This window comes from Antedon bifida, chromosome 7 (assembly GCF_963402885.1).
Source record: "Antedon bifida chromosome 7, ecAntBifi1.1, whole genome shotgun sequence".
Classification (NCBI taxonomy): domain Eukaryota; kingdom Metazoa; phylum Echinodermata; class Crinoidea; order Comatulida; family Antedonidae; genus Antedon; species Antedon bifida.
Window position 1 is genome coordinate 11471246 of NC_136232.1, and position 72089 is coordinate 11543334.

The following is a 72089-nucleotide window of genomic DNA, read 5'->3' on the forward strand; positions in this document are numbered from 1 at the left end:
GCATTTTTTATCAGTGTGAATACACTGTGTACTAAATATTTCTGTCAAAAATATCAGTGGGAAGACAAGCGTGTGATTAAATCGCTCACAGTTGTATATTTTGAGTGTTTGTTGTGATTCCTCTTCAGAGATATTTATTCGTATCTCGCGCCTACTGTGCGACACCATGAGCAACGCATACGCACCTACTATGACGACGTGCGCATGTGCAATTTAAACGCTTATTTCAAGTACACGCGTCTCTTTTTTATTATTGTGTAATTACTATTTTGGTGGAATAGTTTTCAAGGTTATAAAATCACTTTCATTTCTCTTGCGGTAAAACGAATGAATGTTTTGTAAACCAGTCTGTTGATTCAGCAAATAATCTCAGCTAGTAATGTTTTTCGAAATCAGTTTTGAAAGTAGAATTAAGTTAAGAAATGTATTAGATTTAATTCTTCGAGATAACAAATTGAATTTTGAATATTATTTTAGACACTCAAGTTCGGTTAACTAGCTCGGTGTCTAGTCATCATAAGACATAAATCTAATACAGATAAATATTAGCCTAAATTTCATACATTATTTTGTTAAATTATAACAAAACTCATTGACATAATACTATTTTTATCTTTATACATTTAGAACTCCAAGAATATTTGGCCAACATAATAAATACATTTAAGAGATATACAGTTTGAGTTGACCCGATAAAAACAGCCTAGTGGTGAATCAACGGCATTCGTGCCTTCACTCGATAATTTCATATTATGAATAATGCATGGTTACTGCCTGTAAGCCAGCTACAATTTCCAAACACTGACCATATCTCCATAATTTCTCATAAATTTGTAGTAAGCGTATCTTCTCTATCAATTTTGATATTGAATTGTTACCTGATAGCGTAGACATTTTTTGATGCATATACAAGGAATTATTTTAATGCTTTGGTTATATTGCTGTAACACAATGATGAATATCAGCCCGGATTTCGCCAAAGCATGTGGGTAAGTCATATTATAATCTGCTATGTAATGTACATTGGTTTTTGTATGTGCAGGGCGACAATGAAACATGTATCATCTACAATACAATGGGTGATTCTTGTAATGAATTTAGGCCTATAAAATACTGACGCTGTATTGCGGAATCTGATACTACTGGATGTATAATGCCAAATGTGGAGATACAGTAAAAATACAGAGAATCGCATGACAGGATAAAACATGGTTATTTAAACTTAATTCCCGTAAAGAAATAAGCGCAAAACACAAGTAATTCGATCAATCACAAGCGATGGATTATTCAAACTTGTCGCGCCGTTGGTCAACTCGCTTGCGTTACGCATACGTTCTTACGTTGTGTCCTTGGGAGCCAAACTGAAGAATTGCTCGAAACAAATGCGTTTAATGTGCTCATTTTGTAACAAGGTTCATGACTATTTAATTGTTCATAATTAATATTATTAGTTTATATGTTTACTGTGTAAGTACGACTGCTGCTCGTTGTTGTGCGTATAATTACTGTATAATGAGAAATGACCATTTAGAAGTATACCATAATCGGCAAAATAACCTAATAAACGTTGCAATAGAATTCAATAACACTAATGTATAATTATATTGTATTGTACTTTTCTATAGACACTAATTCGACCTTTTCATGTAAATTTAATTCCACAATTGTTACGTAATTACCGTATAATAATACATCGTGAATAAGCCCGCAATAGTTTAATGAATCATAATGAACTGAATTGATATGATGTGTATATTGTATATATAATTACTGTTGTGAATAACAATCACTGTCAATTGCTAATATTTATTATTTAATTCATTAAACATTTTACTAAAGACAGATTTCCAGAGGCGCACCGCAGATGGTAGAAAAAGAAATGATAATTAAAAAAAACCCCCACAGAATACATTAAACAACTAGAGGGTACTCCGAGAGTACAAACCTCCGCCTACTGTAAAATTCCCCTACATAAAATGCCCCCTGAATATTTTTTTTTTACATTTTTTTTTATTAGTTCTAAGTGTAAATATGTTAACTGCACACTACAAAGTTGTGGATGACAGTGTGGTGTAATGGTTATGTATCCAGCTTCTCACAGTTGAGATCACTGGTTCAAGTCCCACTGAGGTTTTTTTTTTTTATTATTTTTTTATTTCTTTTTTTTAGTTTTTTGTGGACCTTGATCTTTGACCCTGACTCTTCAAAATTTAACCACAATTATATGATGTGTCATTGATCATTGTGGCTAAGTTTGGTGAGAATCGGATAAAAACTGTGGTCTCTAGGCAGTAAAATAGTTTTGTGTTAGTTGTGACCTTGACCTATGACCTTTTCCCCTCAAATTCGAACTCGTCCGAGGTTTTGGGGCATAGATCATTGTTGCCAAATTTGGTGAGAATCGGATAAAAACTGTGGCCTCCAGGCTGTTCACAGACACACAAACACACACACAAACACACAAACATACAGGGGTGAAAACATAACCTCCTTGGCGGAGGTAATGAAGATAAAGCACACGCTGATTCAGAATTACCAGTGACGTGTAATCCAGAGAGGGCGCATACATACACTTTACGCGCGCGTACAAAACGCCGTGGTATTGTGTATCATGAAGCACATCAAGTGTGCTGTGTCCCTTAGTGACGTCACTTGAAATGTATGCAATTTTAAGCCATATCACCAGATCTATAATTGTCGGCAATGTTACAAAGGTTGAACATTTCAACACTTGTAACACATGTATGTCATGGTGTTATAATAACATTAATGGCGTACTATGTATGTTATGTTAATACCTATGTTAATACCTATGTTACTACCTATACTAATAGTACTAATAGTAGCACAATTTCAGATTTATCGCGATGGCGGGTGCAAAGAAAAAACATTTTTTTAAATATATTATTTATTCACTCAGTAAAGAAATGTATTTGTTTTTATATTTTATAATAATGTACGATTAAACGCAGTAAAACATTTAATACTTTGTTGAAACTGTCACACAGTCAATTGACATAATATAGTAGCACGTGACGATACAAAGACGACTTTTTTATTTTTTGTAATTATTAACACAAACCGTTGTATATATAAATGACTTACTATTTTTATATCACAATGAATCAAAATAAAATGAGTTCTACCACATTAAGAACACAATGAGAATCGATTAAAACAGATCGACAAAAGCAATGTCAACATTTAACATCTATTTTCAGCAAACTTTTTTTATTCTATTCTAAATAAGGAGATTTTTCAAATATAAGTATGTTTATTCGTTCGGTGTTATTGGCGTATAACTATACATTGATTGATCGATTCAGTTATTTTAGAAATCAAATTAACATATACAGTAAGTGACACAAAGAAAAAAATAACAAAGAAAAGACACACTAATACATTATTGGACAGAGATAAGCCAGAATCTAATACAACGACGAGAGCTCTATTTTTGTACAGGTGTTTTTGAACGTAAATTAAAATGATTCATTTATAGACCGAGGACATAAAAGAAGAAGAAGAAGAAGGTTTCTGTTACGGTATTTTGAAAAAGGTTCAAAATCTGTTGAAGCCCCTGTCCACACTATCCAACTTTATGTGACAAAAAAATGTGATGTATGATATCACTACCATATTTGGGCATATCGCTACCATATTTTGTCTTCTTGTATTTTACCTTCTTGATGTTAATTTTATCAAATTTGTTTTTATGTATTAATAAAGAATTGAATTATATGGTAAGAGTGCGAAGAAGTCAAATTATCGATACATACAGATTGAACATATCAATTAATCTTGATGAATCGGCGCCAAATGATTTATGCCGACCTTTTCAAATGATTTTAACATTTTGTTTTCATAATATTATTGTTACCGTTTTATTGCAGGAACTATATATAATTTATAGCACCAACTTGTAATTGTATTTACTATCGTTAATTTGGAATCTAGGCCATCTTATGTGTTAAAGTAGGTATACAAAGTAAAGGTAAAAGGTGTAATATAAAATACACAGTTCCATTACAACAAATGATACTATTAATCAAGGAGTTGCGCGTATCGCAATTAATTTGACCAATTACAACGCGATTGACCATCCGAAATGTCGCTTGTGATTGGTCAAATCACTTTACGTTATTGCATTACGTCGCGTCCAAGTGTTACCAAGCTTTGGAGGATAACATGCATATTTTCAACACCTTTCATTTCTCGGATACAAAGATTGTGGAGTACGGTTAAATGATGACGACAGGATGATTTGTATTATGTATGATTTATTTTAAAGAGTTAAGCAGTCTATCATCGCCGAATGTCCAGCGTGTAACATGAATGTTTGACATGGCTTTACAATAAACCTGCAGGTGTAGAGTAACTAGACCCCGTAACCTAATAACCATTCACATCTTTGGCATATTTTTCCCTTAAATGAAATTGTATGTTCACCTTGCCATGCAGAAAAAAAGAAGTTCAAATTCGTTATTAAAATTACGCGTGAAAACAAAATTAACCAATCAAATACGATCATTAATTCACAAGGGACGAAGATAACAACTTAATTAACCAATCAAATACGCCGTTAGAAAAATAGACCGCCATAACTACTTCACCACACACAGTAAAAGTACGCAGAGTAGATTGTTCATCAACCAATCAAACGCGTTGTTTTAAAAGCACACGTGACTCACACATAAAACTACCATTAAACTACATTGCTCCCACCACACAGTTGGATATGAGTTTTTATTTCAAATGTGATTATGTAGCAGCCGATAGGTAAACTAGTCATGAATGCGATGATCAATTTGTATCTTGACGACGGATAATTCAAACGCGCGCGGCGTGTGTCGCGTCAACTGATGAGCTACGCGTGAATTTAGGATAACTTTTATTTCTATTATTGGATCATTTTTCTTATTAAAAAGGTAGTTTAAAACTGAAAACACGGTAAGATGTTTTAACCTAAGTTATAGTTTATAGTAAATCTCCATGTATTTTATAAGAAATAATTTTATTTAAATTAGTTAGCAGATCATTTCCGTATTAGGGCCTTACGTGGTTTGTCTCTTCGAAAGAGTAATTTATGTCCCATTCAATCAAGATAACTTTGTGTGCAATAAGTAACCTTTTATGTCTAAGCTGCACCCAACACAAATTGGGCAAATTGAGAACAAGCACTTGGCACTGACAATGAAAAACTCGTTGTAAATATTAATAACGAAAACATTTTGTTGTATGTTGTAAGGAAGAGTGAGATTAATTTCATTGTTCCCTGTTCTGTTCTCTGTATTAAATTATTATTTTTGTTATCGTTTCTATAGAACGCAATCCATCATAATTACCGTCTACCAGTAATGTATATCATTACGCATGCGCAGTCTACTATTATTTATAGTAATTATGCACTTATATTATTGGAACCGAAATTAATGTCACTTTTTCGATATTAGCTTTATAATGCTGCATATACCTTATTACTTTTTCTATATTAGCTTTATAATGCTGCATATACCTTATCACCTTTTCTATATTAGCTTTATAATGCTGCATATACCTTATCACTTTTTCTATATTAGCTTTATAATGCTGCATATACCTTATCACTTTTTCTATATTAGCTTTATAATGCTGCATATACCTTATCACTTTTTCTATATTAGCTTTATAATGCTGCATATACTTTATTACTTTGAATTTAGCATATTTAACAATATTAGAAGCTACATATTATTTCGATAAAGTTTCAACTTACGAAGTATATTGTGTAAAATACTTATATAACCAATTTGTAATTACATTTTTTATTAGGTCTTGAACAGTACAGTATTTTTTATTATTTCTTTTTATAGACAAATATAGAACACCGGTAGCAGTAAATCATATATTTCATATTTACAACATTTGTTGTTTGTGTTCATAATGACAACGTTTTGTTTATAAACTGTTCTTGTTTATGATCATAATTGCAACGTTTTGTGCTTTTAATCTTTAATTCTCAAATAATAATTAGTTTATAAAACTGTTTTCCTGATCATATCGGCATTCACCAGCAGCAGCAGGATAAAATGATATATAATATTTATATATTCAACAGCTGCATCGTGAATAATTCTGAAATTATTGTTATGGAGGTTATTATTATGATTCTAGTGCGTACATTTCTCGTCGTCGTTTGCGATGCAATTTTATATTTCGATATTTGCAAATCAACCACCATCAGGCTGTTCTTGTTTGCCAGGGTTCGTTTCCAGGTCATAACCAAGGACAATTTTATCAAGACAGCTTTGTTGAAAGTTATTAGGAAAATACGTTGATTTCTAATATTTAGTAAGTATTGCAGACCGGTAAAGAAGTATTACTGTAGTTATATAACTAATTAAAAATAACCAAAAGGTGCAAACTTTTGTAATACGTTATGTGTCAAAATACCCGACAAGGACACATCAGCATTTTGACGCGCTACGCGATACTATATGAATTTGACGCGCTACGCGATACTATATGAATTTGACGCGCTACGCGATACTATATCATTATGACGCGCTACGCGGTACTATATATCAATTTAAGCGTGCGCATCTTGCCACTTATCCTTGAAGTTTTTAAATTTCTATTCTATAGGTAGATTACGCTTTTTGAAAAAGTGTGTCAAAATTAATCTTGTTTCTGTTTTTCTAGATGATTGCTAATATGTTAACGAATACTTAAAGTTTATATTATTGTTATTGTGGTTATATTTAAGTCATCTTTGAAGATTACAATTTAAAACACAATAATGTATTATTAATGAGTTTTAAAAGTTGTCTGGCGCCCTCTTACTATGATATATTTCTTAAAACATACTTTCAAAATAAACCTCTCACCCCATTTAAAATAATAATAATAATACATTAAAACCTTGGATGACATGTTAATGGTTCTTGTATACACTTTCATATTTAATACTTTTTTTATTTATTTACTATAAACTTTGTAAACCCCTATTGGTCCAATTTTGATTTCAGTGAATCAATGTGTCTCATTAGCAGCGACATTATGACGGGCGGGAAAGGTGTCTTACGTGTATGATGCATCGCAAGTGACCTTTGTAAATCTTGGTGACATGTGATATAACATTAATGTGGCAATCCAATTTATTCTGTGATTGGTTTTGGGTAGATCGATCCGATTTCACAGATCAATATTATAAATAATGATTATTTTAATCTTTAACGTGATTATATATTTCCATTTTAAGAAATAATTTGTAATATGAGGTATATTGATGGATTTGTATCCTTACACTTATGTGTGTTGTCATTACACATTTAATTTGCATTTCAGACATATATTCTTAGGTAATTTGGTTTATGGGTAATGATCGCTAATTTGTAAAGTGGGTTTATCACAAAATATAACAAAAAGCCTAAACGCGACCTAAATATCGTCGAATTAATGACAGTAGGAGCATACGTACGTGTACATACATTCTATATAATTAATAACACTAGCCTAGGCCTTATTGTCATCGCCCACCACTCTTTACAAAAGGTTTACTCACACGCGCGTTCAATCTAGTGACCACACGTTTATGTACCGGAGTTACACAACCAGTGTACCGGAGTTACACAACCAGTGTCCCAGAGTTACACAACCAGTGTCTCAGAGTTACACAACCAGTGTCCCAGAGTTACACAACCAGTGTCTCAGAGTTACACATCAGTGTACAGGAGTTACACAACCAGTGTCCCAGAGTTACACAACCAGTGTACCGGAGTTACACAACCAGTGTACAGGAGTTACACAACCAGTGTCCCAGAGTTACACAACCAGTGACGTGTACCGGAGTTACACAACCAGTGTCCCAGAGTTACACAACCAGTGTACCGGAGTTACACAACCAGTGTACCGGAGTTACACAACCAGTGTACAGGAGTTACACAACCAGTGTCCCAGATTTACACAACCAGTGTCCCAGAGTTACACAACCAGTGTACCGGAGTTACACAACCAGTGTACCGGAGTTACACAACCAGTGTACCGGAGTTACACAACCAGTGTCCCAGAGTTACACAACCAGTGTACCGGAGTTATAAATAACCAGTGTCCCAGTTATTAACGTGTCTATTATCGGCTATGAACGCGCTGGTCATCTATCAGACTTTGTGGTCAAGCCAGGAATGTTTGTAATTCGACAAACGATTATTAGCGTCCTATTCTATACTGAATAATGTTATTACAAGCATTGATACGTGTGGATGCTATTCATAGAGGCTTTTAAAATACCTTCGTATTAACATTGTATATAAAAAAAAAATCGGAAACACTCGCTTGACTTATTGTTTATCCACCAATAGTTTATGGTTATTAAAACTGGGGCGATAGCGTAGTGTTATTCTGACTGGACATACTTATAACAATAAAAACCAGGGAAGAGTGATATCAATCTTCCCGGATAAAAACAACATTAATTAGCGATTTTACGTGGTTGGTCCAGAGAAGATTTGGATTTCCACATTGTAATTTTAAGGTTGGACAATTTCAATACTCTGTCCGAGATGATTACTGTGTTATTTCTTATTTTTACATAAATGGGTAAATGTGCTCTACCTATAATGTCGTGAATTTATTTTGGCCCCAAAGGTTGCTCGTACATGGTAAGACGGTAAGACATTTAAACAATACAGAATCTCTAATCTCTAAAGATACACAGGTACGTGCGCACACCACCCACGTACTTCAAGAAACCCCAGTTATTACATTTTTCTTATCACTCTATTTTGCAGACTATTGTACAACATAATTTAGTTTAGTAGATCTATACTGTATTATGGGAAGATGTGACGAAATGCTTTTTTTTATTCTTGAGGAAGTGTCGTGGGGAGAGAGATTACCAAATTCTGAATAGGATCATGAGACATGTTACATCTTCAGTTACCTTCAATACCCCTTTAACCATCATTAAAATAACATTGATTATTATTGAAAAATGCGCATAAATTGTATAGGATGAACCCAAAGCAATTTCACTCAACTTGATTTAATTAAACTAGGCATTCATTTTAATCTGAATATGATAGCAAAATAAATTTAAAGCGACCCGTTCATTTCGATATTGACACATGCGCACATTAATGCGTTACAACAACCAATCATACTTATTCAAAGTAAGGATTTTTATGAAATGCGAGATTATTAACAGACCACCGCGCTTTCGTCGTGGCAACGTGACTGCGCGTAATGCAATCACGCGCTTGTTGATAGCCAATCGCAGTCGTTAAGACTCTACCACGTAGAGTAACGAGATCCTTGCAAATTCACTCTGCCTCTTTAATCCGTTGAAGCGTTCCATATTTTGCAGCAACTTTGAAATAAGCGATATTTTTATGACGTAACTTGATCAGAATGTTCTAATAAAAAAGAATATAACATATCGGTCGTGCTGGCTGTCATTTTTTTTCCCAATTTTGTCAATTTGTTATAAACATTCTACATAATATAATCCGAAACACCAATGCACTGGATGGAACATTATTTCCCTCTTCTGGCCTCCTCCTTCCCATAACTTTAGTTTAGGCCTAATGTTTTAGTATTTCTATTTTCAGACATTTTTAAATTGTGTTTATTGATTTTAATATCACCCCAGCAGGGAAAATGTCAGAATATTCAATAAAATTCAAAATGAATTCTGCTCTTTGATCATCCAGTTGTCACAGAAATATATTAAAATGTAATTATCATAATATTTATTTAATGAACACTGTGTACTGTGTTTTATCGCATCAATTTAACACTATGGACGGCTTTTAAGCTAATGAATTCGCTGAGTTTCCTTGTACTTTGATCATCACTAATGTAATGTTTTTATTAAACTAGAAAGAATCAACTTTTATTTATCCCACACGGGGCAATAATGATAAGGTGTGAATTACATCGTTAAAAAAGTACAACAACGATCACTATCATTATAACATGGCAACAGGTACAAATGGATTTCTTTGACGATTGGTTTTGTTTCAAACAGCTATACCAGTACATTATGTCGAGAATAGCAAAAGTTACGCGTCACGTATCGTATGAAAAAACGTTGTAATAATATAATGTATGTATTTCTATTTAATGATGTTACTACTGTATTGCAGCAAAACAACAGATGTTTGTACATAATATTTCCATTTCTGTCTTTATATTCTGAATACGTTAGAATACCCAAAGGTCTCTGTGAATCTGAGGAGGACCGATAAAAACTTGAATAGCGCCATCATCAGTAATTTACTATTGAGTTTTTTTTAAAGTTCATTTGATTGTAATATAACAAAATTCCATAATATAATTTGATATAATCTGACCAAAAACATTTACTAATTAATTCAGCTATTTAGTTTAATTTAGATGATCAACTGATAGCAAGAAGAAGCGACACACAAAGTTGTACGTGCGCGTAGGCTATAAGTATTTACAACGAGCGCGTAAACAATTGAACGTATAAACGCGCTTGTAAAATGCGTAATATTCGTGGCGTGGAGTTCATGAATAAAAGAATAATTTTTAAAATGAATTGTCAACCAATATTTATTGTATAAATACAGAAATTCAAATGCGTTGATGTAACGAAAGGTCTAGGCCTAGTCCTACTTTCTAAACAAAATTACGTCCGCTCGTCAGAAGTGTACCGCGCGCGTGCGGCGGCACACGTTTATTGTCCATGTGTCGTACGTTCGCTTACCGCGTTCCGTGGATAATAATTATATCTCCTAAGTCGTTATTTCTTCATTTTATTACTGTGAATTTTCTATGAATCGCGATATGACACGTTTTTGTGATGAGACCGACACTCCTGTAACTGTTCATTATGTAACATTTGAATGGTAAACCGATATTCTTTATCTAACTGAATGATTTCAGAGGAGCATCATTAACAACACAATATGCCATTGTAACTCTTTTTAGTTTTAAGAACGTCATGTACCACCGAAGCAACATTGGCCATGAATCTTTTGTTAAATAGCATCAACAATAATACTAGCATTGTTTGATTTATTCAGCAGTATATCGTGAAATCAAATTTACGAATGGGAAAAACAAATCTTAAATGCATAGCCTAATCTATAATATTCAGCAATCTGTTTTTAAGTGTGTCGTCGTCTTCGTTCTCTAACCCTCTAGGGTTAAGTTGCTACAGACATTAAGGATCACTTGAGTTGTTGTCAATGCTAACTATTATACGGTTTGTTGAGATACAGTTTAAGATATTTACCAATGTCTTGAGGAAACATGTATAGATGTTTACTTTGTCTTCTTGTAGTACAATATTCTCAATGATTGACCTTGTCAATTTAAGTAATTGTTCCGACTGAAATAAATGCTAAAGACGGATGATAATAGCATTAAATAGCTATATTTATCTCCATGGAAACGACGCAAACCCGAATATTAAGTACTATGATTTGAAAGCGAGTATGTTGTGTTTAATGAAGTAACGACGTATTGCGATTTCCGTCAAAATAATGTGTGTGTTACTACTCGCGATAGTTTTTGCGAATTTACATATCTGTACTTAATTAAAATATTGTCAGATGACATCATGCGTTACGCGTGTCACGTGATATAACTTGCTATTTGTAATGTTATTGTTTCAAGTAGTGTGATAGCATTCATTGCACGCACACACAATCACCATGGATTCATTTCGCGACTCTAGCCTCGCTTTAAAACTTAACCTACACGGAAGAAGTGAAGACACATAAAATGTCGACAATTATTAATATTTTTTGATGATATTCGTTTGGGAGGGTCAAATAAAGGCTGATGCGGGTTAATTAAAAGTTGCAATATTATTAAGCGTTATATATTTGTGTTACGGAGTAAAACTCGACGGATTAGGAATCACCTAGGGCTGTTGGCTGTTCATCACACAGAGATGCTAGATTGTGGTTCCGCTTATTGACTCTTCTCTCGTATTATTTTCTCAGGTAGAACGCAGTAGTGAGGATGACTATCAGTTGAGGTATTCATATTGGATCAGGTATCATAGAAAAAACCTTTCGCCTATCACTGGCCATTGGAAACTGATTACACCGTGGACGATTTTCTCTTTCCACGAACAGAGATAAATGTAACGGAGTGAAATAAGTTGTCGGTCGGCAGCAGCCTTTTTGAACAGCCTGCTGCAGTGCGTCGGTTTTGTGTTGACACTTTCTCATTCATGGACTTGTATCAAACCAAGATGGATATTAATTTTGTATCAAGAATGTTAGTGTTCCTTGAATTGTTATCCGTTTTTAAAGGAAATGGGGAAGTTATCAAAATAGGTGAGTTGAGAACAATTTTCTTTTTTTAGTCAGTTGCATCACGACAGTGTGCGTTCAATTGCTGATGTTGCCATAACATGTTTTACACGTGCGCCAACTTGCACGCTTCAATGGCGAGGTAAACAATGTTATATAATACTGACGTAATTTATGCTGAAAATTAACGTTACGGAAATCGTAAGGCCTATAAATTATAGTAAATATAAAATTGCATACCTCCTTGTTATTCTTACGTTATTCTTCCTGTTACTATGTATGTAGAACATCACATTTTGGTTGTTGTTGTTTTTTGTGCCTATAAATATAATATAATACAATTAATATAAATTGTTCATGTATATTTCAACCGGTCGATTAAATGTGATGTTGATGTCAATCACTGGTACCACAGTTATTACCATTTACATAATAACATATTTGTGGCCTATTATGAAAGTAACATATTGAACACATAGGCGAGAGAATTAGATACGTACGTCCTTGCGTGTATGCATATACTATATTAATATGCATGGAGACAAGAACCTGCAGACTACTCTTGAATATGATGCATTATGTAATATTGTGATAAAAGCCAATTATAATTATATTAGGATTTCGTTTAGGAAAGATCCGATAATGACAATACATAATATGGTGAAGAAATAATGCGAGCGGGCAGAATCATGGTTAAAATCAGGAAATATTTTTCATTTTCTTCCCAATTCAAGAGAAATGTAATTGTCCGGTTTGTTCGGACAAAATCGGAGCTACGCGTACATTATTGAATCGCATACGGAATCACCTTGTGCTATCCTTTAGCACTATACCAATCATAACGATAAGGTTTGATGTAATACCTTTAAAAGTAGAGGGCTATGTGGAAGCTGGAACGTTATTGTAACACGTAACCTAAAGTTGCTAGACTCCTATTGATACCAATGCTTACAACCATTCTTAACTGAAATAGTACGCGTTTGTTAAAACGCAATTAATCAAGAACGCGCGCGTATTAAAAGACCGATCAGCGTTTGGACGCGCGTTAAAGTGTGTATATCTTGATGATCAATAGCTCATTAATACTGTGATAAAATCATAGTAAAAATAGCCCTTATATAAATACTTACACTGTGGGAAGCGTTAACATGATATAGTCTGTCATTTTTACAGATGTATAACATGTTAATATCATCAGTATGTAACGAATATTATGATGACTATAAGTATTAATTGATGCATTCATGCGATTTAGTAGAGCACGTGGTTGCTAATTTACAAGCATTCAATCTTGCTACCTGTACTAGTTGTATGTTACGTCAATTTATGTACATAATGTCAAAATATACGAACACAATATTATCCGTGTAATAATAATAATATAGCACTATTCCCTCAGTAGTAATAGTATCACCAAGTAGACGCGCACGTGTTTATTACGCGTTTGATGCGCGTGTGCAAACACAGCTATACACGCTACCAAGGTACCAGTGCCTAGTTACTAGTCACTTTTGAGCTATTACTGGTAATATATACTGTATAACAATACACAATTTCGTTGAATTGAATACATACATAATATTACAGCAGGTTTAATTAAATATTAATTAGTTAATTGTCTACTTTATTATAATGATAAGTATTTGTAATTACAACTAGGCCTATTGTATGTATTATAAAACAACATGGAGAAGAAAGTCTGCTACGTCAGCTTGATTTACTCTTCCTTGCCTAAGAGAAATTAGAATTTGCTTAAAGCGTTTGCAGAAATTAAATACATTTCTTTAACTTCCACGTGTTCTTTCTAAAAGATATACCTTAAAATCTACTTACTAGTGTTGTATTTTTAAGTATATTACCAGGATCATATGTGGTATTATAAGTAAATTCTATCCCGACTTAAGTATCTAAAACTGCTCGTGTTACTACAACTAACGTGTTATTTTTCTCAAAATAATGACATATCAAGGCATTTGATTGTAACTGTATCTTGTGATGTAACATGCAGAGGAAATATTTGAAAGAAATCCTCTTTGTTATGTAACCGATCCAAATGAGAATACAGATTTAATAAGTACAGTACATGTTAATAAGGAGAAAAAAACATTGATTGATACGCTAATTACCATCATTTTAATACAATTGACTAATGGATTTTGTTGTATAATGCATTTATGCATTTAGTTGTAACAGACGACACATTGTCACGTTAATTTTGGCGCCAATGTCACGTTAATTTTGGAGCCAATGGAAATCTTTGTTCGACGCGTACAAGATGTCGGGGTGTGCTATTTTGTTTTCAGTGGGTGACTTGGTGGGTAGTAGAGGAAGGGTGAATTATACGCTTGTTCATATCAGTTCTATCATATATTAAGCAAACGCATATAAAACTACGCGCGTTGTTCTTGATGCATCGCGTATTGTGATTGGCTGTTTCTTTTCGATATGTTTTTGACCTATAACATAGTCTGTTGCTGCAGGCACATGTCTGTTAAGAAGGTGTATGCATTTCAAACGTATTTGTTATTATATGTACATTATCATAATAATTTGTATGCCGTTAACTTGACCTAGTATTATGATAGCGACGATCACAGTTTCCTTATTCGTCGTCATAAAAGGTTTCTTGAATGATGTATCGACTCGTCTGCTGGCGCCCTTCTTCGAGTGTTGTCGGATTCGGGTACTCATTTTAATTATTGATCACAGAAAAAACTTTCTTCTAAATTGATTATCATTTTATTTTCTCTCTAAATCTACAATTTTGCGATAGTAACATACCTCACTATTATTAATATATTGTAATGTTCCACAACATGTCATGTCGAGCCGCATTTTGTAATTAAAATAAATATTAAATGATAACAGAAAGAAGCATGTAGTCACGTAACGATGCTGCAGTGTATGTATTACAAGTTGGTTGAATATGGTCAATATTGATGTTATTATTGCTTTTGTACCCATTCATCGTTAGTGAAACACATACCATTATCAGAGTATGTACGCGTATGCACGCATCTTTGCTTCAATGTTGACGTATTATACTGGACATGTCTTTGTAAAACACAACATTATCATGTATTATAGCGCGCGTAACTTTATCGCAAAAGACATCTGCGAATCGTTGGCATCTTCAATGTTTACACACTGATCAGAATGAATTTCTTCACTGCTGATTTGTATTCATGGTAGTTGAGGTTGGATAACACATTGTTAAATTCAACATTATAAACTGAAAATCAAACTTATTGCGAGATAATATAAATATAAATATATTGTGATAGTTGATAATATAGTTTGGCCTTGAATCATGCGTTTGGCTCATTTGTTGTTGTTCATCATCACTTGTTACGTCATCAACTACTTCTTAATGTACGGTTACTATCGTTCTCTAAAGCGTTTTCCGTTCCCTCCTCTCTGAATTAGATATTACAGTGAAGTTTGAAGTCCCCACATTTATTGATGTCCCCAGACTACTTGTTGGCGTCTCGTCTTCAGTTATTATTATCTAATAATTATGGTGTTACACAGAATTATGCTATATTTCTTGATGTCGTCTCTCCCCGGACTACTTGTTGGTGTTCTCGTCTTCGTCTTCAGTTATTATTATCTAATAATTATGGTGTTACAGAGAATTATGCCAAATTAGACGGATTATTGTTGGAATTCGACATAATAGTTGTTTATCATCAATGTCCCCTTGATACAATGAAGACGACAACGGCGTTCATTCACCCGTTAGCAGGATTGTGTTACGAATGTATCGATTGTCATTTAAGCCAAAGTATCTTCGATTTCCCCCACAAAATCAAGTTCAAGGTATTCACAACTCGATAAGCTAATGGAATCATTTTCGTTAATGTTCGAGGTATATTACACCTCATGACAAGTGATGTCATTGGTCACTATTCGAGGTATATTACATCTCATGACAAGTGATGCCATTGGTCACTATTCGAGGTATATTACACCTCATGACAATTGTGTCATTGGTCACTATTCTTTTGTAGAAAACGTGAAAGAGGATATTATTGAACATATTCCCCTTCCTGGTATCTCTAAAGAATTTGACCACTAGATTACGTCACGTCATGTAATTTGTACGATAGTTCTTTACCATAGATATATTGACGCAGGGATATCAATGTATTGTGTTTATTTAACGTTGATTGCCGGTTGATGGTGTTAGAATGCATTCACAAACACAAATCTTTGCTTTTAGATGTAGTTGTTAATAATTGTATTTAGATTATGAGGCTTAGGTCGAATTAGTCACTTGCGTTGTAGTTCATCTCCAAATACCATTATCGTCACCACACCAATACCGCAACCATCACAACGTCATCGCTGACCAAAACCACCACCAACACAACCACTACCACCACCATCACCACAACCGGTTCCAACACCACCACTACCACCACCACCATATTGACATTATCGTATCATGAAATAAGTGGTCTGATGTTGCCTACCAAATTACGCACCACCAACATCACTAAAGGTCCATGGTAATACCATTGACCATATCATCTGAAAACATCTATAATAGCAATTATAAACACGTCACGATGATGGCGGATGTTGTTATTCCGCCGCCGCCGTCGCACAGCCGTCCTTTCTATAGACTGACTCATTATTAACTGATAATTAATCGCATTTAATCCTCACCGGGTTATTAATATTATGCCAATTAACATACTTTAGGTACTCAAGGCAAACATTATATGGATGACTAGAAAATGATCATCGTTTAATTGTATCTACGAATAATATTATAGGAGCATGATTCGCGCAGCGTGTGTTAACTGACCAACGGCAAGGTTAATATTAGGACGCAACGCAATGGCGTACATGCAACGCAATGGCGTACACGCAACGCAATTGCGTACACGCAACGCAAGCGAGTTAACCAATCACAAGCAACAGTTACGATTATGATCCATGTGATTGGTCAAATTACTGGCGTTGCGCTTACTTTCTTTGGTTGCGTCCTAATACTGAGAACCAAGCTTAAATACGGTAACTATCGATAAGTTTCTCCTGTTGATTTTTTGATAAAATCCTTCAAAGTATCATCTTTTTAAATATTTTACATTCCAAGCTTCCATTCAGGTGAAATAATATTTAAAGAGATGTTATTGATTTATATTTTGCTCCTAAATTATATTCCTGTACGAATGTTAATGCATATTTTAAGATCACCTGAGCCGGCTAGAGATATTTTATTGGGACCGTGAAAATATTATAAGTCGTAATGTGTTTTTCTATAGCAGCAATATAAATATATGAAATCGAATAGCCATTCCGGGCGTTGTAGTCTATATAACACTGCAGATATCATCACCACCACCCATAGGTCGGATGGGGTCAGTATGCGAACTTAGATGTAAAGTATGCGTTGTAACTTAAGTAAACACGCGTGTAGCCACTTATTTCACAGCGCGTGGGATGTCAAACTCACATGCTGCCACGCGCCTCCACCTCAAATAGTGCGCGAACCCCGTGTTTGTTTTCTTCGTTTCAGACGATCGGTATTTATAAACGTTTTTATTTGTTCTGACAGTAGTGATATTAGAGGAATCTGGCTCCAATGTATGTGCTTAATTTATAAGAACTGTCACTTTAAAAACAAAAAGAGAATATAAACGAACTGTCGACGAATAATTAGATGCGTCGAGTTCCATCTACAATGGTTTACATAAAAAGTGGCAATGAAGAAGTCAGCAGACGCAATATTAGACATTCTGTTTTCAGCAGGGACATGTTTCAGTCAGTCAGCACTCCTATGCATTTTACATCAGACAGGGCCAACATTTAGTCATTCATTTAAAAAGCTACTATACCAGGAACTTGGTAAATAACTAACGCAGTGCATTTACACGCGCGTGTTAAAAATGGTACCGCTTTTCAAGTGCGTGCGTTTGCGTAAATTTGTTTCAATTCGTCACCCTGGCAATAGATATGAGTACTCTGTAGATAAAACAGTACCATGTAAGAAGAGCATTGTAACGACTTTTAATTTCTTGTTCATATGACATATTGGTTTTAAGACAATTAATCAGAGTGGTTACTCATCGTACCGTGTGAAATGAGCATTTACCTAAAATTCACAACTCAGGGGAAATTAACTCCTAAGAGTGGATTTAGCTAAGTGTAAGGTTAAAGTGTACATTTATCTATTTTATCATATGATGGTTGCACTGATAAATTGTTTACTTTACTGATTTTTTAGCTTTTTGTTTTGTAAAAACTTAAAAAAAAACTATGTCTGATAATACGCGCGCGCATATTGTACGCTTAATGACATTTATACGCGTACTGATATTAGATAGAGGGCGTAAATACGGCAAACAGTATACAATTACATAAAATAGGAAGTCGAGGTCCTATACTTTTTCGTGATCATAAAGTGACATTTATATATAGCAAACATCTGTATTCTAACTGGTGTGCTACAGAATAATTAATTATAAGTACTATACTAATAGCTGCACGATAGGTCATAAATAAGTTATTTATTATCAAATGGCGGTTTTATTATTATTATGCGAAACTAATTATTCAATTCGTATTAAAAAAAAAATACTTGTGAAAATGAATTAGTTCCACCGAAGAGAATTAAATTGTATTTTTTATTAGTTTAATGAACCTTTAAAGTCTCATCAAAAAGATTGAATCAAAAACGTAGGTTAGTCCACGATTGATCTTTAAATGAAAATGTGTAATTAAATTTGAATGCAAAGTCTTGTTAATGACATACCCAAGAACATGATTAGTACAACAATGTCGACAACGTACTTAACATGCAGCACTGAGCATTCGTAAATACTATCTTAATATATTGCATTAAAACACGTTACTCATTAAATCATCGTCGATAATTATAGTGTACTAATTTCACGGATACACATAATCACCATTACCAAGTTATGTTATCGAAATTTAATGTGATTGAATGTCATGAAAATGTATAGAGCAAAGTGATTGTATGAATAAAGATACAGTAACCCTAATTAAGGGTACATTTTATCCCAATAATATCCCTTGGCTGGCCATAGTCAATAAGGGTGTTCTTTGATGGGTGTCCAGGTACGAAATGAGGGGTGTCTAGGTACGAAAGGAGGGGTGTCCACGTACGAAAGGAGGGGTGTCTAGGTACGAAAGGAGGGGTGTCAAGGTACGAAAGGAAGGGTGTGAACGTACGAAAGGAAGGTATAATGCTCTACTATTGATATGCTCAATTTAAATGTCCATATATGGGCACATCACATTTTTTGTCACATAAAGTTTGATAGTGTACACAGAACTTTATAATATGAAGAACATTTTCAGAATGTTGCCATTTTCAGAAACAGTAAGCATCATTTTGTATGTATGTACGCAAAGGATGATTACATTTGACTGGGCATTAAAACAGGTTATCTGTAAATGTGTCATGAACATCATTTAGTTGGAGACACGTGGCAATTTTGAATATGTTATCTCATGTTAGCCTATGGCTTGTTTCTGTGTCATGTTTTACATGTGCCTTATGGCTCCTTCCTAATTATGTTAACCTTTATCTAAGGTGTAATTGAATATTTAGACCATGTACCATAAACTTTAGCATTACATTAGTTTGTGTTTAAAGACATATATTTATGTAGTTTGAGTTTCATTGATGTAACTGCAAACATTTTTAATGTTACTCTACCAGTTGTATAAAGCTCTGTCTACACTATCAAACTTTATGTGACAAAAAAATGTGATATGCCCAATGGATATGATGATGTAATACCACTACCATTGGGCACATCACACTTTTTTTTTGTCAAACTAGTTTGATAGTGTAGACAGAGCTTTATACTTGGTCGTGTTCATACGTCATTGTTTAACATTTAAATTCGTTGTTTCGTTTTATAAAGTACTTTATGCCAATCGATCTGTAGTTATTGAATTTTAAATGACTGTGTTCGTTAAACACGTGATTTACTATCCGTGACGATTAAGCCACACTTTACTGCCATTCATTAAAATTTACCGAACCAATTTGAAACTCATTAGAACACAAATGACAATACGAAGCTTAAAGGGACATTCGCAAACCGTTTTGAATCTGATGATTAAATGAATAATATATCAATAGGTCAAAGTTCAAATCGTTACTCATTCAGGTGCGTATCTCAGAACGTATTACATTGTCATACCGTTTTCGTAGAAAAATAGTTCATTGAAATATAGGCCTGGAATGATTATAAACTATAAAGTATTATTGATAAAATATAATATAATAGAAATATTAAAAGTAATTTTATGAAAGTATATCCATTAAGTTAATCTAAAAATATCATACAACTGATGTGCGTAAATCTTGTTACGTCATAAATACGCATGTGAAAGCGCTGTAGGGATATAGTGTGAGCTTGTGAAAAGTAATGTACTGTAATCGTGTATAATACATTATTATTACACGCGGGTCGTATACATAGAATACGCATTGAACCGATACAGTAGCAGAAGTACCGGTTGAAAACTCCCATAAATGTATACGGCGACAGCTCCTGTGTGTATCATTTAGAACTCTGTATTCGTTATTATCATGTTGATACAAGCTTAACTGTAAATCGTCGCTCATTATATTCTAATGGTTTTAATTAACTGTTTATAAGAGAAAACAACAGCTTTCAATGTATTGATAGACAACACATACCCTGAATGTTAACTTACATACGCTACATTTAATATCTAAATTGAGGGTAAATTGTGGTTTGTTTTATGTTACGCATTAGTAGCTAGCTACATGCTTACGAAGGTCGTTTTCATAAATCATCAAAGTAAATTAAACTCATCTAAGTGTAAATATGAATTATTCCTTAATTTGCAATTAATTGCTTGCCGTTAGAAAATCAAACGACAATACGGAAAAGAAACACAATTTAATCGCGTACAAATCGCGTGTCCATTATATTTTGAACGCGTGCGTTAAATGATGCGTGCGTTAAATGACGCGCCATTTTTGGTGCAAGCCACTGATGACGAAATACGATACTGCAGTGATCTGTCAATAGTACAAATACTATTGCTTTATGATTTAAAAAAAATTAAAAACAAATATTAATAAGAAACTTTACCATTGACATAATTCGTCTGGTATATTAAGTGTTTTCTTGTAACAATCTCGTTACATTTTTTACAGTTTATGTTGCCTAGTAATTGGCGCGCATTTTGCAACGCGCTGCTAAAAGATAATTAGAATACGGAAAGGAATTCAAACAGCGGAATGTAATCTTTTAATCTTTACGTCGTGGAGGTTTTCATAATGCTAATTATAACGCTTATCACTCTTACAAGTTATTCATGGTGCTAGCTCCTATGACAGGAAATACAACGTGTTTCAAATTATGTTACAAGAGAACATAGTCTAACATTGGTGTAAACGCGTTATTGAATAACCGCATTTAAAAAACGTAAACGCGTTTTTACCAGAAAGTAATTTACAATCATATTCTGCATAGTTATAGCCATAAGCCACTCAAAGCTCTCAAGATAAGCACTGTGTTTAGATTTCAAGAGCTAAGCAAATTAACTAAACAACATCGGACACGCTGTACATTGTAACTGTTTTAAAAAATGTGTCCTCTAAGTTTTAAACGATTGCCCACTGCACTCTGGTCACTATAATTGAATCGCACCTCGCTAATTTCCAAAGTATATACTTAAAATAAAGAATATATTAGCATTTAATTAGTTTTCAATGACTAATTTATGTAAAAGTATTCACATTCAGGTTTACGTGTACTTTTAGATAACTATAGGTGGTGTGGATTACGTTACCTTCCCTTCATTGTCAACTATTTTAATCACTTTTATTTTACACGATATACATTCAGAGCCACGCGCCTGAATACTGAGAACCTCCTCATGAAACAACCTGTATTGCATTAAAATGTTCAAGAAATAAGTGCCTTTGACTTTTATTTCTATTCTGCTCTGCATTGCATTGAGCACTTTTGCCTACATGACCTGGTTCAAGATTACAGCCAACTGTGAATAATAACGCACGCATACAAAATGGCATAACATGATTATCAGTATTTGTACACGCGCGTGCGCGTATACTTGTGTTTCACGCGTTAAGCCGAGTTCGATGGTTTGTGAATAAACATTCATCCTGCTTTATTGCACTACTGCTAATCATTGGAATTTAAAATAACATTAACTACTGTTATTTAATTTACTTGTTACTTTTCTAGCTAAGCACTTCCTTTTTCAATCTGAGTTGCAAACCATCTAAACCCCTTCTTTAAAACCTCTTGACGTCATTAATGTTGATGGTAAGCCTTAGATATATTGGCGTTCAGTTCCCATTAGGCAATATATTCATTCATTTAGATAAGAACTGTATATTGCTATAAAGTGTCAGCAGCAGTGTGCATGGGCTTACGAAGCGACACTGTTTTTGTTTAATGGGAAATGTAATCGTACATAAGGCCTCTGAAGGAGGCAAAGTTATATAGTACCATAATTGGCATCACTTTTATCCTCGTATAAGAGGCTATAGTTTTATCATTATTGGTATAACGAAGGCAGGTGTGATAGTATTTTACAATTAATAGCAATAAGTATGTAATATCTTTAAACAATAAGCATGGTTTGTGTACTTATACTTTTTTAAATAATGCATTATATCATAATGCGCTGTTTATTAATACATTGCGAGTAGGAGAGTCAGTAGCCTCTTACAGCAGGTCTATAACCCGTTCGTTTAATCTTTACTATTCACAAACTAATGATGATCCTATAAAGACAGATCTTTAGTAACCGCAGGCAAATTGCACGAGATAATACCCTTTGGAAATTGCTTTACAGAAGACGATAGCTTCTTACTTAAGTCGATACTTGAAAGTAGTTAGTATTCATACTTAAATCCATATACTTAAGTTATCGCGACCAAACGAGATGGCGGCGGCGGCGCGTAAATGCTTCACAGACATTATGATGCGTCGTCTTATAAACACTTAAGATTGGACACGTTTGTATTGAGCGCATCACGTGTACCGTATCACGTGTACCGCATCACGTGTACCGTACAATAACAATGTTGTTCAGTACGTTCATTGTTGTTATTACTCGAGTGACACCTCGACAAAGAAACGTAAATTGTTGAAGTCGCGTATAATACGCACATTGATTTCAACATGGGTGTACAAAATCTACAGTCTTCAATTTGCGTGGAATTTGCTTGTCAAAATGACCAAATAGGTGGGTGCTAGTAGTGTAGGTGTTAAAGTGATTAATACTAATTATATTTAGTATAATGTAATTGTAATCCTTAGAATAATAATAATAATAATAAGTCAAAAAAGTTTAATTTGTATTATGTAACAATGATGCCTTTTAAAATCTCAAACTCTATTTGGCAATAATTTCAAAATGAAAATATACACTGTAACTTTGAATTTCAAGACGTCGTGTTATATTAAGTGAACCAAAATCTTATTCAAAATTACAGTTTTACATTCTTAGCCAATAGTGACATTCATCATTTTAGTGCAGTTCTGCCTTTGCAATTGACAGTCATCAAACAAATAAGAGAAGATATAGGAAGATGTCTAAACTGCTTCATTTGATATATTTCATGTAATCTGATCATACAACGAAATAAAATGATGTCATGAGAAACGCGACATAGTTTGTGCCCTAGACCTGACGCACGAAATAACTAATATACTGTTATTATCAATACGCCATTGATGTAATAGTATGCGGTACGCGTGCAATAAAAAGTATGCGGCACGCGTGTGGTGCGTGCAATAATTGACAGACGAACATTATACTTATCAGTTTGATGACATTTTTATGAAACGTTACGAATGTAAGTTCAGACTTTATGAAAGAAGAATGAATGAATAAAGCCAATGATATTACTAATTGGAATATTTAGCAGAGTTAATACTGTCTCAAGTTTCCATGAATACTGTGCATATGTACTGTGTAGAACTTAATAATAAAAATAGGTCGGGTAGGCATCAGTCGGCTAGTGAAACACATCGGTGTATTTCTTTTAAATCGTATTTATTCACCATGGCTTCCTGCATAATTTGACGCGCTTGTGTTAAATGTATTATTGGTCAAAATGAATATATATTCGTTGCTGCGTTAAATTAATGATTGCTGTACGCTATACTGCCATACTAAGACTACTCACCTATTTATAATCGTTTAGTCATTCACATAATCACTTGTTTTTAGTCGTATTATTTATATAAAAAGGTTTTAGCTTAGCTAGGCTCAATGATGTGATATACAGCTTGTAAAAAACAGGTGGATGAGTGGTGACCTAATGGTGGAAACCTGGCGAAATGTTGATAACATTAATGATGAAATGTTGATAACATTAATGATGGAATTTTGATAACATTAATGATGAAATGTTGATAACATTAATGATGAAATAGTGATAACATTAATGATGAAATAGTGATAACATTAATGATGGCGGTGATACCATTTACCGTATGAATTGAGGGTGCAGCTCATGGTGATAACATTGATGAAGAAATGGTGATCACATTAACGATGACGGTGATAACGATATTTTATGATAGAAATAGATGATAACGATCTGTATGACGTAGTTGGAGAGATAATGAACACACTATCACCTTCCACAAAAGATTAGGCCTAGAGCATAAAAAAAGAAGGAAATATGTTTGGAAAGAAAATCTTTTACACTAAAATGATGAAGATGGTTAAGCTATACAAATGGATACTATATAACATTTTGCATTTCTGTTATACAGTAATACTGAATTATGTTGTAATTTCTCATTGAAGAACACAATTACAGAGAATAAAACGAAAAGGGGAAAACACCACAGTACTAAATTTTAAAAGGAGGCGTGTTTTCATGGAGAGCGCATTTCGTTAAGAATTGCATTCTTGCAGTCTTGAGAAACTAGGCCTATGGTTATTAGCTTGCTAAAATTGCAACATTTTGCTGAAGGCGTTTTCTAATGTTTCCTTCAGTGTAACGTTAACGGTAAAATTATGATAACTGATGTGTTAGCATTATGGTTGAGGATCGATACTTAGTAACTTAGTTTCAATTGTACACTATCCGAATAAACGCGTTGGCTGTGTGTGGTATGGAATGCAATGTGTGACATACACTCCAATGTCGTATGCTTGGTTCCCAGCAGGATGTAAAGCAAGGACGTACACGCAACGAAAGCGTGTTGACCAATAACAAGCGACAGTTCGAATAATCCATCGCTTGTGATTGGTCAACTCACGTACGTTGCTACTGGGAACAAATCATTAGTATGGTAACTAGTGAGGACTTCCTAAAGCTTGGTTCCCACTTTGATGCAACGCAATGACGACGTACGAGGCACAACGCAAGTGAGCTGACCAATGACAGTTTGGATGATTTATCGTGTCGTGATTGGTCGACTCGCTCACGTGCGTTGTACTGCCTACGTCGTTACGTTGCGTCCAAATTGGAATCAAGCTCATCTTACAAGTTTCCAATGATATAAAATAAGGGAAAATGAGTTAAAACTCGGGGGCTGCTTCTTTTCTAAATGTGTTAAAATTGTATTACAATTGGAAATGGGTTATCTTCATACATGAAGTATGTTTGTCAAACAATGAATCCCGAAAGTATACAACAATACATTGATTTACAAATGACGTATACTAATGTCTTTAACCTAGCTAGACACACACACATAATAATTTTGTTCTTCAATTACGGAATAATTATTTCCTTTGGTGCTTATATTTAACATGTGATTGATCAAGCGTGACTATTTATGTTTGTATATTTAGTAGCATCGTGGATTATGATCTTAGTAATTTGTTTTTCATTTATCTCAACTCGAAATTAAAGACATCTATTATCATTATATTGATTACTTTAATCTTGTTATTAAATCCAACTGATGATTACGAGAACCAAATTAACTAGTTGTTGTTTCAATATCTGACGCGTCTCTTTACGGTAATATATTACCCATAATCCTACGCGAATCTTACCATATTTGTCACATCTCGGTCAGTGACGTCATCACAAAAAACCGCGCGCGTTCAACCGCTGTTCTCTTTTTCCTTAATACAAATATTCATAAATATAGAAGCGTAGGTGGCAATGAATGTAATATAGCTCATTATAAATAATGCATGAAAGGCTGCGATAGGATTTAACGTTATGTGAATGTTTCCCTAACGCATGTTTCCCTAATGCTTAGTTCTCACTTCTTGGAAGCAACGCGAGTGAGTTGACCAATCAGAAGTGACAGTTCGGATGATCCATCGCGTCCTGATTGGTCACATTACTTGTGGTGCGCTTCTAATGCTCTGTCTACACAATCCAACTTTATGTGACAAAATGTGATGTGCCCATATATGGACAACATGATGATGTTATATCACTACCACATTTGAGCGTATCACTACCACATTTGGGCACATCACACTTTTTTTTGGTCAAACTAGTTTGATGTGTAGACAGCTTAGCTTTACGTCCTTGCGTTGCGTCCAAGTGTGAACCGATACGTCGTAAAAGCTGCGTTTCTGTGCATTATTCTGCACCTTAGAGTGGAAACGAACTTGTGGCGAAGGGACTGTACTTAATTGATAATCGTGAGCTGAATTTGTTTTATTTTAAATCGAAATCTACATATATTATTTAAATAACGATTTATATATAGTGATATTATCCTGACTTTGAACGAGGTTAACATTAAACAAAACCTACACAAACTATATGAATAACATAAATGTTTAATGTAGTATTTCATAACATAGCCTCGCATAAAATTCATACAATATAAAAAGCTGTATTGAGAGAACTTCCGATTCCTAGTACATTAATCGATTGAAACGTTGCAATTACGTTATATGAAAGTCAAGAGAGATTATAACCTGTTCTATAATGCTATATGTCATTTGAGGCTTTTGTGAAAAGATATTTCGTCTGTCAAAAGAGAAAGGCAAGTTTGCAATAAGACTTTTTTTAATATTTCGTCACGCGGTTGGGTAGAAGAGTGCGCCCTCTCTATCGTCACACAAAAATAGGTTGCGTTCAAAAAACCGCACATGAGTTAGTGCTGTAGATCATTTTCATGTAATACTGGTATAACAATGATAATACATGGTAATATTATGACAGTTTAATTAGTATTCATTCAATTAAGTGATATAATCATTTAAAATGAAATCAAATTGTGTGAATGGATAGGGTGACCGAAATGAGGATAAACTGTAACTTAAACTATCATTTACTCCTTCAATTAACGAAGTAGTAGTTTTCTCAAATATTGTATTGATTATATATACATCACTGTTATTACGAGCCATCTAACACCCTACACAGACACCTCACTCACAAGCTATTAATGTATTTCAATTTCCGATTGGTTACCAATACACATAAACTTGTTGTGATATAAATTGGAAATCAATAACAAATTTAGATTTTCCGAGACATGAATACATTAGTTGAGACTTAAGGAATGTTTTATTCAATTCACATTTATTTACTCATCCTTTATAAATATAGTTTCATAGCATAAATGATGGCAAGGATCCTGCATAGAGAAGTTTACACTTCTGTTTTCGCAGGACCCTTTTACATAAAAAACATAAAACAATAAACACAACATAATAGATACAAAAACATTTCCTATATACATTTTAGAGTTGTTCATCATCAAAAAGCGATAGTGTTTTTCTAACATGAAGTTAACATTGGCATGGTGTGTCCACTAACGAATAAACGATGTGTACCACTATGGCTGCACTTGATTGGGGCACGTTGACAGAAATATTGAGCTTCTAGGCCAATGTTACCATGGAGGAATTACACTACAGAGGCGTTGAATCATACCTAGTACTTTGCTACACCCTGTATAGACTTGTATTGCCCCAATTGTGAGCTCAAGTATTACACGTATGAAACGCCACATGTGCCAAAATATTTACATTTTTACTAATTTCGGTCAAAAACCTACTGTACAATCTGTAGTAATGGGGCGAGAAAGTCACCATCTGATGGGAATGTTTATTGTAATTAATAATTCTAATAATTGTAATAGTATGATCATTGAATCTTTGTAGTATTTTAACATACAGGTCGTATTAAGGGAGATACCTAGAAATACACTAGAACGTAAAACATGCTTTAAAATGAAACTAAATGATGGAAAAATGAAATATCATGTACAGTAAAATGTAACTAATGAAAATGAATTTAACCTCCATTCAAAGAGAGACACTCAATTAATCAACTTATAAACACAATAAGAGTGTGTTTACAATTTACGAGGCAAAATCTAAAATTTAATATTTAATCCTGCTTTCAGATTTAGTAATATTTTTATCTGTCAATCTCTATAACCACCACCTTGCTTGTTTGTATTATTAAGTAATGTGACGTCATTGGCAACATTACGACGACAGGTACACGTGATCAAGCGCTGTTAATAGAATATGATTTCAAGCATGGTGTTAAAATTATGATTGTAAATGTTCGCATTTTGTTTGTCAGTAAAGCGTAGCGGATAGGCTATATCATTTTAAATGAATGAGTATTTGTACACAATCTGTGTCAAATCTGGAATAATTTAGCAGTTGGCTGAAATTTAATGGGTGGTGATTTCCTAACTTATGCCTTAATATAGAGTTTTCAAATTAGTATGTCCCCTTTGTTAATTGGCAAAAACTTTCGTTAAGAATACTGTATTCGTTCGTATTCGTATTTAATTTGGTTTTATTTCAAATGATGGTTTTGTAAAATCAAATAAAAGAAAAATAATAAAAATAATGCTTGATTTAACTATTGGTATGTTGTCATCGACATCAAGTCTCCATCACATGTCTTGCGTCTGAATTGAACCTTATACACTCTTCCATTTTCATTTTATTCGCGTTCAGACGATCACTGATGTGTTATCTTGCTATACTATGATGAGGGCTGATGCATTATGTGCACAGGTTAAATCATTAATTTACCAAAACAGCTGCTGGGGATAATTAAGCAGATACTTCCCCTAATAATCACAGTAGGTAATACAGTAATTGTTACACATTTTTTTGAAACATCAATGTTAGACTAGCAACGTTTCAGGTCCACGGTGGGTTGCAGGCTAGCGCGTATTCAATGACGTTCCGATAGTTTTAAAACGCGTCACGGTTTATTAATGGCGACGGAAATGATCGATGTGTTGTTGACATTTTATTTCTCTTTTTTTTTTTCCCATCGAAACGATTATTTGTTGACGTAAAGTGAACGCTATAAATACTAATTGCGTTGAACATCTTATAATGAACTTTACTTAATAGTTTATTCATCTATAAAACTTGTAAATAACAATGTGCCCGAGTGCAAACATAAGTTTATTAATAACTGCATCTTGAAGATTCTTATAATGAAATAATATAAATATTTCATTTCTGTACTTTCAAGGTGGGGTTCATTCTGTAGTATAAAAGATGTAAGAAAGTGTTGAAGAATGCATGGACCATAGAACCACTTAAAGGATCCACGTAGAAAGAAAGTTGACGACACGCGCCTAGAACGTTCTAATGGCATTCGCCCGATACGGATGGAATGTTTAAATGTTAACATAATACATGTTGTTAAACATGATAACATTATACCTTTTAACAATAATACTCCAAATGCAAAATGTTTACTGAGCAAGATTCAATTAGCAAGCAGTATACATACTTAAAACAACGTTAATAAGTTAGGTTGGTATAAGAGGTCATGTCAATGACGGAACTCAGAGGTCGCTTTTGGCGCTGTTTGTTCATCTGCTGCTCCCCACTGATAAACTATGATATTATATACCCTATATCTGACATACATGACGCTAAAACGTAACCTAAATCAACTCTAAGGAGCAGTTTTATGTTGAGCGATACCAACTTTAGTTATAATTACTTGGTTTGTGATCTTGTTCTTAAAATACAGACTAGTACATTGTTTAAGCACGTGTCTCTATATTTACTTTTTGAATCTTATCTTATCAAGGTAATCTCTGACGACGATCTAGCATAAATGAAATTTATACTTTTATATTATCGATGTATTGGATTATGTTGCATAACTAGCGAAGACACGACCGATTGCATTTGAATAAATCTTTACCAAGTAAATTGTTTAGGCCTACAATTTTACAATGAGACACATATCTTAAGTATGTTTTTTAAAATTCGTAAATTATGTTGAATACTACACGTGCACCGTGACTTTTACATTGTATTAAGAATATTCTGAAACCAATTATGTGTATTGCGTGTGTATATATATATAAAAAATTATTCATTTCGTGAATTGAATGCCACTTAAAACGAAATTGTACATTTTATGAAAACGTGTATTATGTGCAAAGTAAAAGCACTTGAAAGCTATTAAGAAACAATCTCTTGTAGTAACTACGGACTACTGAAGTTGTTCTAATAGCAATATATAATATTAAAACACACTGACACTAAAATAAAAATATGCTATAGTAAGACTTTGCTGCGTGAGTATTTGTCATGAAAACGGAATGAAAAACGGTTATTAGGTTGTTTGATTTAATCAGAAATAAGCATTATTATCTAAATATGAGATTTAAAAACCCTACAAATTGAAACTTTATCATTATTTGTCGTTGCCTTCACTGAAGTCCGTACGTGAACGCAACGCAACGACGTATAACGCAGTAAGTTAAGCTTGGTTTCCACTAGGACGCAACGCAAGGACGTACGCGCAACGCAAGGGAGTTGACCAATCACAAGCGAAAAATCGGATAATCCATCGGTTGTGATTGTTTAAATTGCTTACGTGTTCCTTATTTACATGCAACGCGGAGCGAACGGACGGATAGATACAGATTCTACGTGGGACAAGCTACGCGGTTTTCCGCTTGCCCTTACCGCTCGTCTGTGTAAATTGGCCTTTAACATAACAACGTCTTAACACCACAACAGCGCGTTCACGCAATGCTACACTAATAGACTTTTTACAAAACATTAGAATTCGTTATTTTTATAGCCATAAGTTGAGAGATTTTAGACAACATTTAACCAATGGATGTCACAAAGGAAGGGATGCAGAAACTAACATTTGTGTCTGTGAATTATTTCAATGTCAAGAGTATACTTTTATGCTTTGGAAATAAATTATTGGACACATTACAAAATATTATGATAAATATTCTTGCTTAAAATATGTGACACTGATCGGTTAAAATTCTAACTTGACAGCGGAAGATCAGAATGTGCCAAGCTAGTAAATTACCGTCACAATATAATGGATAAACAACCAATAAAAAGGATTTTAAATAAAATATCTCATAATTCGCATGTGGTCAATATTTATTTGACTGGACACACATCAAATGACCACGATTGATGGCCTGCGCGTGTATTTTGAAGCGCGTACAAATACTGATAATAAATTGATTGATCGATAGGTGTTATTTGGTATTTATTTCAGTTATCTGCAAAGTTAACTTTTGCCTATAAAAAACCACCATAAGTTGGTTTATTAAAAACACGTTGAAGCAACTATGTATGTGTATTTATTTAAATACGATACGCGTTTTTGACGCATGCGCGTTCAACTAATGACAGGTATCGCTATATATATTTATTTTTTTTTTTCTGACAACCAACTCGAATTTTTGGTAACTGAAGTTGTACATGGGTTGCGTTTTTTGTTTGATTGTTTGCTTGTTTTTTGGACAATTGAAGATTTTTTTGCCAAAACATTCAAATATATATTTATTATACATAAAATGAAAAAGGCTATCTGTATCGTAGAGAATAATTTGATAATAGTTGATGGTTTTACCAGAACATTGAACAAATTAGTTAGTAAAACAACGTATTTGAACTGTAACATTATTTAAATAACGTTATCACATATGGCAGCATTCGATTATTCTACAAACCATTTTATAGTTATTTCATTAGCATGCACTCTGTTAGATGAATTCGAATACATTATGTTTTATGTTCTCGTTAAATACGACGCAGGATCCAACAAGAATATTATAACTCGATTGAAAATATCAAAGTTTTAATTCATATAATGCCATGTCTTGTAACTTTAGAATATTGAAGTTGATATCATATTTAGTGTGGCAATTAAGTGTAAAACGAATACCATCTAAGGATATACTTTATAATAACTTTTTTTTCTTCAAAATATGAGTTTATACAAAAGCTGTAAAATATGGCACATGTCCGCTGTAGTTTAGAATAATAAATAAAAACATTAAAAATGATGAATATTATCTAGAAACAAACAAAAGTAGTTTTTAATCAAGCCAAAGTCATGATATTCTGGAGACCGTGCGACTCACGACCGACATATTAATCAGGGCAAAGTTATGTATGGAGGGCAATAGGTGCATTTACAAATTACAACGTATATATTACTATGGATATATCTTCTGGAAACGAAGATTAGATGTCATTAAGTAATTTGTTAAAGCTTTGCTGTTTAATGTTAGCTAAAATACATGACTAGTAACACCACACAGATTATTGATGACATGGGCGTCCAACCGATAATGAAAATAGTGACGTCTATGAGATATCACGTTTGCTCTAAGTTACTACATTAGTATACATTAATACATTAAACATACATGTGAAAATGTTGCTGAAAAATGTTCACGGCAGTATCTCAGTTTAACTTGACTTTGCAAAATTCTAACAATTATTTTTGATAACAGCAAACAGCTGTTGATTTTTGACAGAATTAAACAGCATTGCTTATATTTTATTCAAATTATGACTATTTACGGAATTCCAAACGTTGAATCAATATTTATTCACGCAATATTGCAAGATAATATTATCATGTATTGTACTTTTAGCATAGATTGTACAGAATTAATTAACACAAGTTATTTTTATCATAACTAATGCGTTGACCTTGAAATTTGAATTCCAGGTATAAGGTTTATCGCAAATAGCGCGCGAGACGCGCATGATGGGAAAGGTTTGGGAGCAAACGTCACGGCGCGTACGTACGCGATTTGTTTGTAGATACGTACGCGTGCCGACGCTTGCTCCCAAACCTTTCTCAAGTTCCTCGCGAAATTAAGCTATTTGCGATAAACCTTATACTTTATAGCAAAAGACAACATCACATCCTAGATATTAGACTATACTAGCTATATTCTGGTTCTTTCCATTCTTATTCTTTATTGCCAAAAACATAATAAAATAAAACAAAGTATAAAAGTCAGGAAACAAAGTGCCAGTGTTCCCATCTTACCGAGTAGCACATTAAGATACAAATATAATGTTTCAATAAAACTGTATCTAAAAATATCAACAATAAAAAAAATCTAAAAATCAATCATAACACCTTCATTTCTTTCCCTGATAAAACAGCTTGCAGCACCCAGGGAACAACAATAAATAAACACTTTTTAATAATAATAACAAATAGTAACAGAGTGAATGCTAATGAAATAACTATAAAATGGTTTGTAGAATAATCGAATGCTGCCATATGTGATAACGTTATTTAAATATTGTTACAGTTCAAATACGTTGTTTTACTAACTAATTTGTTCAATGTTCTGGTAAAACCATCAACTATTATCAAATTATTCTTTATGATAGGCCTACTATAGTCATTTTCATTTTATGTATAATAAATATATATATTTGAATGTTTTGTCAAAACATCTTCAATTGTCCAAAAAAAACAAAACAATCAAACAAAAAACGCAACCTCTGTACAACTTTAAGTTTGACACTAAAACTTCTATCTGTATGTTATGATTATTATTATTATTATTATTACTTGTATAGCGCACATTTATACAACATTTAATTATAATCAGCGGCGCTTCACATCAATTAGTATCGTAACATTGTTTGAAATATAGTGCTTTTAAATGTTTTTTAAACTGATTATAGTCGTCTAAGTGTTTAATTACCGTACTGTTATTCAAACCCGATATGTAGCCTAAATACGGTAAATTATATATTTTGCTGGTATTATACGTACGGTACTAATGCTTTCAAATAACATAATAATACTGTACTACATATTTCTATTCTCGGAATATCTAGGCCTATGTGTACAGTATTATGCAAATTCTGTAACATATATAATATCACATACATATATATATTGCACTGATGAAGGGCTAGTGTTGCCCGAAAGCTCTGCTAACTTTTCTGGCTGTTTTACTTATCGTTTTGATTTAGCTTTTCGCTTTTTTTGTGTATCTCCATTGAGATCCAGCCACTGATACCCACAGCATTGTCACTTTTTCAGTAATTTGCCTTTGGATTTATATATATCACATATACATATATCATATATTGTACTACACAATTTGCCTGTCACTACTGGACGTTATATGTGAAGTGAATAGTACGCCTAAAACAAAAATTAGCTACAACCGAATCATAATTAAACAAAATAAACATCAGAAATTTGACGCACGCGTACTGTAGTAGTTTCATCAATGTTAGAACGCGCGTCAATGTCGCGTTGTCTTTTCTGGTAGAAAGCGGCTCAGACAGTCATAATCTTCCAAAAATTTGATGACGGAATCACTGTTTATTTAGTAGAAAGTTTTTAAAAATGTATGGAAGACTAGAATTTATTTGCACATACTGTATTGAATTATGTACTGTATTGGTTTATCTCTAGGCCATGGGAATATCCGTTCTAGCTGCGTCAACAAAAATGGTTTCATTAAAAAAAAACACAGGTTGCCCTTTTGATGAACAACAGCATGCTACTCCCTGAGGAGGCGTTTCAATTATTAACGTTTAATATAACTTGATTTTATTTCTTTAATTTATTCAATTTGAAAATTGTGAATAATTTATGTATGTAGACCCAAATGCTTCCGGGCTTTAAAGACGCGTTGATTGTGATCTATTTGGCAGTCTAGTGCTCAGAGATAAACGCGTTTGTCTTAGTATTTCCACGGTGCGTTTCACACACACCATACCAGTAATCAGTGCTTTGTACAGTGAACCAACATTTCGGATTTAAGATCTAAAACGTTCTTGAATTATGTTGAAGGGTGGATCAACCGTGAATTTCATTAAGAAATGTTTAGAGGTCACGTGGATACGAAACGCGATTAAAGTATTAGGCGATGCTTTATTCTACTACAAAGTCCTTATATGGTGCTTGTTTGTGTAGAGTAGATCATAGAGTGCAGATGCGTACTTTGATATAAACGATATACCTTTAGTGGCAATCGAAAATATTGTAAAACAATGACTATGTGAAGAAGTATGTATAAGTGTATAATGTCGAAATAGAAACGCCTACAATATGTGTGTGGGTACTGTAGGTTTTATTGAGTAAATTTAATGACATTATTTGCCACTACCATGGTATCTGTAGTTACAAATCAAGATATTAAAATTATCCACCATGAAAAGTACTACAGTGCATGGTACGTACGTCAGATGTTGATATAACAGACTTTAAATGAAAATGTAAAACAGTCGTTACTGTAACTAAGTTTGGCAGTTAGTCTTTGAGTAGACACTTAAATAGCCAGGTGTATCACTACATTCATAGACAAACTACAGCGATCAACAAGCTATTTAACTTGAAGCCCACGTAAAAAACAGTTGCTTCTAATTATGATCAGCATAGAGAGTACTAAAAACAGTTACTATATGTTAACTGGTATCCACTGTGGGTTGGTGGGTATGCACCACGTGACCCTGTTGAGATACTGACGAACAGACGGATTTCATAATTGGAAATTATAATTCCATGTTGTAATGTCATTCGTAGCTCTACCCTTATAATTGATACACAAGTCACGAAGTTTACGCGCGCGTGCTAAACCCGTTCTATTATTATCAGTGTTTGAACGCGCAAAGTAAACATCTCTTGATAGTGACATTAACGATGCTTTAGTAAAGTGGCTATGATTGTTCAGAAAATTCAATACTTCAAGATGTTAAAGTTTCTTTTCACTTGTATTATGTAACCTTTAGCTTACAGGACAAACATAGCATAATTGCTTTTGGTTTAATCTATAGAAATTGATAACTATACTTCATTAATCATTATTCACTGTATTAACATCAAAATACGCATGAAATAACATAAATCTATTATACTATAACTCATTTTGTATTTTAAAATGAAACTAAACTTAATCGAGAGTTAGAAAATGTCCATTATTCACGCAAGTTAAGTAAGTAAGTGCAATTACAAAACTGTACAATTGATGTTTAGGTTTATTCCATTTTTTAATAGGAACATTACCTCTTTTACTTTTTCAATTTATTTCTTTAATATATTTCTAAAATACTATCAAACAATAGAATCCTTTCTGATTACAAATATAGGTATAACCTATGAGAGGAGGAGCATTAAAGGGCTTTATCCACCAATGTACCAGATTCTACGTTAAGTGCCAAGTTCACCAGCAGCTTATTTATCGTTTTAGTATCTCTCTATAGAGACAACGGATGGATCAGAGAGAATCCTGACTGATAGACACAGAAATGAAATTGCAATAAATATAAACAACGAATATTTAAACAAATTAACGATTTTCAAGCATTAAGCTAAACAACATAAATTGCAGTCGTTTAACTTCAGTAAAAAATATTCTACATTTTGTGTTAGTTGTATCCAAAAATAAAGATTTTTTCCCTATCTACCATAGTCATATTAAGAGTATCATAGGAATATAACGACCATATATGGCTACTGAATGACTAACACTATGCTAAATTGTTTAAATTGCTCCTAATCAAATGGCAATAACATTCGAAATAAAATACACACAAATATTAAGAAAGTTGTTGACTTCAATGGCAAATACCCGAAACGGTTTAAAATACGAATTATAACTATTGTATAAGATTATTTATAATTTTTGATAATTCTTGTAGTATAATCAAATTTTAATTTGTTTCTTATTACTCGTCGTCAATGAAAGATAATCTGTATAATGGTAATATAGAAAGTGGAATCTCTTTAGAACGTAGCGGGCGCTACACAGCAGTAAGGCTACAACAACTTAATTCGTGATTTAAAATAAGATTATTTTATTTTATTAAATGAAATATCAGAATAGAATAGTTGCTTATACGTTTAATTACATTTAAATTAATGTATTCATAAAACACGTCATGTGGGAAGATAAACAACGTTATGTTGACAAAAAGACACAATACACTAAAGGTGTGAAACAAATTAAAATTTGATTATGCTACACGAATTATCAAAAATTAGAAGTAATCGTGTACAATAGTTATAAAATCACTGATATTTTGCATTTTAAAAAAAAGTCTTATTATAATGTGATAGGATGATATGTGTTGTAAAATGTGTCTGACAATGCCATGACTGTTTCATTATGATGGTATTGTCGTCAGTGCTTTTAGTGGGTTTGTAGACATTTATTGTTATTTAATGTTTCTGTTTTGTCATATTGATCATAAAATAACGAACGAGATAATGTAGCTCATATCTAACAATCATTAAATTGTTATCACTGTGGCGAAAATTGATGTACCTTTCAGCAATGTATCACCTTTTCCGTTATAACATATCGTACATTTATTTGATGGGGATAAATTGCGGGCACGTGACATCATAAATGTCACATTCGGTCACCCACTTGTATCAATCTTTGTGCGCGCAAGATTCGCGTACCATCGCGTACGATTCGCGTACAATCGCGTAGGAGTCGCGTGCCATCGCTTAAGATTCACGAACCATCTCGTAAATATGTACGTGTGCATTGACTTTACAGTGACCACCACAGATAATAAATATTGGTGTCATTTGAAAAAAGCTTAGATATTTCAAGAGTGTCAATGTAGTCATGTTTCTTAGAAATGTTCCAAAACTAAACGCATCAAAATGTCCAAAAGCCAAACTATCAATCTGTCAAGAAACATAGATTTATTGATAAACACATAGAAATGCTTTTAAAACTAGTAGTTATTGCTGGTTTTATTTTTACATCTATTATTCATTCGTTTTAAAAAATGGCATGAAGTTTTTAAAAAGTTAATTTTATACGCATTTTTCTGAAGTTTGGTGATTATAGTCTGAATGGATAGTGTACTGAAAATTATTTCTGGCTTTCAATCATCACAGGGGGATGGACTCACATCGCGGCATGCCTGCAGCTAACAAACAAAGGGTTCATAAATTAGTAAATGTTTCTGATGAAATCATATTCTATTATAACATAAGTTTATGAACTAAACCTCTATCTGCACTTCAAACTTTATGTGACAAAAAATGTGATGTGTCCATAATGGACATGATGATGTCATATCATTACCATATTTGGGCACATGACACTTTTTGTCAAACTAGTTTGGTAGTGTAGACAGAGCTTAAAGATTGGTTCCACTAGGACGCAACACGAATGCGTTTACGCGCAACGCAAGAATTCCACCAATTATAAATCTACGCGACAGCTTAAAAAACTGTCGCTTGTGATTGGTCAAATAACTTGTGGGAGCCAAGCTTTCATAATTGAAACGTTTTAAAATCATCGAGTACTGTTATGTGAAAATATTCAGCAACAGCATGATGATGAATGTTGCTTTGATAAGTGGAAATATGTTGCTTTAGCCAGTTCATGGTGAAAGCTAGTCATTATGAAAATATTTTGATTTGAAACAATCTGTGCATTTTAACAAAGCAATGATTATGAGAAGAAATATACAATGTGAAAATGTTAAGATGGATGGATATCATCAGTAAGCCAGCAGATATGTAATTGTTATATACAGACACAATGCCTGTTATGCATCACAATTAATAATGTTATTAGGCCTACTCATATCATGTCGTACAAAGTTGATACACTCATGGTTATGTATTTTAGTCATAGTCATAAATATCTTTATTTTGTCCATTAAAAAGAATTAACAAAAGTATTTATTGAAAACTGGCATATCATATATATATAACTAAAACAGTAAAAATATACAGAACAATTGTACCAACAGATAAGCACAAAACCAACACAATTCTCTGATAAAAACTGGCTAAATGATTAAAAATTACTTATTTTAATAATTATTCAATATTGCACATTTATGATAATTAATATAAGTTTATATATTTACAAGAGTATACAGTTTAACTTAAAACATAAAAATATACTCTCCCATAGGCCATGCCCTGTTTTAGAATGATGATAATAACAATGATACCAGTACACTGATCTACCTTTAATTAAAATGAACTATTATATTATCAGGAGGTGAAAAAGATAATAATAACATATGTCACAGTTACGGCTATTGAGATTAGTTACTTTGGTTGGTTTGGAAAAGGATTCAATGCCAATTGTCATAATGACAACAATAATAATATGTATTTGTTATCTTTTGTTCAGGTGCACTATTCACAGGAGGAAGTGATATAAGTGTTGAAGAAAGAGCTTTCAGATTTGCAATAAATGAAACATCAATGGGTAACACATTCTGGTTTGATCTGCAACCGGAGATTATGTATATAGGCGATTCAGAAGATAGCTTTGAATGTGCACAAAAAGGTAAGTGCAGCAGGTATATGCTAGAATTTCAATAAGATTAAAGGGTCTTTCATACTTGATCCGGCACGACATACATGTATGTTTCTGGTAATTTCAGCTTAAATACATTTCTTATTTCTGGGTACCTAGTTTTATACTTCGTATGGCCCCCAGGACGAATAACAACGTTACAATCAACATACAGCTACAAGCTCTCGACCGGGTTATCATTTTTCCTCGAATATCTATTTAGTACAAATATCTTTGATGATCAGTAATTGCCAATAACGCAAGGCAAATGTGAGATATCTGACATGTTAGCAGACGTTATTGAGATCAATCAACGATACGGTAGTGATCAATGAGTATTACATAAGCAAATAAAACGGATTCAAATGTCAATTAAGTAGTGACCTATTTGACAACAAGAATATTATTAAATTAACCGACGAATGGATTTGCAAATGTATTTTCAAGCCGATTTTTTACGGGGTAAATCCAAAAACTATACCGTAACGTAAAACACTACGTTCTTGTTGCTTAATGATTGGTTCCCACTAGAACGCAACGCAGGACGTAAGCGCAACGCAAGTGAGTTGGCCAATCACAATCGATGGATTATTCGAACTGTCACTTTTCATTGGTCAACTCGCTTGCATTTCTTCCTTGCGCAGCGTCCTAGTGGGAAACAAGTTTAAACACTCGGTAATGTCGTGTTTATATTTTCACATTTTGACAGATATTTTAGTATTATGGTTTTTATGACCGTTATTACTTAATGTAGTATAGTATGTGATTTATTGTACTAATCTTGAGTTAGGCCTACTATTCATAAAACGTGTATTTTATAGTTTTTACATCGTGTTATCCGATACATCAAGTGTATAGAATATTACAACATTTAAGGTAGCACTAATTATGACAAAATTGTCATCTTTTTCGGCATACTTTTTTTTTCAATCTTTTCCGGAATTGCTTTACTCATTTGACATTATCGTGACAGCATATATAAACATTAATGTGAGTTACGGAACATAAAACATTCACTTTTTAGTAAATTAAAATGTCACTTTGACACTCGTTTTTGTCATTCTCATACTTCAAAATTAGTTTTATCTTCAAAGCAATACAGATGATCTTCATTCAAATAATGAATTCAAGAATCCTTTTAAATCATTTATCTCGTCATAAGCAAGAATCCCCATACATTATCGATTGATTACCATCAGTCGATGAAACTTACTTATTCTATTATTTAGTAACTGGATAAAGAATGTGTAAGGAAAAGAAACACCGGCTTCTTCTAAAGCGGTGTCTACACTATCAAACTAGTTTGACAAAAAAAGTGTGATGTGCCCAAATATGGTAGTGATATGCCCAACCATGGTAGTAATATGACATCATCGTGTCCATATATGGGCACGTGACATTGTTTTGTCACATAAAGTTTGATAGACAGATAGCTGTAGAACATCAAACGTACATTTTGTTTAACTTAAATTTTTGTTTGTTGTTTTATGGGAAACGCCCATTTATGTTGTAATTTATGTTCTTTTTAATTTAATAAACTTGATTTTAAATACTTTGCATCATATTCAGTAACAACTTAACTCTGAAACAAAAGTATTATCACTTTACATCTACACTGTAATCATGTATTATTATTTTAATCATGTATTACCATTTGATTTAAAATTGTTAAGTAAAAAATTATGATTTTTGAATAAGTGAAGTGAAAACTTCAGCTAAGTAATGTATAACTTAAAATGATTAAATTCATTAGAAACGTATGGCAGTGTTATTCAACAACAATATAATATTCTATTCGTTGTTACACTAATCAACAGTCACTGATTATAGTTTCAATAATTATTCATAAACTGATGCTAAAATCACATCTGCTTAATATATTTTGACATGAGTGAAGTTTGTACTTTAAATTGGTCCATAATATCTCCATTTAAAAAATAACGTTCTTTCCATCTCTTGTTTCGGAAACTTTTTTTTCAGCAATCTGTATACTTTTAAGCAACATCAATAATTACAGAGTGAAATTCAATGCATTATAGTCTAGTTCGGTGTCAGAATTTTAAGGTCTGAGTCCCAAAGCGACAAGAAATTCATTAGTCGAATTTATATTATCACTAAGAACGCACGCAAAGCATACTAAGTAGATCCATGCAGACTTAAGCAAGTATGTTTAGGCCTATACTGAATTAAGTAATTCACTTTGCACAGTCCGCAGCAGCAAGATCAAATATGAGAATTTGATTTGATTTAGTAACAAACACAGTGACACAGTAATCACACTGTCGGACAGACTTTATAAAATGTAGCCAAATGTGTGCATTTTAATACGATTATTTTTCTGAAACAAATTATACATTATTATAACGTGATATGATAAGGTCCGACGCGTTGGCGAAAAGTCTGACGCGATGGCAAAAGGTTCGACGCGATGGCAAAAGGTCTGACGCGATGGCAAAAGGTCTGACGCGATGGCGAAAGGTCTGACGCGACAGCGAATACAACATTGTAATGGTGGCAATGATATAATGTGTTTGCATAATCAATATAATATATTCATAGCAACTCCTAAACATCATCCCTTAATCGTTACGTATCGGAAATCTCAATCTCTTGCATTTTATCGTCTCACTTTAGGTCTGAAGGTGCATGTCTGCCAATACAACTACGGGGAGTCATTTACAGAGAGACAGTCACGTCGCTCGTTATACAAAATAGAGAATAATTAGCTGTAAAATTGGAGACAGGTGGCTAAGAGATCATATTAATGTCAAACATAAAAATGGTTCCATAACAGTATTTATGAACCTGATTCTCTGTAATGTTCTCAACATGGCATTATGAGATAGTAACCACTGACAAATAACGAACGAACGTAATTTTTATATATTTATATTTATATACATAGAGTAAAGATTACTCCATGATTGTATATCAAAATAATGTGCGTTCAGTTTTACTTATTGTCTCATTTTCGCTGTTTGACGTGGATGTGCACCCGAATCTTTGCTGTATCTCCACATATGGTATTATGTGTTCAGTATCATAGGCAGATTATGTAATACAGTGTCATACGTATCACATGTTATGACTAGTGTTGCTTTGATGGTATATGATAGGCGATGGTACATGACACCGTATTACCATGTTAGATACCGTGACTGAAAATCGGCTAAAAAATGAACAGTTGATATATTCAGGGTTCGCTTTTTCTTATTTGTAAAGTTAACATTAGTATTTTCGTATTGTATAGTAGAGTGATTGTCCTTCTACTCAAAAGTCTTTTGTGATTCAAAGTTTTTCGCAGAGATATTGACTGTTTTCTCGAAATCGAACAAAAGCCTATTAAAACGAAAATTCATTTTTACAACACAGGATGTAATTAACATTGTTGTCATTTATGTAAACATTTATTTAAAAATTAAAACCGACATTCGACAGTGCCCGAATCATACCGAAATAAACAATATAATCTATCAAAATAAAAAATGAATTTGGTTTTATAGTTCGTGGTAAGTTGCCATGGTAATCGTTGAGAGTAAGATTTGTTTTGCTAGCCTCGGGTTACGTCAACATGACGTAATGAATGAACGTTGTAATTGATGGAATCAGCCGAAAGCCATGCAATATCAATTTGCGTAAAATGAAATAAAATAATGATACTTGATTTCAGGCGAATTAAGCAGAATGGGTAAATTGATTTTATATTGAGGGCGCTATTTTACAATTGCATTTTAAAGAACAATTCTCCTATTTTCCCCATTTTAATTAGGCTGTTTGTTCTTCCACACACATTGTATACATTGTACTGGGAAGCTTTTAACTTATTTGAAAACAAAATACGGGGTCGGGGGTGTTCTTTGCCAAGTAGGCCTATATAATAAGCTTACCAGTATAGTGTATTTCCTCTTACACGTTTAAATAAATAACTACATCACTACGTTATTCGGAACATTTAACCCGATCCAATATATGACTATATTTTTTCCAACGCTATATAATTATATTCAAATGCTTAATGAATGAGGTACTGGGAAATTAATTATTTGACATTATAGACATGTATTGATATGCGCATAATTTAATTGATTTTAGAAATACATTTTGCAAGATAATGATGTTACCTTGGATTAATTATGCTTTTTGCGCCGCATTGATAATTACAAAATTGCTCGATTATCCTAATAAAAGAACTGTAATTATATATTTCTATCTCATTATTATAAACGTGAAAATAAGTATCAAGTTTGGTTGTAAATTATGATCATACTTAATTAAGTTAGGTTCCCGCTGAGACGCAGCGCAAGGACATAAGAGTCCTCTAATTTTACCAATCACGACGCGATGCCAGATCACTCTGGCTTGTGATTGGTCAACTCCGTTGCGCGTTCGCCACTGCGTTACGCGTTCGACACTGCGTTGCGTCATAGTGGTGGAATATGAGACAAAGGGAGACAATTTCTAATTGGTCATCACCATGAATCATCGAAAGCGAGTCATCGAACATGAGTAAAGGTAACATTAATGTCATTATCTGCTGGAAGGCTCTAGTTATTTGAGAATGAAAGTCAACTAAGCTCATTGAACCTAATAACCTTTGTTTAATTAGCCATTACGACATCAAGAACCAACAAGCATTGCTGATTGGCTACCATTATTGTGTATTTCATTTCTCTTGGTATTTGCCATTAATTTCCCACGTGGCGTATTTGTGTTAGGTACTTAAAATTGTCCATTTAAACATAGACGGAAGTGATATTCTTCTCGTGATGATAGCAGGCCTAAGTAATTAATAAATACTTTTCAGTTACTTGCTTCTAACCACACTTAACAGTAGCAGTGAGTTTTCTTTTTTGTTGTTGATCCAATAGATCTAAGAAAAGTACAAATACAAAGTATGGTAGTAGCCTACCTACTACGACGTTTCGCAAACGTTTAGTCTACTTGAAAAATGAAATTATTTCTTAATTATTTCTTCACACTTTATTTAATTTGTTAAAACCATTTTGATTTTCTTTTTATGATTCGTGTGAATCTTTATTCAGATGTGTTTTATTTAGTTTACAGTATTTGTCTCTCCAAAGGGAGGTGAATAAATTTGAATTTTAATTTTACTTTACTTAACAGTGTTCTTAAGACTATAACATATTAACTCGAATGAAACCATAAGATTAGACAGATATTTATGAAGGTATTGGTCGCAAAACTATAACAAATAAAAACAATGTTGTTTGATGATTCAGCAATAATACTGATAGTAAGGTAAAGAGAACAGAAAGTGTCATTTATATGGAAATGTACGACTGTTGGACGTACAACAATGGACAAAAAAATACGATTTTAACCTTTTTAAAGATGTTTAATGTTACTGTTTTATACTTTTACACTTTTTGTCATTTTTTAGTCTGTATATGTATGTTTTAATCAGATTTGCTGACAACCGACATTTCTTACGAAGACAAATAACGTTTCTTGTATCTTGTATCTTAGAAAACAAACTAACTAATCAAACTTGTGTAATAGTTGGTGATGATGAAGTAGTATGACATGACGTTGTCAGCTGGTTGCAACTTTACTCGACGTCTAATAATTAAAACATGTCTTCTAATTTTGTATTTAGTGTGATTTATTTTTGTTGAAAGACAACAAAAACAAACGTACCTCACGAGAACGGTTCGTCTTTCAGTGCACTTACAATCTAAATTGACTCCTAAGTGTTTGTACAACTGTACCGAGTCGCTAGAATGTTTTCCAATTTAGAACTGTCATTATTATATTTCAAAGCACAACATTTAGTTATTAAGTTCATTCTTATTGGCACGTGGCTGCTTCTAGCACATGTCATTACATTTCCAAATTAGATTTGTAATAATATTTAGATATGACATAACGGTATTTCTATTCGTATTTTGTTTTTATAACATTATGTCGTCACCACCGATTTTGAATGTACAATTTTTCGGCTTATTTTTTTTTCAATTTCTATTCTCCTAAATTAATTTAACGATACATGTAAGCTATCTTCCGATAATGATAAATGTGTTCTGTAACTCTTGATTCTAAAACTGTCGTAATTTTAAGTACAACAATGATATAAATCTTATTTGGCGCCCGTCTATGTCGTCGGAAACGAATGACCAACAACTACCCACACAAATGGAAACGAGATCTAATTAGACATAAAAAAAAACGAATAGCCTATGGAAGTAATAAATAGTTTTAGTTTAATACAACCGTATAGCACTCTACCATCTGGAGAGCAGGGCACACAACTTAACGTGAGCGCGTGCACAAATTCTGATGACGTACCATTTTAATACAACCGTATAGCACTATACTTTCTGGAGAGGGCACATAACTTAACGTGAGCGCGTACACAAATTCTGATGACGTACCATTTTAATACGACCGGAATAGCACTATACTTTCTAAAGAGGGCACATAACTTAACGCGGGCGCGTGCACAAATTTTAAAACGCTTGTTATATCCACGGTGAGTTTAGTAAACAAAATAATAATTTGCGAATAATAAACATATCATTATATGCTATAATACGTATAGATTAATTTCCAAAATGTCAATACATCCAACTATTTAGGTATACCAATGTTCGGTCACTCGGTTGGTCTGGTTTTGTTCTATCGATTTTGCAGTCATGGCATTTTACATTGTGTATATAATAATATTTATATTTGTATTCAAAATAAAGATTTCCATAATTAAAATGTTCTGTATTATCCTTTTACTAAGAAATAAAGTTTAATTTTAATTTAGTTTTCAATTTTACATTGAAAAAAATAATCCTTCGACAATCATAAAGTTTTTAAAATAAGATTTCTGTCCACGAAAAGTAGAGCAGCATTTTGAGAATTGTAATGTGTGTTTGGAATGTGTTAATGTTATCCACGGGAACGGTACATTTATCATATTATATGGATATGATTAATTGGTAAATTCTTGCTATTAACAAGATGTGCAGTGAAGTGTGTGATCAATTCTCACGTCAATCACTCTGATGAGAGAGGTCTTTTAGAAGCACCTTTTTGGTACTGTCCTAGTTTCTTTGAGAATACGAATATCCCGTATGTTGTCTTATATTAACCTATTAGCCTTCCAAGTATCTCAACAATTTGTCTGCAGTTTCACTTCGATTTTAATTGAACTCGTATTTTATATAAAATATAACAATAAATAATGATGGAATGCTTTTGGCTAAGTGAAAATATCTTAATGTATTCATTAACTTTCTACAGATCTGTTTGTCAAATGAAACAAAAATGTTTTCATCTATTTCATTCAATTGCCTTTTAATTCATTGAGCTTTTTTTCGATTTATTTACATCATTGTTTTTGTATGTTGGATTTGATAATTTATAAATGAATACTTTGATTTAAGGTTTTAATACTGATGCTGTAACTTGTGTTTATTATTTTGTCTTTTTACAGCATGTGAACTTCTAAATAAAGGCGTTGTCGCAGTGTTCGCACCCCAATCGAGTGCCGGCGCTGTTGCCGTTGAATCTGTGTGCAGTTCTGTTTCTGTTCCAATAATCGAGTGTCGGTGGGACTATCAACGACACCATAATTATGATTCGTTCAATTTATATCCACAACACAATTTGTTAGGCCAAGCTTTAAAAGACTTAGCACAATATTTCAAGATGAAAAAAATAGCAATTTTGTATCAGTACGATGAAGGTAAGGACTTTTTATGTTAGTAATTCTTTAGGAGCGCCACCAGCGTCTTTTAAAATACGTATGACACGCCATAGTTTTATCATTAGCCAAATTGCCGTCTAGAAACGAGACTATTGTCACATTTAAAGATTATTTAATTTATAGTCGTCGTTACAGCGTTAAAGACAAATTTTGCACGCGCGTGCAAAGCCGTACCATTTTCAACAGTATTTAAACGCACATCGTCCGTAAAATAGATGTCACACAAATTATGCAAAAAAAACCCCCCAAAACCCTGAAGAATACAGGCCTCTAGAAAATCAGTAGTAAATGCTATTTAACTTTTTTTTCAGGATTAATTAGACTTCAAGAATTACTGACAGTTTGTAATTTCAAACAAGGTCAAGTCATTATTAAAAAAATGATGGGAACTGATTTTAGACAGTTACTGCAAGAAATAAAACGATCTGGAATATCAAACATAATAGTGGATTGTGATGACGAAACTCTTCCATTGTTTTTAAATCAGGTAATGTAACTTATTACATGAATTATATGGATACTTAATGATCTCAACAACAAAAATAAATAATTTTAACAATTTGTATTAATACCATTAATTTATCTGGAGATTATTCAAAGTACGGTTCATTCAAAGTATGCAGGCAGACTATCTAGCCATCCACCCGTTACCAATTTATTAAACCTATTCAGTGGTGAAAATAAACCTGTACACACAGTGTATTAAAATGGAATATAACAAATGTCCGTAGCAACATTTTTTTGTTTTGTTTGTTTTGTAATTTAGACTATGCAGGTTCAGATGCTTCGCTACGAATTCCACTATGTATTTACATCACTGGTAAGTTACATCAACAAATTATCCATCATGATATAGACGCACTCAATCACTTTGAACGCATTGTCGTAATTGTTGGAAACATCTATCACTTTTTATTCATTATACTTATACAGTTGGTAGTTATTTACTACAGTAGGATGATATCATTATGCACATTGAGCTTCTTCTAAGAATGGCGGAGAATACGTCAGTAAACTCATACATTATTATAATAATACCGCAGGTATATCACAATTGTGACGCTACTATAACAAATAATACACGCAAATTGAAACGCGCGCGTTCAAAATACGTCATATAAACGTCATGTCTGTTCTGTGAAGCACGTTGTTTTTAACGCGTCCATCATAACAAATAGTTTCATAATGCTAAATCCTCGTCAATGAACACACGATGTTTACTGATAAGGCCCACTTAACAAATATATTTATATAACAGAAATAGATATCAACATGTCTTACTCTGGTCAAATAGATGACCAGAAGCCTGGACATGCTTCACCGTCATGTGCTCTTTGGCATTTGGTTTAACAGCTAACACCAACATGACATGATATCAGTTTTCAAAGATATGGAAAGTAGCCGGTCCAGCTGTCGTGGTATACGTTTAGGATATTCTTTTTCTTGTCCTATTCAAGGCCTGTGTTATTTGTTCAGTTGCCGCGTTTACAGGACATGCATAGATTGAAGTGACATCTACCCTCTGACATTCACAATTGGATAAGATAACTCATTAACACCCATCTTGACAATAATAGTAGAAGTTGTTGATTTACTTGTACATACATAGGCCTATACGCTTATTTTTTTTTCTTTTGACAGAAGACAAAATATATTCTAGTTTCTGTCGCTATTCGGCTCCTCTTCCACCATCCTCCTTTCTGTTCGCATTATCCCCCAACCCCACCCCCTACGTTTATGCTAGAAATCATGAATAACATCAGAGTGAAGTGAAGAGTGAATAATACATGACAATAATTCATTATGGCATAAATTAAATCTTTTATTATGTACCCATTTATTTACTATTTTTGCCGTCATTATTACATTGTTTTCCGGTAGGCCTATCCATTTATTAGGTTTATTTATTATTTTTTTCTTCTTTTTAAATTTGTTTAGAATATGCATATGATTGATATGAGTTTATATGCGGGAGATAACGTGAATATTTCAAGTTTTCGACTTCTTGATGACGACAATAAAGATGTTGAAGAAGTAATTCAAAAGTGGAAGATAGAGCATTACCAGACAAGTATGTCGGTAAGTTGTTGCCAATCTGCTGCTGCTGCTCTCCATTTCTTATTTTCATTTGCTGCTTCTTTTTATAATCAATAAAATACATTTGCACCTGTTTGTGGTGATTTTTCTTTACCGTTATTTGCGTTTTATATGAGCATATGAAGTATTTTTTTAAAGATAATTTTTTGTTGTTGATCCAACAGATCGAATGTACTAAAATGGTACTTACAATATTAGGATCCAAATGAAATTATTTCAAGAGCATTTATTTAGCTACTACATTATTACTATGATATCCAACTAATAACAATACATTTCAAGCATGTATACCAAGTGCAATTTTCTGTTTTAAGTGTCTAGCTTGTCGCGTCTAACAGTACAAAAACGTGAAAACAATTGAAATAAAGCTCTGTCTACACTATTAAAATGTGTGTGACATAGAAAATGTGATGTGCCTATATATGAACATGATGATATCACATCACTACCATATTTAGGCACATCACTACCATATTTAGGCATATCACTACGATATTTTGGCAACATCACACTTTTTTGTCAAACTAGTTTGATAGTGTAGACAGAGCTTAAGACTCACTCACCTCTTGTATTTATCTTCATGCTGTTATGCGTCCTTACGCTGTGTATTCTTGATACATGGCACCTAGATGCAGAGACATATAATCCATTTAATTATTTTATTATACATCCATATTCTAATACTATCAACATAGTATGTATTGCTTATTGCATATAGTGCCCATTATTGCTCGTCGTATGTTTCTGTTCCCTGGTTTACTTACGTTTTATCCAGGTGGTGGGGAAGAAGCTATAAATTTACATAATGCATACGTCATAAGCGAATTTACGTTTCCAAAATGAGTTATATAAAAATGTAATTTTGTGAACTTTTTAGACGAAAGCGGCATTGATATATGATGGGGTAATGTTGATAGCTGAAGCGTTACGAGATGGGGAAAATATGATTGTGGCACAAAACCTGGACTGTAAATCTGATGAAACGTGGGAAAATGGTGAAACTATGGCTAGTTATATAGAAACGGTAAACACTATTTTTATTTTGTATTTATTTTTTATTTCAACAATGTTTATAGGGGGTAACTCTTCCCGTTCCCTCGCAGGGGAGCTGATATCCAGGGGCCCTGATATCAAGGGCAGCTAATATCCAGGGGCCGTGATGTCCAGGGGTGCTGATATCCAGGGTCCCTGATATCCAGGGGAGCTGATATCCAGGGGAGCTGATATCCAGGGGAGCTGATATCCATGGGCCTTGATATCCAAGGGAGCTGATATCCAGGGGAACTGATATCCAGGGGACCTGCTATCCAGGGGAACTGATATCCAGGGGCCCTGCTATCTAGGGGAGCTGATATCCAGGAGAGCTGATATCCAGGGGAGCTGATATCTAGGGGAGCTGACATCCAGGAGAGCTGATATCCAGGAGAGCTGATATCCAGGGGAGCTGATATCCAGGGGCCCTGATATTCAGGGGCCCTCTATTATTCAAATACAGAAATTACAATCACAAAAAAAGTACATTCAAAAGAGAGACAATACAAGCAGATAGATTATTATTATTAAAGACATGTGACATTTTCACTAAAGACAATCTTTTCTAACGTTTTTTTTTATTACGTCTTTCTCGTTCCATCTATAATAGATAATTGATAAACGCATTGAAACTTTTGTTTAAAAATGTATAAGATAAATTTAGACACATACGAAATAAACGACACATTTAACTGAAAACACATCAATTGAAATTAACACATTAACAACATTAGGCCTAATGTATTTTCTGAAATTGAATTGCCAGTTTGCATTTCCTTCCACCATGGTTAGACCTATATTTCCAAAATTGTGAGCACATTTAATTTGTTAAACGGTGTTTACGTGCCATAGACGAAAAGACCGAAAGACTGTCAATTCGTTAATGTGTTATTGCGGTGTTTGCGTGCCATAGACGAAAACGCTGATGGACTGTCAATTCGTTTTTTTCTTCTTTAGGCGACATTTGTATCGTCTCCATTTTCAACATTAACTGGAAATTTAGCTTTCGATGACGACATGGAAGGAGTCCGTGAAAACATTACGTTTATATACAATCAATTATCGGGTGGGGTAATGGCAAAGGTATGTTCTTTTAAATTATATTTATCGTTGAATAACAAAGAGATTCTTGCATATTTCAAAGCGACAAGATTTTCCCATGGGATTTCTCAAAGGATCTAAAGATGAAATCCCATTCATCAATCGACCAACCCCTATTCAGGGGACACCCAATTAATGCTGGTGGTGTTCCATTATGTATTTTCATGGAAACTACTCGACTAAGACAAAGACGTACTTTTCTCAAAACTTCGAAACCGAATAATAAATACTTCAATCAATGCAATGGATGAGATACAATAGGCCTACGTGTCGTCGATTTTTTCTTGGGACCCGGCCAAAGGTCTCCTTTACTTTGTTTGTAGTAAACTAAGCTGTGTTTTCTATTAGTTTGGTACATGGGATCAGGCATACGGTCTGAACGTATCAGATGGAAGGACAAACCACACCATGGATTTGGCTAATAGAACACTTATTGTTACAACAGTATTGGTAAGCGTTAAAATGACATTGCATTGTGGGAGAAGAGTGAATAACATTGCTGTCATTCAAGTCAGCTTTCGACACTACTATAATTCAATCCACTTTATTTCGTCCTCAAACAAATATATTTGGTGTATTTCATAGAATATAAAAATATATAAAGATATATAAAACATTAGGTTAAAGGTATAAAAAGAGTTAGGAACACTTATATAAAACACATTTCATTAAAATATAAAAACATCAAAATAGTATACAGATAAAAAAAAATTAAGTCACAAAATCAAGTCTGATGGAATATTATTGACAATGATATATTTTCTTTTTTAATAACAGGAAAAGCCTTACGTAATGGAAAAAGAGTCGAGTAAAGCTCTTGAAGGCAACGATAGATATGAAGGTTACTGTATAGATTTACTAGAAGAAATTGCAAAATCGATCAAATTTGATTATAAAATAACTCTGGTTCCAGATGGTGATTATGGAACAGAAGACGCAAGTGGAAACTGGAATGGAATGGTCGGAGAACTCATCAAGAAAGTGAGTAATTATGTTTGTAGATGTTATATAACATTTCCCTCTCAAACAGGCAATGTATTAATAAAGAACATTATAAACCACTTATTTAATCTTAAATACATGAATTGACGTCATAGCTCTATGTGAAGAAATTGTCGAATTAGCGCCGAATCCTACTTACGAATACATTCATTCTTCTCTTTCCAACGATGTAATAATGATTTATTCGCCCTATTGTAACAATTATAAATACAAAATAAAAATAAATAAAAAAGCAGGGCGTCAATTAAAGAATTAACGACTAAAATTTAATTCATTTAAATCATTCTTTTTCAACAGAAAGCGGATTTAGCCGTTGCTCCTCTTACAATAAACTACGATCGTGAAACAGCCATAGACTTTTCTAAACCATACATGCATTTAGGCATCAGTATTCTTTACCGTGTACCTGAGCCTCAAGATCCAGGTATATTCTCCTTTCTAGATCCACTTTCGTTCGACGTCTGGCTATACGTGCTTCTCGCGTTTGTGTCTGTCAGTATGACTATGTTCGTGTTAGCACGTTTTAGCCCGTACGAATGGTTTAATTCCCATCCCTGTAACCCAGAGTACGACCGTGTGGAAAACCAGTTCAACTTGCTCAATTGTATGTGGTTTGCATTTGGTGGACTAATGCAACAAGGCTCAGAGATTAATCCAAGAGCCTTTTCCACAAGAGTGTTGAGCGGATTCTGGTGGTTTTTCTCCCTCATCTTGATATCGTCATATACAGCGAATTTAGCTGCTTTTCTAACTGTTGAAAGAATGATATCACCCATTCAGAATGCCGATGATCTAGCAGGGCAGACTACAATTCGGTATGGGACTCGAGCAGGTGGCTCTAGTGTGGCCTTCTTTGCGGTAAGTAATAGTTATTATAGTAATTAATGGTTACCGTAATACATACAATCATGTATGAGGATACGAGGGACATGCAATCTTTCACAGTAACTGTTGTTCATCTTTTTTCCATAAAGCTTGATTCCCACTTAGACACGCGCAACGCCGTAGGTTTAACGCAAGTAAGTTGACCAATCACAATGCGTGTTAGGATGATCTATTGCTTGTGATTGGTCGAATTACTTGCGGCGCGCTTGCTCGCTTTCGTTGCATCCAAATGGAAACCAAAGTTTATGGTACAGTAATTGAGGCTTGAACAGCATCTTTCACCACTTTACTTTCTATAACAGGAGTCTACAATTCCAACGTATAAAAAGATGTGGGATTTTATGTCCACAAATAGTGATGATGTACTCATGAAAAACTATTCAGCAGGTATCAACCGAGTTTTAACACAAAAGAAGTATGCTTTCCTAATGGAATCGACTATGATAGAATACATCGTAGCAGAAAACTGTAAAAACCTGACGCAGATTGGTGGATTATTAAATTCAAGAGGTTACGGAATTGGAACACAGTTAGGTAAGAAGGAAAACATACTGGTATTATGTTCAGTGTATGTGAATGACGTCACATAATTAGTGACCTCACGCAAACAAGCAATTGCGTACAAAAGGCGTACTAATATCTATCAGTGCTTATCAGAATGGCTTAAGTACAATTTAAAGTTTTTGTATCCTATTCTCATATTATATTGCCACCAACATTTCTTCTTCAAATTATTAATTCAATTAATGTGTGTTATTCTCTATCAGGCTCCCCTTACCGTGATGAAATTACAAAGGTAATATTAAGATTACAAGAAGATGGAAAGTTGCTTGCGATGCAAAATAAATGGTGGAAGAAAGAGCAGTGTGAGCGAGAAGACTCGACGAAGGAAGACGCCAATGAACTAGGGTTGAAAAATATAGGAGGCATATTTCTTGTCTTACTGTTTGGCCTAGCAATTGGGGTGTTCTTAGCATTCGGAGAATTTCTCTGGAAGTCGAGACAGAACGCCGAGTTGGATAAGGTAATTATGTACTGCAAGATTCCTTTATGTCCACAATAATTTCTCAATGGCACTTCTTTCCTGTCACTATACAGTACTATACTGTACTTTTATGTGTATGTATAATAATATTCCTGATATGTGTATCATTTTTTTTAAATTGTTTGATTGTTTTTATGAATTTTAACTTTTTATACTGTGTATAAATTTAAGTTGTGACTTCTGGCTAATGAGCTATAGAGCTTCAATATCTCTTTAGAAGCCCCAGACGTTTTGTTTTGCCACACAATGAAATTACTTGATTGGTTACGCAACAGAAGGGATACATATTGACCAATGTATACTTTTTTTTCAGAAATCAATGTGTGCAGAAATGGCGGCTGAGCTACGGTTTGCTTTACGTTGTAATTCCAAAAAACAAGATAGGAAATCACTTGAACTTGATGGTTACCTGTCTCCGCCATTTCAAAGCGCCATGAACGGGCAAACAGTTCAAATGATGGACAGTCTAACATAGCATCAACAGTTAAATAAATACGTCATGATGGCGTAATACAGACCTTTTTCAGTTAAATCATTCACGTTATTTATAAAATAACGGAATAAAAACATTTTTCAGTTAATCAGTACGTCTTATGGAGAATATTTCTCCATGGTCTTATATCATAGACGATATAATTTAGGAACATTTGTTATGCTTTACCGGAGAGGGCGTTCCATTTTTTATTTTTTATTGAGATTTATACGCATGCGCACGTAACAATTCATGTTTGTAAAGAAGTGGAACTTCATTGTTATTAGTTTGACTTTGCTTCAGTATTGAAATATTGAATGAAGTAAAAAATAGATTCGGGAAAATAAATTATATTATTCATAAATTTCTGATTGCCTTTCAAAATTCGAGAGGCAATATAAACCGAAACGTTGTTTAAAAAATCATTACGTCATTCAAATAGTATATAATGGTTGTGAAATTATAGTAGCCAACGATCAATGAAACATTTTAATATTGGAGACGGGAAATGTATATCAGACGGTAATAAAACAAAATTGGAATTCGTGAAACTTAAGTGGCATTATTAAATGTTTTACTTTCTGGATTTATCGAAGCAAAATATCATAAAATGCAATTTGCTTCCACAGTAAAACAACCATTATTTCTTTATAAAACCATTTTAATGATAAATGTCATTTTCTATAATAATAATAATTCTTTATTTTTTTCAGTAAAGTTTATAATTGCCGTGAGTGTTCTATACTTTTTGTTTAACTTTTGCCCTAGACTGGTGGGGCCAGTAAAGTTTAACTTTTACCCTATACAAATATAGGGTGGGATAAAGAAAATTTTCTATTTTGAATAATATATAAATATATAAATAATTAAATTCAGCATTGATGTATATATAATTGAACATAAACATTAGGATAGTTGTGCTCGGATAATATACAGTAAGAAGATTATAAGAGAATAATGAACATTTTAAAACTGTTATTATAAATTATTTTAATAGTCTTAGTTATCATTTATAATAGTCAACTGAAGAGCATGACCTATGACCTTAGAATGTATTGTTTTATGTTTGCGTTTTATCATGTAATATTGTCGCATAAAAACGATATTGGTATTCACACCAAGCGATGTGAAGCTACTGTATGTTCACACAAGGCACTGACAACATTTTTTGTTCGTATTATAAATGTCGCCTCCTATCGATAGGAGACGTATTATACATAATATGCACATTTACAACCACCGATAGATGTCTAATTTGGGGTTATCTATCAGCCATATAATAGAGACTGTTTGCATATAATTATTAAGAAAATAAGTAGATTTAAGAAAGAAAAATACATTTGTGAATAAATATTCAAATATTAAATATCCAACTGTTTTTATTTTGTTTTCCAATAGGCATATTACCAGCCTAAATAAATATGACTAGTCATATAATAGGGGCTAATGCTATTTCCAATGGGTATATTACCAGCCTAATCAATATGACTAGGCCTATTAGTATAGGGTCTATGCTATTTAGCAAACAAAATAATTGTTAATATCCAAAATTAATAAAAATCCTACTGGTTCGTTTTCAGCAATTATCCAGAATACCAAATTATTAAAAAACTAAAGTAAAACTATACACTCAACGAATCAATACGTTTACATTCGTTTCAATAGAGTGTACACAGTTTTAAAAATTGATTTTAAACGTCAGTAGTGATGGGATGGGTTTAATTGGAAACAAAATATCTCTGATATGTTTTTTAACGTATTTTTAATGTCGGATGCCGAGAGTTGAGACCAATAGAATGTACTGTACGTTTTACGTGTAGGAATAAATTATATCGTCTGTCTATGGTTTCTGTAGTACAGCTGGGCTATACTAATTTTACAACTGTACAGAGATTAAATCATTATTGTTACTAATATTAATAACGCATTAATAATAATCTAAGGTAACCCCGATTTTTGGTTAGGTTTACAGTAATTTAAAGACTAGTTTTTTTTTAAACTGAGGAAATACACATAGGCCTACAGATATTATACAAATTGACCTATTTTGTATGGGTATTAATTATATTATTAAAATTGGTAATGCAATGGTATAGATTCTAAATTGATGTTGTACTTTTTTTGTTCAATATTCTAAATCTAATCTTGCATCTCTGTCATTTGTCGCACTGACGTTGTAAATGTACAATTACAAGCAATTACTTAAACTATATCTATCTAACATGCTGTAAATACTAATTCTTTACTAGGCCTACTTCAGGATCCGGTACGTCGCACTGGTGGTAGGCCTAGAGGCTATGCCTACACGTACTATATGACATGTAGCCTAGATCTTAAATACCGTACGAATTAAAGGCCCGGAGCGGAGGCATATACCTAGCTAGGCCTATGTAAAATACTTTGTCGTTGCAATAAAACAAACTTGAAACTAATACTTACAACAATTGATGAAAAACAGTAATCTTTGGTCGATTTTCACATTTAAAAGTACCGGTTTCTTGCTTTGGTTGGAAAAGACGTGACATTGTAGACAACTTTTCTAATCAACTGCGCATGGGTAATACGTTTCGTTGTTGTTCAATTTTGTTATTGTGTACTCCACTGTGTAGTATGGAAACGTATGGGCCGCGTGCCTCCTCTCTTTTCTAATTAATCTAGACTAATATTGTTATTATTAATAAAACTCGTTTAGACACTAACAATTTCAATCAGGTCGAAGGTCAGCCTCCGTAATTTATTAAAATACATCATGGTGAATACCCTGAAAAAGACTTATCTACATTTGATTACCAGCTGTGCTATTATTTACATCCACAAACTAAAACTCGTATTATTATGACAAATTTATTATTAGTTTTGTAAAAGCTATAAAACGGATCACTTACACATGAATGTTATCATAGATTAGTTCTTGATGGTTTTACACAGTTCGGCTATTTTGTCATTTTAAAAATGTAAGCTATAGGCCTACATTCTGGACATTTAAAGTTAAAACGTCCGACCGCGATATTTCTTTTCGTTCGTCGTACATAAGTTGGGGACCCCTCATGAAACGTCACAAAATAAACATGAATATTCATAAGGTGTGACGTCAGAATTGCGCTAACTACAATTCGCTAATGCAAACTCTTATTCAATACGCATTTTTAATAATTACTTATGTAGGCCTATTGTATTTAACACTGAACCGTCACGGTGTATTATAATTAATTTTTTGATATATTATGATATAACGTAAAATAAATACTGCTGCTAGAATAATATATTTTATATTTATACATTAATTTATAATGTAATGTCAAGCAAAACAACTGTATGTATCTTTATATTTTTTTATAATATGATGAACCAAATCAAAATTATTCAATCTTTAATATTTGAGTAGCACAATTAACTAAACAACTACGGGAAAAAATTAAAAATAAACTGTTATTTGTTTGATAATTGTATTACATATAGAATTAAACTTCTTAAAATACTTTAATTTGGATTAAAATAAGTGAAACTTGTTTGAGACTATATGAGAGAGATCGTCAAAATCGGCTATAATGTAATACAATTAGCAGGCCTATCGTTTGTTTTAAATATATACACTTATATACACAGTAATACAATTTATGATAACTTCAATATTAATTTAAATTACTACTAAAATTGTCTATGCAACTTGTTTAAGAATCGTATGAATGTGGTAAAACTTAAAATTCTGGTAAACCATTAAATGATTTGTGAATAAGACTATTATTATTTACCATTAAAAACCTCTCAATTCAATCTCCTGATTTGTGGATGATACCGTACTCTGTATGCCTACACACACATATGCCATACATGGCCCATTCAGGCGTTATTACCCAGGAGCTGAAAGAAGTAAGAAGTATGTAACTCATACAATATTATTTACCATTAAAAAACCACAAATGCAATCTCCTGATTTGTGGATGATACCGAATTGGTGACACCCATCACTGGTTAACGATAATTGGCCCATGAAACCAACGGGTAAATAACTATAAGCATGGATGAACGAGCCCATGGATTAATAGTAAATCAAAGTAAAGCAATTACAAATATTAAATCCATAATACACGTTTTTTAAGACTAATTGATATTACATAGATACTGATAGCATCGTAACCGACAGAGATAAAATCATTATTGAGTTTCAAGACGGCTGACGATCATTTATATAGACAAGATTTATCTACGCATGCGTGCAAGAGAGATAAAATCATTATCGAGCTTTCGTGACCGGCAGAAGAAATAGAAGATAGTTTTATTTTAGAACATTCACTGTGCATGCGTAGAAGTGAGATAAAAATAATATAACACACAATATATAACAACTCAAATTAAAAATACAAGCCATACTATTAAAACTAATTAAAAAGATATGTGTTTTTAATGTTGTAATAATTTGTGAAGCTAATGTGTGCAAATTCCTATTTCACCGGAACCAGCGTTTCCAAAAACAAGCTCTGTTAATAGTACACCATCATAAGCCAGGCCTATTCCATTTATAATGTTGCTATATGTCCGTATAAAACAATAAAATGATCAAATTGCAGTCATCTAACCGAAGTTGTAAATGGATTTGATAACTTATGATCTAAGTCAATATTTGAGTTGAGTCGTTTTCTTCTTTCGGTCTGTTTACAGTTCAACGCAAACCACATGGACGATCTCATCTCTTGGCACATGGAACGCTGCAGAAAAGAAAAAGCAAATATTTTCTTTATCCGAACTAGTTAGTGTAAACGGTGCCCCTTAAACATCACATCCAATTGTAACCATGTTCCGGTCACACGAGACAGGAATCCGGACTCGGTGTGAACGTAATTTTATACATGCACACATAATTAAAGATTGACGTTATCATTGATCATGCTCAGTATAGATTTATCAAGAGATAAGATGTTGTATATCAATCATCATCTTATGTTACGATTATAGATCGTAACAATTCCTGGTGGACGACGTCACAAACTGTTTTCTTATAAGTGTTTTAAGCGTAATATGATTCTATAATTGAGTTCAAAGGACATAAATAAGTACAGTAGGCACTTTACGAAAGTAAAAACCAAACTTCGTAAATAGTTTTGTTGAAACATATCATTTTAAGCTCTTATGCGCACCAGGGATCAGGTATAAACGTACAATATTTCTATCTCTACGCGTACCACGTAGGCCTAGTAAGCTTGGTTCCTACTGTAGGACGCAACACAATGACATAAGCGAAACGCTAGTAATTTAACCAATCACAAACTATTGACGTCATTGCGTTGCGTCTCTAGTGGGAAACCATGCTATATGACGCAACGCAAGGACGTAAGCGAAACACAAGTAATCTAACCAATCACAAACTAAGGACGTCCTTGCGTTGGGTCCAAGTGGAACCCAAGCTTTATGCCTTACATAAATTAAGATCTTACCTTTTCAATTTCAGCATACTGTCGGCTCTTCCAAAGGAATTCGGAAACAACAGCAAATAGGCTAAATGCAATGCCAATAACAAGCACAACAAACACTCCGCCAATGTTCTCATAGCCTAGACGGTTGTCATCGTCGCCTATTTCATAAGCTTTGCAAGTATCACTCTTGTAGTTACCTTTCTGCCACCATTTATTCTCCATTTCTATCAGAGTACCATTCTCTTGAAGCTGAAGAATAGAACGAGTGAGTCGGTCCCTTAGACTTGATCCTTAAAAGAAAACGTGTGTAGGTTAGACTGGAATAATATAAACAAAACATAGATTAACCTGTTTATTACCACTAACTGGAATTGATATGGTTGTAAGTACCTGAAAATTATCAAAGTACAGACATAATACAGTATATATATTTGTTTGTTTGTTCGTGATTGGAGAAAGATATTGATACTTCTCTCTGTGGCAACCAGAAACAGCTCTTAGTAGCCTTAAATTGAGTATGTATCGGTTAATTTTGTGCAGACTGGTTTCCTACTTGCTTTGCTTTTGTGCTATTAGTCCTTTTGATAATAATCATACATACATCAACTTACCAAGTGGGGTTCCAATTCCATAACTAATTGTATTTAATAGACCACCGATCCTCGTCAGATTTCGACAGTATTGTGAAATATAATATTCAGTAGCTGTAGACTCCATTAAGAAGGCGTAATCTTCATCGGCACTTAAAACCCGATTTACACCTTCTTCTTCCGTCTTCACAAACACCTCTGGTTTGTTTGACATAAATTGCCACATCTTTTCAAATGTAGGAATACTCGATCTCTAAAAGAGATAACAATACTTTTGTATTATGTTGTAGTATATTGTGTTTCTGTATTATAAATTCACAGGAAAGATACATATCGCAGGGCTAACCCGGCATCCCTCTCTAAAGCTTGGTTCCCACTAGAACGTAACGCAAGGACGTAAACGCAACGCAAGCGTTTTAACCAATGACAAGCGAAGTTATAGACAGTTAGCGAATAAGCCATCGCTTGTGATTGGTCAATTCACTTGCGTTGCGTTACGTCCTTGCGTTGCGTCGCTAGTGGGAACCACGCTTTAAGCTTGGTTCCCACTAGCGACGCAACGTAACGCAACCTACGCAACGTAAGACAATTCCCTTCCAATAATTGTGTTTGCCTCCGCCTGCGTGAAATCAAACTGTTGCATCGTCGGTTCCAACTTGTGATTACGCAATACAGCACTTTGCGTCGATACGTCGCTGCGTTGCGTTTTATTGCGGTTATTTTGATACACCATGTGGATGCGTGCATAGCAAAAATGTTATAGAGTGCTAAAGCTCTTTCTACACTAACCTAGTTTGACAAAAAAATGTGACGTGACAAAAATAAGTGTGAAGTGACAAAAAAAGTGTGATGTGACAAAATATGGTAGTAATAAGTAATCATCGTGTTCATAAATGGACACGTCACATTTTTTGTCACATAAAGTTTGATAGTGTAGACAGAGCTTTATAGAAACAAAACCACAAAGTCTGATCAAAAATAAAAAATGTTAATTTCACACAATTCAATTTGCAGCAACGCGTTGATAACGATCTGTAAATGCAACATAATTACAAAACGTAATGATTGCAAAATGCTGAGATGGTAACATAGGGTTATCATACTCCAATCAAATGAAAATACTTTAACCGTTTGGTGAGATAAGGATCGAGTAATTATTATAAAGATATTCTTGGTATTCTGTATATCTAGTGGTATTAATTGTAATTTAGTGGTAATGTACTATCGTATATGATTGCTCTTTATCATCACATTTTTATGTTTTAATTTGTGTCAGTTATGTGTATTTTTTAATGTGCTGGTTGGGTTGCATTGCTTGTTTGAAGATGGTGATTACGATAACGATTATGATAATGATTAGACAATGATTGCGATAATGTAACGCATGGCAAGATGAAATCATTATCAAATTCTCATAAAAACCTTTTTTAAAACTTTATCATAACTTATAGAAAAATGTTAAATAATCTCAATAAAGTCAAACCTTTAAAAATAATTCTGTGGCGCCACTTGATAATGTCCCGTACTCAATTGCCGTCTGCCTTGCAAGATCCTCCGCGTTCTGGATAGGTGACGTCATCCGGTTCACTGTCAAAAATGCCGCCAAATTCGCAGTATACGAGCATAAAAGAATTAGTGAGAAAAACCAATAGAATCCACTCAATGCCCGAGTCGAGAACGCCTTCGGTGTCAACTCAGATCCCTGTTGCATGATACCCCCAAAGGAGAACCACATGCAGTTTAGAAAGGTGAATTGATTCTCAACAACATCGCATTCTGGGTTGCACGGGTGAGAGTTGTACCATTCGTAGGGGCTAAATCTTGCCACTAAAAACAACATGATACTGACGCTAAGAAACGCAATAAGTATGTATAGCCAGACGTCGAATGATAGAGGGTTTAAGAAGGAGAATATACCAGGACTTTTGGCTTCGTGGATGTTATACAGAATACTCAAACCTAGGTATTTATATGGCTTCGAGAAACCGATAACCTTCTCTCGTGCTAGGTTGATCGTCAGAGGAGCTACTGCCAAATCCGCTTTCTAAAAAAAAACATCATACTGTAGTTGTAAACAAAACAAAACATTCTGTCTATCAACTAGAATTGCCCCGAGTCTGTATGTTATTAGTTTTAAATTTCGATTTTTATCTGAAAATACACAAGCTTAAGTAGTATACGTATGAAACGCCATATGTGCCAAAATATTTATCTTTTTACTAATATTAAGTCAAAACTCCGTCTGGAACCCAGACTATCTATCAACTTGTGTCTTAAATAATCAACATTGTAGAGTTTTCTATTACTCGGTAGTTTTTTAGTTTTGCATATATTGTATTTCTAAATTATCTTTCATAATAATCTCCATTTTTTAGGCTTTTTCGAATAAAGAAATAATTATAGCAAAATAGTCGAAAACAGAAAGATTGAGGAAACAAAAAGGTAAAGATCATGCAACAAATGGATCTTACTTTATCTATGAGTTCTCCAACCATTCCATTCCATTTGCCCGTTTTCGGATCCAGTATCCCATAGTTACCATCTTCCACTAATGTCAAGTTGTACTCAAAGTCCAACATCTGAGCTAAGTAATCAAGCAGCTCAATGCAAAAGCCTTCATACTCCACACCTTCACTTACTGATGTATCCTTCACCATTACAAACGGTTTTGCCTAAAACCAGATATACAGACACAACAATCAATTACAGTGGACAGTGGGTTTTGTATATAACATCAGGGAAGGAAGAGTGAAATACTTAATATATTCCATGATACTAACACCTCTTGTTTAACTGATGGCAGAGAAAAGAGCTACCGTAACTTGATAGTACACAGTTGGTACGATGTTTGCCCCCGAAGCAGATCCCACCGAAGCAGAGAGTGCTGCCACACTAATGATGCATGATAATATTACTAATGTACTGTATATATACCATTAAATATTATTCACAAAACTTACCAATACCGATGTGACACGAAGTGTTTTCTTAATAACATTGTGGTTTTGGCCTGGTTTCTCTTTTCTTTTTACCAATCCGCTAGTCGTGTTCCAAGTACCAAAGTTTATTTTAGCCTCAGGTGTATATTCATAAATATAAAAATGAACATCTTCTCGCATTCCATTTGAATTGAAGGTGAATGGTCCCGTTACACCATTGTATCCAGACGCTCCCTTTCCATAAACAAATAAAATAATGTTGGTTATTTGTGTAATCATTAGAAGGAATACCTGCGCATATTTAGGCATGTAGGGATTTATAAATTATCTTTGTCTTAAATTACAATTTCTCTAATAATGGACCCGTTTCTACAGAAAATCGCAAAATAAAAGTTTTCTTTGAAACCGGTTTATTAAAAAGATTGCGTTGCCGCTAAAAATTGGAAACAGTTTTAAAAAAAAGGAAATGAACGAGCGGCAACACCGGAATTAGTTTAAATTAGTTAAATTTAAAATCGATTCTTTTTTTTATGTTTCCGTTGGCATTATAAGAAAATACCGGTAATTACCGGTAATTAAATACCGGTATTTCTCTTGCTCAGTTATATATATATATATATATATATATATTAATTGTAATATTGATTGGATAAGTTTGTTTTGTTTAGCTCTATGACCCGTCTTGTTGAAAGGTTGGTTTCTATAAAACAACAACCATGGGCAGGTATCAACTCATCTTACGTACCTACGTCACCTTTTGACTAATCTACTTTAAGCAACATCAATTAGCACTTCTATTAGCAATGACAATATACAGACGATGACGTGATACGGTTATTAAGGAGATTTCGAAACAAGCGACGCGGCAGTGTGCGACGCACAACCGAGCATGCAATTTACAGTGCGCATGCGGATACAAGCAAACTGATCCGCAGTTACAGGCAAAGCAATTTGGCGTTGCATGTCTGTGTGTGGAGGGCCGGGAGGCAACGCGGGACCGGCTGTTTCTGACTTGAGCATCGCAGACTAAAGCGTGGTTTCCACTAGAGACGCAACGCAAGGACGTGCGCGCAACGCACGCGAGTTGACCAATGACGAGCCACTGTTCGAATAATCCATCACTTGTGATTGGTCAAATCACTTATGTTGCGTTACGTCGTTGAGTTGCGTCGCTTTAAGCTCCCTCTATTTACCTTACGTAAGGCGTTGAACATCTTAGTGCTGTGTCGCCACGTTTCATTAGTGATTATTGAATCACAATCTACGTCTCTAGGTTTCTTGATCTCTTTACCTTGTTGCTTGCTTATATTTAAAGCACGATCAACTAATTTCACCGCATCGTACATCAGAGCTGACTGAATCTAAATTGAAAACGAATATTATTCAGGTCACTTGGTTCAACCATTTCTTCCTAATGTTTTGCATTTCAGTAATTACATTGAACTCATTAAGAATTAATTTTCTCATTCCATTTTGCAATCTGATTATTTACAAAGTATACATTTCAGTATTTGAAGTAGATAGTTGTTACATAATCAAAACTATATGGTTTGAAGCTGTTAAAGCTGGCGAACGAACCGGGTAATGTAGTATGAGTTCTTGCTCATGGCGCTCTGTGGACTCAGATGTTAAACTTTTAAACTATATGATTCTCCCCAAAAGGGTCACCTCATGTCATTGTAACCAATTAAGGCGCTCTCCCATCTCCACGACCGTGACTGTGTTTGAACTAGTACATCGGGGTAACCTAATGATCAAAAAGCGACCAAAAACACAGGATTCTGATTTTAACAGGAAAGTGTTCATTAAGCTCTGTGTCTACACTATCAAACATAACGTGACAAAAAATGTGATGTGCCCATACATGGACATGCACATTTTTTTTGTCAAACTAGTTTGATAATGCAGACAGAGCTTGGGGTCGGCAAGTTCGGGTATTTGTAGTAACTAGTATTTCTAATTTATTAAAGATATGATGCCAGTAAAGTACGTGTATAGATACACACTGTTGTAAAAGAAAAGTTGAGTATACCGTCAACCTAGATATGCCATTATCCTTTTCAACTACATCACTGAGCATGCGTATTGACTCCTCTTCCGTGTCAAATAACTGTAATGACGTCACTCTTAATCCTATTCCCATATAATCGTCAAATATTCTTGAATACAAATGAAAATCCTAGCAAAATTGATAGAGAAATAATTATTTGAAATAAAATAATTACACCTTTGACCTATGTTTATGTGCGTCACAGAATGCCATTTCGACTCGACAGCAGTGTAGACGCGTGGCGCATCGTACAAAATGAAAGGTCGATGTTAGTAAAATAAAATGTCGTGAGTGACTATGAATAGGTGGATTTACTTAATATCTCAGAGACAGAAAGACTATTGACGGATAGTGGACTATTAAAAGTAGGTCAAAACGTACGGGGCGCCGTTCGGGACATTACTCATGTCCCGAACGGCGCCCCGTCAAAATGGATACTTACAAACGATGTAAATATCAGGTGATAATATTCAAACATAAGATTTTCACTCATCTGTTGGGAGAAAATAAAATTATAGGAAATAATAGTACAGAAATAAGTTATGTGTTATGCCGAATGTTGCACTGTGCAAGAAGGTTATAACGTTAGAGAAAAGCAATTATTTTGCCTTTAACCATCTTAGTTGAGATTATGTGCATTTAGGCCTACACATTTACTACAACAATCAACAAATAATCCTAAAGAATCATCGTGAAATCATAATAATCATTGTTATCATTATTTCCCTTGTGTTATATTATATTTCCACTCTAGAGGACGCAACGCAGTGACGGATCATTTGAACTGACGCTTGTCATTGGTCAAATTGATTGCGTAGCGCGTACACCCTTAGCAACCAAACTTTAATACGAGACATTCATTACCTTTTCTAATATATGTGCTAATGAATCTTGACTGCAGTCTATTATGACATTGGAGATTGTTGATGTTTTCACGTTCTTTAGTACACTTTCATATTCGTCAACTAACCGACTTATCATTATGTTTATTCCTAACTCAGACGCCTTTTCAAAAAGTCCTTTAAATTTCAAAAGACCTGAAAGAAATACGGTATTACAATTAAACAATATAGTTTATGAATATTTAATTATGTAAAACGCGTCATCTACCTAATTTGCATAATTTTACATAGTGATAGAGGGGGTGATTTTGAATATTTCAATGGCGGCCACCAGCTGCGTACAGTTCACAGTTAACGAGACCAGAATTCTTGTTGCTTGAACGTGACTAACGCATAGTTTAAATTTACATGAAGTAGGCCTACTATTATAGTGTATTACCAATAACTCACGGACTATTATTATTATCAGTCACATTATCTCAATATAATCCATAATATATGAAGCTTAAATTTCCTAATAATTGAATAAATGCATTACAACACACGCTACAGTATAGTTCGACTAATAAGTGTAATCCACGGGGGTATAAAAATAGATACAACCATGTGTAATAAATAGTATAAAATAATATTATTTAAAAGATAAAATCATAATTCAAACATAAGTAGAATTTGTAAACGTATTATTATATAAAAGCCTATACCAATAATCAATAGTATCAAATAATATTAAAGCCTATCCGCAAACTTTATGTGAAAACAAAAATGTGATGTGCCCATATATGGACATGATGATGTCATATCACTACCATATTGAGGCATACCACTACCATATTTGGGCATACCAATTGTCTCACCTTTATCGTCTTCGTATAATAAGGTCAATGTATTCCATTTATAAAACTTAATCAGATCCAAGATGGCGTCCAGGAATATATTATTATCAGGCATCATATTCAATACGAGTTGCTTGTCTGATCGATATGGCGTCCATTGTGTATCAATATATGGGATACCTAACGAATTGCTGACTGTTTTTACATTAAAAGTATCATACATCGTGGACGGTCCGACCACTGAAATCATACCATTCTTGTGTGCTAGGCACACTGGGAAAAAAAAAAATAAAATTTCAGTTTAGAATCTTTGTCTGTTGGGCCAAAATAAAGTGAAGAGAGAAATTACAATGGTTATCACTTTTCCATGATTGGATGGGGATTTTGGTTCCTTAATATAAGCTTAGAAACAGAAAGTGGAAATATATAAAAACAAAATCTAAATAGTAAATCGTTTGGAATCAACTATTATATTTCTGAACACAGTTAAATAAAATTATATTTTGCTTATTTGAAAGAGTAATGAATCGAAAAATAAATGTTTTTTTAGCCCATCTGATTTGCCTCCTACTAGCCTCTTTCACATCGCCTACAAAAACTCCGGAGTTAACATACATACACCAACGTTTTGTGGAGTTTTGCTAGTCTATATGAAAGGACAATTTTAACGACAATATTCTTGGTGTGGATAATGAAACCGAAAAAAAATGATATGCTGTCGTGTCAAATTATGTGACGCATGCGCACTGAATAATCTATCATACAAAATATGAACTAGTTTGGTTCAAAATCTTTCTAATTCTTGTAATCGCCTGCCATTCATAAGCAGGCCATCGGATCGACCAAATCACATGGACAACTTGTTTAATATTTTCCATAACGCAAAAGTTATAATGTATAAACGGACAAAGTTCTAATCTCATCCAAAGTTTAATTTGCATTATTATTGCTATTAGCTTATATATTGTTAACGTGTCTTTAAAGAAAGTATCCTTAACCGAAATATAAATTCGCAACTCCTCTGCTTTCATACATTAAAATAATAATGTCTGTCTCTCAAAACGGAAACTTTTCCGAATTCAATTTATTACTGCATAACATATTCATCAAGGGCAGGGAATAATAATACGTTAGATGACAATTAATTTAATTGTCATCATTATAACGTATTATTAATTGTATATAATATAAATAACAATTACTGAATTGAATGATATTAATACAGGTATAATAGCAATTTTAATTAAAGTTATCTTTACATTTATTTATTATTAATCATATTCCATATATCACCACCAACAACTTGGAGGGGTCCCTCCGAGGGTCCCTTAGCAGTACCGATTATTAAAACAACGTAACCGCAACGCTTATCTTCGTTACTTAGCTAGCCTATAATATTGGCGAGAGACAGTGTACATAGCTCAAGCCCTTATACTTAGTCTTAATTTGTAAGTCTAACTCCGTTTGAAATTTAAACAAAACAATGACAAATTACTATCAATAATTCCTGGATGACATATAAATATTTAAATGAATGAATGATGTATTGAGTAGACTTATTGAAAGCAACCGATTTATTCATTTATTTAAATTAATTCAGCGGTTTCATCTCCGTTGAATTGTTGATGGCAACATGGAATGATTGGCGGACACAGGTGTAGGTTAAATGAGTTAAGCGAACATGTAACCCTTTAAACCGAACACAGCAAACGATCGCAGAAGAACGATTATTGTTTTTTTTTTTAAAGGCTGTGGGCAAATGATTCATAATAATTATATTGATAAAAACAATCAGTTCTCTCCATTTAGAGATTTTATCCAGAATACGGGCCACCAAAAACGTCATCATTTTATTATCGTCAAATTGGTGGTTATAGCCTACCGATCAATCTACTCTATGTCCTCAATAATAATCAACACACACGCGCGCGCTTACGTAAAAAAGTATGTAACCCTTCAAAACAGTAGTTTGCAGACACGTGATACGTAGTGACGTCTTACCTGTTTGTTTGACATCTAAAATGTTTTCATCGGGTTGGAGGTAAATGGATTCTCGTTCAATATCTGTTTGATTAATTGCATAACGGAAGATGAGTTCCTCGTCCGTGACGCTATCATTACCCCTCTCCTTAAAAACAGCGCCTGGAGGAAACAAAATAAAATGTTGACTCAAACTTTGACTCAAAGTGAATCTCGGTCTTCACATCGTATTGGATATGTTTGCCAGCTTTATAAATTATTCACAAATTGAAACCATCTGAAACAATAATGTTTTTCAGGTGAACATTCACAGATATTGATATTCATTACATCATGTGAACATTCCAAACTAGTGTTGACGCATTTTCAATATTAGTAACACACTTATTGTCAGCACTGTATGAGGAACTTGGCCAGACCCAGATACCATAGGTGGTCAATTCCGTGGTGGTGGATGGGGGAAGGGGAAGTGAAGAAGAAGACGTTTCTGGATAGTCATCACACGACGCGCGTGTACACAAGCGCCGATACTGTGAATACTACTCGCGCGCAACCTTTTTGTTTTGCGCGCATATGTGACGGTGTGCATAATATGGATTGGTTTATTATAAAAAAAAAAGTTGACGCCAAGTGGTTGACGCTATTTCGTTTTGCCTTTGACGCATCTTTCAATATCTATAATACTGACGATATGAGTGCGTATCACCTGGCAACTAATAGACACAGTCCATCAGCATACGCACTTGTACATTCACATTTCATATAGTTTGTTATTTCAATGGCAGACCACCGTTGAGATAACATACAATCACTGGCAGCTGTGACAGAATTAGGCTCATTTAGGCGCAACCCCATGTCTATTTTATGTCTACTATAACACGATCCCATATTCAGTTGCTGGATTACACAACTGACAGATATAAAATATCTTATTTGGAAATCAAACGGTTGTAGAAATGATATGAATGTGGGTGTATTATAGCGTATGTGCGCGCGCGACCGATCTTCTGTCTTAACAAGGCCAACAGCCATAAGTCACGTGCTAAAACGCATAGTGATACCGGACCGACAGACAGACCGACAGACCGACCGACATAGTGAACTATAGAGTCGCGTCCACGCGACTAAAAACCAAAAACAAAACTACTTTTTAAATACAGTATTGTGAACTTAGTCTTCAATGATAACGAGTGAGTTGTAAGTGGGAGTGGTTGGGAAAGGAGGACAGATTTTTGTTTGAAATATTTTTTCTTAAATACAAAACTACAATAATCCTCACAACATAGTACAAAGGCAAAAATAGAAATAGTAAATGTATTTTGGTTTTGAAAACCGAAAGTTAATTGCCAAGATTTAATTGTTAATTAGTTATCTTCCGACTACCCTTGAAGAACACAGCATTATGTGTATACGTTGACCAATGCCTATCTTCCGACTACCCTTGACGAACACAGCACTATGTGTATCTGTTGACCAATGCCTCTCCCGTGAATAAGTTCAACAGACTCAGGCAATGTGGTAGTTTAACTTTAGACTCGATCTCCGGCAGTCGCCTAACTATACTTATCAAAACATTGAGGCATTGTATCCTTCAAAAAGACTGTCCTAAGTTTTCATTATAACTCTTCACTCCATTTGTTTTAGTAAGTTCGTGATGTGTGTAACAGCTGTGGTAAATGTTTTGTTTTAGGATTTGGCTGTTTTCATTTGGAATAGACTTCTACAAAGTTCATATTTAAATTGCATAATTAAGGCGCACAAATTATTTTGGTTATTAGTGTAGGATCATGGGTCAGGGGAATTAGCGAGGGTAATTATAGGTAGATTATCAACCAATTATGAGGCTGTATTAGTGATTGGTAGTACCGTAATTTGGGGTAATTTACCAGACGATAATAAATGAAATAGTGAGGACGATAAATTCTATTTCCATTCTGTAACTTAAGCTCTGTCTACACTATCAAACTTTGTTTGACAAACAAATGTGATGTGCCCATATATGGAGATGATGATGTCATGTCACTACAATATTTAGGCATATCACCACCATATTTGGGCACATCACACTTTTTGTCAAACTAGTTTGATAGTGTAGACTGAGCTTTAGGTAACTTACCATGCCATCAGATGATAACCTCTTTGCATTCTAACATATATTTGATTTATTAACGTTCTATGCAATTTCAAGTACATTTCTGAGAGATAAATCGAAGTTTAAGGAGCGTACGACTCTCAATATCGTTAAGTTATTTGATAAAGATTTCAAGAGTAAACATACAAGGCCTTTT

At 33.7% G+C, this 72089-nt stretch overlaps 2 protein-coding genes across 3 annotated transcripts in view; one reads left to right on the forward strand and one right to left on the reverse strand.

The window, feature by feature from the left end:
- Positions 1-958: 958 nt before the first annotated feature.
- On the forward strand, positions 959-56565 carry LOC144847573 (glutamate receptor ionotropic, kainate 2-like). Of its 2 annotated transcripts, XM_078704005.1 has the most exons (15): positions 959-989; positions 11952-12290; positions 39635-39793; positions 47247-47498; positions 47831-48006; positions 48286-48339; positions 49458-49598; positions 50494-50640; positions 51606-51731; positions 52098-52199; positions 52527-52730; positions 53049-53609; positions 53939-54170; positions 54404-54660; positions 54995-56565. In XM_078704005.1, exons 2-15 carry the CDS (start codon positions 12185-12187, stop codon positions 55154-55156), a joined length of 2679 nt encoding a protein of 892 aa, XP_078560131.1. In that variant the 5' UTR covers positions 959-989; positions 11952-12184; the 3' UTR covers positions 55157-56565. The 2 variants fall into 2 exon arrangements, with proteins under 2 accessions (XP_078560131.1, XP_078560130.1); XM_078704004.1 differs by lacking the exon at positions 959-989 and having other exon boundaries at positions 11662-12290.
- A 1303-nt stretch (positions 56566-57868) lies between these two features.
- Positions 57869-72089, reverse strand: part of LOC144847574 (glutamate receptor ionotropic, kainate 2-like) — a 22020-nt gene continuing 7799 nt past the window's right edge. Inside the window, exons 2-13 of the mRNA XM_078704006.1 lie at positions 69823-69963; positions 67843-68094; positions 67008-67180; positions 66586-66636; positions 66126-66272; positions 65287-65454; positions 64115-64327; positions 63626-63826; positions 62638-63198; positions 61176-61407; positions 60586-60854; positions 57869-59859 (exon numbers count right to left, since the gene is read on the reverse strand). Of these exons, the coding sequence (XP_078560132.1) occupies positions 59722-59859; positions 60586-60854; positions 61176-61407; positions 62638-63198; positions 63626-63826; positions 64115-64327; positions 65287-65454; positions 66126-66272; positions 66586-66636; positions 67008-67180; positions 67843-68094; positions 69823-69963 (2546 nt within the window). The 3' untranslated portion in view covers positions 57869-59721. The remainder of the gene's footprint in view (positions 59860-60585; positions 60855-61175; positions 61408-62637; positions 63199-63625; positions 63827-64114; positions 64328-65286; positions 65455-66125; positions 66273-66585; positions 66637-67007; positions 67181-67842; positions 68095-69822; positions 69964-72089) is intronic.

Excerpts from the sequence above, each read along its gene's own strand:
- LOC144847573 (XM_078704005.1), top strand. The coding sequence starts at position 12,185 with ATGGACTTGTATCAAACCAAGATGGATATTAATTTTGTATCAAGAATG. Across the intron at positions 39,794-47,246 it reads CTTTGAATGTGCACAAAAAG|CATGTGAACTTCTAAATAAA; the intron begins GTAAGTGCAGCA and ends GTCTTTTTACAG. Across the intron at positions 52,731-53,048 it reads TCGGAGAACTCATCAAGAAA|AAAGCGGATTTAGCCGTTGC; the intron begins GTGAGTAATTAT and ends CTTTTTCAACAG.